This window comes from Salvelinus namaycush, chromosome 21 (genome assembly GCF_016432855.1).
Source record: "Salvelinus namaycush isolate Seneca chromosome 21, SaNama_1.0, whole genome shotgun sequence".
NCBI lineage: Eukaryota > Metazoa > Chordata > Actinopteri > Salmoniformes > Salmonidae > Salvelinus > Salvelinus namaycush.
In genome coordinates, this window is record NC_052327.1 from 32044102 (window position 1) to 32116190 (window position 72089).

The 72089-nt window shown below is 42.8% G+C and overlaps 1 protein-coding gene across 1 annotated transcript; it reads left to right on the forward strand.

The window, feature by feature from the left end:
* The first annotated feature begins 10391 nt into the window (after window positions 1-10391).
* Window positions 10392-47452, forward strand: LOC120066298 (hepatocyte growth factor-like). The gene is made up of 18 exons (XM_039017584.1): window positions 10392-10800; window positions 12077-12233; window positions 25319-25431; window positions 25800-25914; window positions 30922-31064; window positions 32285-32405; window positions 34870-34988; window positions 36013-36178; window positions 36648-36781; window positions 37680-37767; window positions 43732-43868; window positions 43962-43994; window positions 44101-44206; window positions 44457-44531; window positions 44631-44780; window positions 44881-44987; window positions 45113-45255; window positions 45376-47452. The coding sequence occupies exons 1-18, from the start codon at window positions 10752-10754 to the stop codon at window positions 45553-45555; spliced, it is 2136 nt and encodes a 711-aa protein (XP_038873512.1). The 5' UTR covers window positions 10392-10751; the 3' UTR covers window positions 45556-47452.
* Window positions 47453-72089: the final 24637 nt, after the last annotated feature.

The following is a 72089-nucleotide window of genomic DNA, read 5'->3' on the forward strand; positions in this document are numbered from 1 at the left end:
GTTTTTTACGTATTGCTTGCCTTAAACTTACCTCCGTTTGTTTTGTCTTCAGTTACTCACCCGGATCATTTACCCCATTCCCGCCTGGTCGTCGGAGGATTCTGCTACCCCATTGGATCCACCTATTTACTCCCATCAACTCACCACCGCTGCCCGCTACGCCACCTGGATATATCTACCCATTCACATTCACTTGTAAATAAATACTCACCTTCTTCCTACTCTCCTTGTCCTGGTCTGCTTCTGGGTTCGATTTTGAAAGAACGTGACATCTAGTGCATGCAGACAGTATTGTCAGTGGAGGAGGAGCGTGAGTGTAGAGTGACACACAGTGTTGACTTGATTTTAGCTGCCGATGAAGGGAATAAATACCACAAAGTTTTGTTTCTCTGCAATACTAGCGACCTAACAATTTTATTAAGTTGGCTATAGCTTGCCAGCTGGAAAGGTTCCCATTCTCCCGACCTCATAACTAGCTACCAAGCCATTTCAGCCATTCAGTCAAGTTAGAGTAGCTTGTCTAACTACCTTAGCTGGCATGCATACTTTAGAAAAGCAAAGGTTTTCTGAACACAACACCAAATATATTCCCTAGTTAACTCTGTGTGTTCATATTCTCTCAGTTTTAGGTCTCGCAGGCTTGTCCAACACATACTAATGACACAGAAATGAATTATAATACTGTAAAAGGCCCTTAGTTGAAACTAAAAGGTTGTATTCTATACCCATTTGAGAGAAACACGTTTTTACTTTGTTTGATAAGATTATAGTTTTTCTCAGGGGACCCCATTTCAATTCCGAGTTTGGGAACCACTGACATTTGCAGAAAAATATATTTTCGACATAATTTGTCATAATGATAAAACTGTTCCATCCTCAAGTACATCATGCCCCCTCTAAAATAATGGGTTCATGACGCCCCTGTCTGCGTGTGTGTCTGTGCATGCACATATGCATGCGTGCATGTGTGTGTGTGTATCTGGTGGATTGAAAAGGAGCTGCTGTATATCATTAGGGAGTGTGTGTGTGTCTGGCAACAGTTAAAAGTCTAAGGGCCTTGGTTTACAGACTGGAAGGAGGTTTGACAATGTATATAATGTAGTAGTTTAATTTATAGTTAGCTACAGAACAACACACCATGTTTATGTAGCAAAAGAATGCGTGTGTGTGTGTGTGTGTGTGTGTGTGTGTGTGGACTGTGCCTGTCAGCACGTTTTAATTAGCAGTGGTGGTCTGACAGGATGTGTGTGTGTTTGTTTACAACAGGATCGTGTGACACTGTGTCTGTGTTTACAGCCTCTAAACAAACACACACACACACACAGCAGGACACAGGAATATGTTTGTAAAAGGATGTTTTTATTTCCTTTACCCCCAATTAGAGGCACATATCTGAGATCCACTCCCCAAACCCCTCTTCCTTCAGAATCACCCAGTCTAGGCTAGTGGCAAGGCTTCCACATTTTTTAAATGTGTTTTCTTCACATCTCTAATGCCTCCTTTTTATGACATATTTTGCTGCAAAATTGGTTACATTTATAGATATTGTGACGCACCCCAAAACCAGCAGTTGGGGTTGGCTGATATGAAAATGGGGTCACAGGAGAATTTCCAAAACCCTGAAGAAAAATAATATATACAAATACAGAAATATTATAATGTTGTCTTTGTATCTCAAAATCATTGTAATGTGCTTAACCTTAAAAATATAAATTAAAATGATTAAAATCTCAGGGATAAAATTCAACCAGAGAGCGCCCTTAGATCATGGGAAAAGGCTGCACTTGACCTTTGCACTTGAATCATTCCCACTGTGAATGGCTAGACCCGCTACGCTATGAAACCATACACTATTGCAGAGACGCTGATACTACCTTCCACAATTGATATGGTGAAAACAATGTGTGGGGAGGCAGAGGCATAGAAACTTACAACAATACCTTTGTCAGATAACACTGTTAAACGACAAAAACACTGACTCAAATTCCACAGCTTATGCTCTCCAAATGGACGTTAGCTGTGAAGGCCGACATGCCCATGCATTGACTTATGTTCGCTATACATGTCAGAGGATGCTATTCACGAGGACATATCGTTCTGGCTTCCTGAGCATAAAACGGCATATGGGATGTTCAGTGTGCTGCCTGGCTAAAGTGACGAAAAACAGATTCCACATGGGATCGAATGGTGGGCTTTTGCACCGATGGGGCTCCATCTATCACGGGACGGCGGGCAGGCCAAAGGGACTCAAAGGGAATACCCTTCCGTCTCCCTCTGAGCATTAATGCTGCGTTCAAAACAACTGGGAACTCGGGAACCTCTGACTTTAGATTTCAGTGCGTTCAAGACAACTGGGAACTTGGAACTGGGAACTCGGGAACCTCTGACTTTAGATTTCAGTGCGTTCAAGACAACTGGGAACTTGGAACTGGGAACTCGGGAACCTCTGACTTTAGATTTCAGTGCGTTCAAGACAACTGGGAACTTGGAACTGGGAACTCGGGAACCTCTGACTTTAGATTTCAGTGCGTTCAAGATAACTGGGAACTTGGAACTGGGAACTCATAAAGAAACGACCTCCTACTGGGATGTTGTTTTTTGAACAGTCATCCGACTCGGAATTACAGCTCGGGAACTTGGGCCTCTTTCTAGAGCTCTGACTTTCCGACCTGAAGTTCACAGACGTCATGATTTGACCTCGTATTTTTACGAGTTCCCAGTTGTCTTGAAATCACCATAAAATTCATGGTAGGCTACCCTTCACCAGCTCATATCTGGTGAAGGGAAGCCCAGGGGTCCTTGGCCAAAAAAGTTTGGTAACCCCTGCCCGACACTCAAACAGTGCAGAATAATTGCAGGCTGGAGGGGGATGGGCCACTTAAACTAATGTAATCCTATATCGCAAGCTCTAATAGACAACTTCCAAGTCAAATGTGCTCTCATTCAGTGCTGTATGGTCCCGCCTGACAAAAATACATAAAGTTACACATGTATTTTAATGTTGTGGTTATTGTAATCGGCTCTAAGGAAAACAAGTGGGCTCAGACATCGAAATTACATTTTTGGGGTCCAAGACTCCTTGAAGGATTTTGTATCTTCACCCCTTACTCTTGCAATTTAGTCAGCGGGTCTACCACAGATTATCTTTGGGGCCAGCCTGGATTTGGCCTCAAATCCAATATGACATCAAAAATCCAATATGGCTGCCATAATACCATTTGTGGAGCTTAAATCACGTGTAAATATACATTTTGTAAATGAGGCATATATATTTTTTAAATTGTATACAACACTCATGCCCATAAAGACTGTTGTGGTGTAATTTTTTGGGGGATTCTGCTTCAAATATGGCCAACTGAATTTACTCGTTCGCCTACAAATAAACTGCCCTGGTTTCATTTGTGTTTCATTGAATTATTCTGTCTTTAAAAGGGTTTCATAAGGCTCTTGTTATAACTAGGACTATGAGTGTGTTTGAATAGCTGAAGCCAACTAGCTTTTCAATGTGTGTTCAGGTTTTTCACGACACAAGCACATAGCCACTGGGTACAGACGTCAGTTCAACATCTAGTTTTGATTTACATTTGGTTGAGTTGTCAAATAACGTGAATTCAACGTGAAATCAACAACAAAAATGTAATATCATTGGATTTAGGTTAAAATCTGGGTGAGAAATAGGGCTTCACTGCATCGCAGTGCTAGAGGTGTCACGACAGACCCGGGATTGATCCCAGGCTGTATCGCAGCCGGCTGTGACCAGGAGATCCATGAGGCGGTGCACAATTGTCCCAGCGTCATCCGGGTTAGGGGAGGGTTTGACCGGCCGAGATTTCCGCTCTAACTACTACTGTGGCAGTCCGTGGTCATGCATGCCTACTTCGGTCGCCAGTTGTACAGTGTTTCCTCTGACACATTGGTGCGGCTGGCTTCTGAGTTAAGTGAGCAGTGCGGTGTGGCAGGGCCATGTTTCGGGGGAGCAAGGCTCTTGACCTTTGACTCTCCCGTGTCCGTACGAAAGTTGCAGCGATGGGACAAGACTGTAACTACCAATTGGGGAGAAGGGAAAAAAATACTTGCGTTGATGACTTTTGCAGCGGCAAGGACAGATTCCATTTCAGGCACTCGAGACTCATTGACTAACTGGAATGTTAGGGGATAATCCAGTGGTAGAATGATTGGTTGTCTGGTAGTGAAGGAGAGTCCGTGAAAGGACTGTCACAAACAGATCTGCCCTAAGATATTTTCAACACCTAATTGACCTAAGTGTTTTTTTTATATTGAATGTGGCAAAAAGTCATGCAGTCCTACATATTCATTTACAGTGCCTTCAGAAAGTATTCACACCACTTGACTTTTTATAAAACTGGTTATATTTATATTTTGTGTCACTGGCCTACACACAATACCCCATAATGTCAAAGTGGAATTATGTTTTTAGAAATGTTTGCAAATTAATAAAAAATGAATAGCTGAAATGTCTTGATTCAATAAGTATTCAGTTCAGGATAAAAAAATGTGCTTAGCAAGTCACATAAGTTGCATGAACTCCCTTTGTGTTCAATAAGTGTTAAATGTGATTTTTTTATGACTACCTTGTCTCTGTACCCCCACACATAAAATTATCTGTAAGGTCCCTCAGTCAAGCAAGGAATTTCAAACATCGATTCAACCAGGAAGACTAAGGAGGTTTTCCAATGGCTTGCAAAGAAGAGAACCTATTGGTAGATGGAAAATAATTTAAATAAAGCAGACATTTAATATCTCTTTGAGCATGGTTAAGTTAGTAATTACACTTTGGATGGTGTATCAATACACCCAGTCACTACAAAGATACAGGTATTCTGCCTAACTCCGTAGCCGGAGAGGTAGAAAACTGCTCAGGGATTTAACCATGAGGCCGATGGTGTCTTTAAAACAGTTACAGAGTTTAATGGATGTGATAGGAGAAAAGGAGGATAGATCAACAACATTGTAGTTACTCCAAAATACTATCCCAAATGACCGAGTGAAAAGGAAGCCTGTACAGAATAAAAAATATTCTAAAACATGCATCCTGTTTTGAATAAGGCAATAAAGTAAAACTGCACAAAATGTGGCAAAGAAACTGTCACGAACTTCGAAAGTGAGGAGACCAAGTCGCAGCGTGATTATAATACATCTTCCTTTAATAAAAGATGAATACTGAACAAACTATACAAAATAACAAAAACGAACGTGACCACTATAAGAAACGAGTGCAGACATGCAACATCACATAGACAATAACCCACAAAACCAAACTGACGGTCGTCGCTGGAGGCTCCGTACTGGAGGGCATCGCTGGAGGCTCCGGACTGGAGGGCGTCGCTGGAGGCTCCGGACTGGAGGGCGTCTCTGGAGGCTCCGTACTGGCAGCCTTTGTTAGAGGCTTCGTGCCATGACTCCTCACTGGAGGCTTCGTGCCATGGATCATCACTGGAGGCTTCGTACCATGGATCATCACTGGAGGCTTCGTGCCATGGATCATCACTGGAGGCTTCGTGCCATGGATCATCACTGGAGGCTTCGTGCCATGGATCATCACTGGAGGCTTCGTGCCATGGATCATCACTGGAGGCTTCGTGCCATGGATCATCACTGGAGGCTTCTTGCCATGGATCATCACTGGAGGCTTCTTGCCATGGATCATCACTGGAGGCTTCGTGCCATGGATCATCACTGGAGGCTTCGTGCCATGGATCATCACTGGAGGCTTCTTGCCATGGATCATCACTGGAGGTCCCGGCTGGGGACACGCACCTCATGGCGAGTGCGAAGAGCAGGAACAGGGCATACTGGACCCTGGAGGCGCACTGGAGGCCTGGTGCATGGTGCCGGAACTGGTGGTACCGGGCTGGGGACACGCAACTCAGAGCGAGTGCGGGGAGGAGGAACAGGGCGTACTGGACCGTGGAGACGCATTGGAGATCAAGAACATAGAGCTGGCTCAATATGTCCTGGCTGGATGCCCATTCTAGCCCGGCAAACACGAGGAGCTGGAATAGAGCGCACCGGGATAAGAATGCGAACTGGAGACACGGTGCCTGACCAGTTACACGCTCCCCACAGTAAGCACGAGGAGTTGGCTCAGATCTCCTACCTGACTCAGCCAAACTCCTCGTGTTCCCCCCAAAACAAATCTTGGGGCTGCCTCTCGGGCTTCCGTGCTAGCCGTGTACCTACATATCGTTGCCGTTCCTCTATTCTCCGGTATTTTTTCTCGTAGTATCGCCGTTCCTCCTGCGCTGTTTCCACCTGCTTTCATGGCAAGGTTTTGTCCCCTGCCATTACGTCCTCCCAGGTCCAGGATGTCCTCCACTCATTTTTCTCCCGGGTCCATGATGTCCACTCCTCTTTATCACGCTGCTTGGTCCTTTTATGGTGGGTTATTCTGTCACGAACGTCATAGTGAGGAGACCAAGGCGCAGCGTGATTATAATACATCTTCCTTTAATAAAGATGAATACTGAACAAACTATACAAAATAACAAAAACGAACGTGACCACTATAAGAAACGAGTGCAGACATGCAACATCACATAGACAATAACCCACAAAACCAAAATGGAAATGGCAACCTAAATAGGATCCCCAATCAGAGACAACGATAAACAGCTGTCTCTGATTGGGAACCAATTTAGGCCACCATAGACCTATATTACCTAGACAATACCAAAACCCCATAGAAATACAAAAAAAACCTAGAATAGACAAAAATACATATGCCACCCTTGTCACACCCTGACCTAACCAAAATAATAAAGAAAACAAAGATAACTAACACTTAAAAAGATGAGAGAGGCCTGTAATTTTCATCATAGGTACACTTCAACTATGACAGACAAAATGAGAAAAAAAATCCAGAAAATCACATTGTAGGATTTTTAATGAATTTATTTGCAAATTATGGTGGAAAATAAGTATTTGGTCACCTACAAACAAGCAAGATTTCTGGCTCTCACAGACCTGTAACTTCTTCTTTAAGAGGCTCCTCTGTCCTCCACTCGTTACCTGTATTAATGGCACCTGTTTGAACTTGTTATCAGTATAAAAGACACCTTTTATAAGGGGAGGCTTGCAAGCCGAAGAACACCATCCCAACCGTGAAGCATGGGAGTGGCAGCATCATGTTGTGGAGGTGCTTTGCTGCAGGAGGGACTGGTGCACTTCACAAAATAGATGGCATCATGAGGTAAGAAAAGTATGTGGATATATTGAAGCAACCAGTCAGGAAGTTAAAGCTTGGTTGCAAATGGGTCTTCCAAATGGACATTGACCCCAAGCATACTTCCAAAGTTGTGGCAAAATGGCTTAAGGACAACAAAGTAAAGGTATTGGAGTGGCCATCACAAAGCCATGACCTCAATCCCATAGAAAATGTGTGGGCAGAACTGAAAACGCATGTGCGAGCAAGGAGGCCTACAAATCTGACTCAGTTACACCAGCTCTGTCAGGAGGAATGGGCCAAAATTCACCCAACTTATTGTGTGAAGCTTATGGAAGGCTACCCGACCCAAGTTAAACAATTTAAAGGCAATGCTACCAAATACTAATTGAGTGTATGTAAACTTCTGACCCATTGGGAATGTGATGAACAAAATAAAAGCTGAAATAAATCATTTTCTCTACTATTATTCTGACATTTCACATTCTTAAAATAAAGTGGTGATCCTAACTGACCTAAGATAGGGGATTTTTCCTTGGATTAAATGTCAGGAATTGTGAAAAACTGAGTTTAAATGTATTTGGCTAAGGTGTATGTAAACTTCTGACTTCAACTGTATATATTTATTACCTTTTTCACAGTTTTCATGATTTACAATTTCAGACAAGGCAATGGCAAGTCAAAACCAAGGTCCTAACAACTCATGCCTCCATTCAGTCTTAAATGGTTCCAGTGGTATGTAACAGTGAGCTAGCTACTAAACTCAGCAAAAATAGAAACGTCCCATTTTCAAGACCCTGTCTTTCAAAGATAATTTGTAAAAATCCAAATAACGTCACAGATCTTCATTGTAAAGGGTTTAAACACTGTTTCCCATGCTTGTTCAATGAACCATAAACAATTTATGAACATGCACCTGTGGAACGGTCGTTAAGACACTAACAGTTTACAGACGGCAGGCAGTTAAGGTCACAGTTATGAAAACTTAGGACACTAAAGAGGCCTTTCTACTGACTCTGAAAAACACCAAAAGAAAGATGCCCAGGGTCCCTGCTCATCTGCGTGAACGTGCCTTAGGCATGCTGCAAGGAGGCATGAGGACTGCAGATGTGGCCAGGGCAATAAATTGCAATGTCCGTACTGTGAGACACCTAAGACAGTGCTACAGGGAGACAGGACGGACAGCTGATCGCAGTGGCAGACCACGTGTAACAACACCTGCACAGGACCGGTACATCCGAACATCACACCTGAGGGAAAGGATGGCAACAACAACTGCCCAAGTTACACCAGGAACGCACAATCCCTCCATCAGTGCTCGGACTGTCCGCAATAAGCTGAGAGAGGCTGTACTGAGGGCTTGTAGGCCTGTTGTAAGGCAGGTCCTCACCAGACATCACCGGCAACAACGTCGCCTATGGGCACAAACCCACCATTGCTGGACCAGACAGGACTGGCAAAAAGTGCTCTTCACTGACGAGTCTCGGTTTTGTCTAACCGGGGGTGATGGTCGTATTTACGTTTATCGTCGAAGGAATAAGCGTTACACCGAGGCCTGTACTCTGGAGCGGGGTTCGATTTGGAGGTGGAGGGTCCGTCATGGTCTGGGGCGGTGTGTCACAGCATCATCGGACTGAGCTTGTTGTCATTGCAGGCAATCTCAACGCTGTGCGTTACAGGGAAGACATCCTCCTCCCTCATGTGGTACCCTTCCTGCAGGCTCATCCTGACATGACCCTCCAGCATGACAATGCCACCAGCCATACTGCTCGTTCTGTGCGTGATTTCCTGCATGACAGGGATGTGACTGTTCTGACATTGCCAGCGAAGAGCCAGGATCTCAATCCCATTGTGTCCCTTTGTTCAGGGACACATTATTACAGTTCTGTTAGTCACGTCTGTGGAACTTGTTCAGTTTATGTCTCAGTTGTTGAATCTTGTTATGTTCATACAAATATTTACACATGTTAAGTTTGCTGAAAATAAACGCAGTTGACAGTGAGAGGACGTTTCTTTTTTGCTGAGTTTAGAACTCTAATCTTAGTCTAATTTCAAAACACAAACACGTCTATATCAGATCGTTATAGAGGACTAATGGAGATTTTCGCAAACCATAACATCTGAATGATCTCAACACATCTGCTGCTACAGTAGTTACGTGTGTGTGTGTGGTTATGAGAGTTTAAGACCCTGATTCATTGGTATGGATGGTTTACTATCAAAGAGCATGACTGGTTTATAATAATAATACAAAACCTCATATTAGTCATCTGCAGAGAGAGAGAGAATAGAGAGAGAGAGAGACATGGAGATGCATAGAATGTGTGTGTGTGTGTGTGTGCATTTAGGGGCGATGACATGATGAGGGGGTGATGACGTGATGAGATTCCCCATGTCCCAGGAGATATGGAAGAGAGGAGGTTTAGGATGCTGTGTGTCCTCCATGAAGACAGACTTGTTTGTAAAAGCTGAGATAAATCCTGACACTCCGGCTCATGGGTCTGATGCTGTCATCAGGGGAACTTTTCCACTAATTAATACCTAATGATTTTCGTCATAACTTTTTCACTGAGATATAAACTGAGTATACAAAACATTTGGAACACTTTTACCTAATATTGAGTTACATCCCGTTTTGCCCCTTTAGAACAGCCTCAATTCGTCGGGGCATGAACTCTACAGGGACACTGGCCCATGTTGACTCCAATGCTTCCCACAGTTGTGTCGAGTTGGCTGGATGTCCTTGGGTGGAAGGACCATTCTTGATACACATGGGGAATTGTTGAGCGTGAAAAACCTAGCAGCATTGTATTTCTTGACATACTCAACTTCTACCATACCCCGTTCAAATGCACTTAAATATTTTGTCTTGCCAATTCACCTTCTGAATGGCACACGTACATGATCCATCTCTCAAAGTAAAAAAACATATTCTTTAACCTGTGTCCTCCCCTTCATCTACACTGATTGAAGTGGATTTAACAGTTGACAATAATAGGGGTTCATAGCTTTCACCTGGATTTACACGGTCAGTCTATGTCATGGAAAGAGCAGGTGTTCCTAATGTTTTGTACACTCAGTGTACCTTCACTACTCAATGTGTTGTTAAACAGTGAGTGAGTGTAGTAGAGGAATAAAGTGGGAGGAGAGCGCTGAGAGGGAGAGAGAGAGAGATCCATAGTGTGTTTCTACTAAGAGGCATCTGTGCTGTGGCTGAGTGAACAACCCCAGTACCTCCGTCCCGCTGTCTGGACCTTGTCAACGAACGACAACCCCAGTACCTCCGTCCCGCTGTCTGGACCTTGTCAACGAACGACAACCCCAGTACCTCCGTCCCGCTGTCTGGACCTTGTCAACGAACGACAACCCCAGTACCTCCGTCCCGCTGTCTGGACCTTGTCAACGAACAACAACCCCAGTACCAACGTCCCGCTGTCTGGACCTTGTCAACGAACGACAACCCCAGTACCTCCGTCCCGCTGTCTGGACCTTGTCAACGACGACAACACCGTTATTATTATTGGGATATCAATAATCGTTTACATCGGGAACAGCCTTTGCAGCAACTATGTGGATTTACAACATTATTTTTCCTCTCTTAATCGTCCGTTTTTCAGGTAAGTTTGGGAGACAATCGCCAGGGCATTTCAGACTTTATGGTTGTAGGCTAATTGAGATTCAGCAGTTTGTTGTTTAACTTTTATCCTCTCCCTCTCCTCACCTGGCACGTTGCAAAATCTTATTTTACGTAATGTCGAATGGTGGATGTGATTTTCTACAAAACAACACATCATAATAACCTGTTTAAATATGTTACCTTTCAAGTTAGCTTGGCAAGTTTAAACTGTAAAAAAATAAAATTCCGCACAGCTTTCTGTGAGGAATATAGAAACTTTAGAGCCCATCTGTAGACGTTCTGTGATGGTTCTACAAAAACTTGCGTAACATCATTTTTTAAAGCCAATTAAGAGAAGAACCTGTGCGTTTTATGTAAAACTATGTGTATCGAGCTGAAGCGCGAAACGTAACTCTCTCCGCTCTCATGTCTCTATTCCGCTTGATGTGTTGGTGTAAATAGGCTAAATTCATACTCGTTTCACTCAGAGTAAACAGTCATTCTAAAGCTTCTAGACGAGTCTGACGTGAACTCACTGATCCCAACCAGCTTTCACTATTTAGAAAGAAAGTAATGTTTGCTATAGGCTATTGATACTACTTGTATAGGTATTCTTCCATATTGTGGCTCTTATTAGGCCAAACATGTATACACTTTTTTCTCCGTTACTTTTATTGAGGAGGAGAATACTGGAGTATTAAGACTAAACAGAGATATAGCCTGACTGTCTGCTACTGGGCTGTTTATGTGTGAGTCAACACTGCATTGTGTGTGTGTGTGTGTGTGTGTGTGTGTGTGTGTGGGGGGGGGGGGGGGGGGGGGTGTTAACCACAGCATTGTGTGTGTGTAGTGTGTGTGTGTGTGGGGGGGGGGGGGGGGGGGGGGTTAACCACAGCATTGAGTGGATGTGGAACAACATGAGCGTATCAGTCCCTGCTGGAGAGGAAGGGGTGGAAAGAAAATGTGTGCATGCATGTGTGAGAGAAAGAGAGAGAAAGCGGAAGGGTAGGGGGTAGGTAAGTGTGTCCCAGCTGAAACGGAGGAGAGGAGAAGAAAGAGTTATCTGTCCGTCCGTGAGTATGTCAGTAAGGGGACAAGGAGTGATGAGTGTGCATCCCATTAAGACATTCATATTAATGAGGGTAAAACCATGCTAATTTAAACATCATGATGCTGCTGGGTTTGTCTCAGTCCTGATGGGAACTTCAATACAGCCTCACTGGCCAGGGGCTGGACACTGCATTCAACACCTTCATTTCATACTGTGTGTGTGTTAGAGTGCAGGAGGAATGCATTACAGGACTACCAGAGGAGTGATGGCGTGAGATTGGTCCAACTGCCTGACTCTGCCCTCCATACCAAAAGCAGGAAGTTGAGCATTGTGAAGTGTGCCCGTGGTTGCAGCCGCAACAAGATACTGCTCTTCACTTGCAGGTAGGTGTGGTGCATCTGTGACCAACTCCTGGGTATAGCAACAATTTCTGCGCCTGCAGCTTCACATGCTGTGTGTCTATGACCATGTTTACATGCAAACCAATATCCCGGTATTATTCGGGATACTGAAGTATTCTGTTTTTGAGTTGATGCAAATAAACCTATCCCGTTTACAATAATCCAAAACAGTTTGTGTCCCGGTTATGAGAAACCCGGACAAATGCCTGGGATAGGCTGATCTAAGATGGGATAGTGTGGGATGTAAACATCTTATCCTGTTTACTGTTGTTTTAGTTTAACATATCATGTGTGTTGTGTGATGATGTTTTATCTGATTGTCAAACCACATCAAAAAGTATGCTACCCACACAGTTTTATTCCCCATAATAATTCCATAATAATTTAGCCTACTATAATTAATTTCCTATAATTTACTACTAGCAACTTTCAACTTTCAGCAAGTTTCTGCTTATAATTTCCGACATTTGGTAGGTAATTTGTTTGTCAAATATAGTTTGAAACATGGTACTTCTCTTCAGTCTTAACTTGTTGCCCCAGAAGACTAAATAAAGTAGTGCTCACCGGTAACAGTGGCGGTAGGTGCTGTTTAAGATGAGGGAGGACGATTATTTTTTAATGAGCATGGCCTTATTTCTATTACAGCATATTGGATGACTGTCATTCATATTCCATTCACCCAGTTCAATGTAACATCAATAGGTTCAGGCTACTGCACGGTACTAACATACTATACCCATCATGAGGTTGCTACAACCTAGCCTATGAATGAAAGTTTACAATGTAGGTGCACAGGTCAAGAGAAATTGAGTAATCAAGGTGACAGACATTGACACATTAAATACCGCATAGCACCATCTTGCCTGCATCTAGCTGATCTAGTGTGTAATCATTAGTCCAACAGTTGCAAACGAGAGTTTCTATTGGACAGATTCAGGTATGTTTATCCCTGTTTTGTTCAGTTTGCTTCCATTTAAGAAATGTTTTTCAACAGAATTTGCAATATGAATACACCCCTGATCACACGCAATCACAGTTCACTTTCATAGCAGACAGATCGTTTCATAAATCCTTCTCTCATCTACGCACTCTCCTCCTCTCACCTTTTCCCTTCGCTTGTGGACTCCAGTGCACAATACATTACCTTTCCAAGCCAAACCTTAATTTCATAACCGCTAACAACTACACACAGCCTACATACATCATTGTCACCATTTTAGCTAATGTCAAGGCAACAACATAGCTACTAGAACTAACACGTTAGTAAACCCGCTACAATCATGCAGTAGGAAAATTGCAATTGGCTCAGAACATGGCAGCACGGATGGCCCTTGGATGTACACAGAGCTAATATTAATAATTTGCATGTCAATCTTTCCTGGCTCAAAGTGGAGTAGAGATTGACTTAATCAATACTTCTATTTACAGTACCTTGCAAAAGTATTTGTGTTTTTCCTATTTTGTTGCATTACAACCTGTAATTTAAATGGATTTTTATTTGGATTTCATGTAATGGACATACACAAAATAGTCCAAAATTGTGAAGTGAAATACATTTTTTTACTTGTTTAAAGAAATGTAGAAAAATTCTAAACGGAAAAGGGGTGCGTGCGTGTGTATTCACCCCCTTTGCTATGAAGCCCCTAAATAAGATCTGGTGCAACCAATTACCTTCAGAAGTCACATAATTAGTTAAATAAAGTCCACTTGTGCAATCTAAGTGTCACATGATCTGTCACATGATCTCAGTATATATACACCTGTTTTGAAAGGCCCCAGAGTCTGCAACACCACTAAGCAAGTGGCATCACCAAGCAAGCGGCACCATGAAGACCAATGAGCTCTCCAAACAGGTCAGGGACAAAGTTGTGGAGAAGTACAGATCAGGGTTGGGTTATAAAAAAATATCAGAAACTTTGAACATCCCACGGAGCACCATTAAATCCATTATTTAACAATTGAAAGAATATGGCACCACAACACACCTGCCAAGAGAGGGCCGCCCACCAAAACTCACGGACCAGGCAAGGAGGGCATTAATCACAGAGGCAAAAAGAGACCAAAGATAACCCTGAAGGAGCTGCAAAGCTCCACAGCGGAGATTGGAGTATCTGTCCATAGGACCACTTAAAGCCATACACTCCACAGAGCTGGGCTTTATAGAAGAGTGGCCAGAAAAAAGCCATTGCTTAAAGTGTTCGGCAAAAGACATGTGGGAGACTCCCCAAACATATGGAAAAAGGTACTCTGGTCAGATGAGACTAGAATTGAGCTTTTTGGCCATCGAGGAAAACGCTATGTCTGGCGCAAACCCAAGACCTCTCATCACCCAAGAACACCATCCCCACAGTGAAGCATGGTGGTGGCAGCATCATGCTGTGGGGTAAGATAAGACTTCAGTTAGTCTTGGATGCATATTTTATGTGGTTGAAATACTGTTTGCTTGCAAAACAGTTTCAAAGATAACACATGTCGTGTCTTTGACTATGCCAGATTAATTGCTATGACATGCTATTCTATAAAATAATTTCTCCGTAATTAATATTACCTGATTGAACTAATCATGTAAATATGAATTAACTAGAGAGGGACACCACGAAAGAATATTTATAGAGCTGTTATCTTTCGAATAAACTCTTAAAGATTTAGTAATATTTTCCTAAATAGCAGTCACATTAATCGTCATTTTATTCAGTCTCATCTGAAAGTTGTAAGTCCTTGATTATCTGCAAGAATCCTGGCTAACAAGTTGAATCAGCAATACAAAATTGGGTTTAATTATTTATTTACTAAATACCTAACTAATCACACAGAAACACACATACACAATTAAATCATAACTTGATCACAAATTACGTCATACAGAAAAACGTCCCTAGCGGGCAGAATCGATATGACAGCTTGTTACACAAAGGAAAGGGGGGAGTCCTAGTGAAAGAGCGGGAGACTTGAACATAGGCGGGCTGTACTATCGTAAATACAGTATCTTATGCATTCTAAATTACCGCCCATTTGAAGAGGAAAATGCAATCAATATTTACTCTGAGCTGCGCTTCAGTAGGTTGGTGGTAGATGGCCCGTGTCGCCAACCCGAGTCCTCTGTCCTTTGAAGAATGTCTCTGGTAGTCACGGGAACACGTTGTGTGTATTAGACGGGATACTTGGACTGTCCTTCCGAACCTGCGTTTAGCTGTTGCTAACTCCAAGGCTAGGAGATATCACTTCTGTAGTGAATACGAGTTCAAAGTTCATACCATTCACAATCAAAGTCCATGCTGATGTTGGCTTCATCTATAGTGATTATCTGAACCATTCTGACACTGGATCGTCATCCTAGCATACCCGGAACAGAAAGTTATTTTCTTGTTCGTGGCTTTTATAGTGGAGGGAGAGGGGTGTGTCTGAAAAGTCTATTAACCCATGCCTCTTCACAGGGGCGGACCACTGTGAGCAGAGGAAAACTTATGAAAGCACAGATCTCTCATTTGGAAGCTAAAATTACATTTCATCTCTTCACAAATAATGTCATATTCAAACATTTGAATTAAACAACAATTCCATGTGAATCCGATATCTCTGACATTTAGACTTTCCACAGTAGAGTTTGTCATTCAATCCTTGATGAGAATGTGTCAGAGGGCAACCGAACTGACATAATATACCTTAAGTACCACCGCATATGTTCAGTTGGTCGAATTACCAGAATATAGTTCATTTCCCCCAACTTCTGATGTTACCCAGAATCTCTATGTTAACCCATGGGTTTCCTTATGTCACATCAGTTATAGTAGGGAGAGAGAAAAAGGGGGAAAGAGGTATTTATGACTGTCATAAACCTACCCCCAACCCAACGTCATGACAGTCCCCCCATGTTGGGTTCAATCTTGCGATTAACCTGCATGTTGCAAACCAACATACAAATGACCGTGGGTTGTCCTGGTGGTGGACCATCGTTGTGGTCCCCATCTGGTGGTTGACCCGGGTAGGGATTCTGCGAATGAAGAAGTCTACTCCATGGCTGGGCAGCGGGAGTCCGGATTGGGATCGCTGTTGCAGTCCCCCCTCTGGTGTGGTCGACCCGGGTAGGGTGTCTGCAAATGAAGAAGTCTGCTCCATGGCTGGGCAGCGGAGGTCCGGTTTGGGATCGCCGTTCCGGACCCGTCGTCTGGTCGTCCATACTGGAAGATCTGGGCAGTAACTTAGGCAGATGTTAACAACGCACACACACTCATGAAATATATCATTACATTTCCTCCCAAATGAGCGGCGTTGTGGCACTAACTGATGGTTGTATGGGGAAGTTGTTTATGGCTATCACTTTCTACATGCCGAAGAAAATGAAACAAAATGAATGAAAGCATAAACAAAACAAAATATAGTTATTGGCAAAATAACTTGGCAAAATGACCCTATCATGGCATTGTCTAATGTCATGTCTAGGGTTCTTCTAATTTGCGGGGTGTTGGTTAAGGTACTATCCTAAGTTGATAACTATATGATACGTCTACAGCTGTAAGGCACTAGTTTTGGGCAGTCTACAGGGATGACCTATGGACTTCTGAGAAGAAACTGGTGAGTTCTGTAGCTGTAGAGTTAAAGGCCTCAAAATAAATGTTCAACTTTACTAAGGCTGGTATTTTGCTCGGACCCTTAAGTGATCCTAGCATAAATCCTAATTGGATGTTCTGTTGTACATGTGCGTTTATGCTTAAACAAGCACACACATGCCAAGGGAAGGAAACCAAGTATTCTGGCAGATTACAACTTGTTCAGAATGAGTCTGACGTAGTCAGGTAATTTTCAGGTCAATGCCTGGAGGTCAGTCAGAATTGGTGTCGAGGGAGTCTGTAGTGGTTTTACTACCAGTCACTGTCTTCCACTATTGTAGTGGCAGTAGGTATGAAGAAATATACTTCATAGCTATGTTATCCACGGAGGAGCTAACCTCATGACGGAAGTACTGTAAGTATTAGACCAGTCGTACGTGGTGTGATCGTGGTTCCTGACTTCTAATAACTTTTTCTCCTGTACGGAGGATTCTATTTATTAGTGGCGTGTGTAACCATTGGAAGAGTGCAATGGAGATTCCCTTCCCCGCGCTGCACTCTGAGTGACTCCTATGTTGCTATTATCAATAGCAATTTAACTTGTGAGGTTACTAATCCTCCTACTGAGTGTTGCTGGACTGACTGTGGTATTGGTACTGGTACTCAAGGGGTCCAGTTGTCCTACCGATTTATTCTGAAATGTTATCCTACAGGAATACATGATTAGAGCATTTTACTAGTTGTCTTGTAGTGACTACTACACAAGGCAAGGAATGATTATTGTTGCCATTTGTTTTGGAGGTGGACAAGTCCACCGGACTTCCTTTACGACCAGTGTGGTACACCTCAGTACTATCGTAGATGTGTTCTAAGAGGCCCCTAGACAGGGATTATGTCTGCTCCTCACTGTTCTCAAAGGGAAGTTTACAACTAGATTTGATTTATGCTCTGGCGGCCTCGTACGGTGTTGTCCGTAGTCTCGACCCCCCCACCGGCCTCGATAAGGCTCATCATGGGTCTGGGCTACTATTCCCCCCCCTTTGCGTCTCGGGACCCCCCCACCAGCATGTGGTGTTGGTATCCGAGGCGCAAACGAAAGGTTCGGACCCTATGTACGAGTTGTCAGTGGCCGCGTTATTATGAGAATGGCTGCAACCTTTCAACCAAATCTCCTGGTGTTTGTGCTTCAACACCCTCAGTGGCTGTCGAGGTCTGTCAGTCACCACCGCGTCCGCGCGTGGCAACCTCTTCAGTACCTGCGAACTGAGACGAGGATATCGGTCTGTGATATCGCAAAGTGTTTCACCAGTGGGAATCCTCAGGTCAGTTGCTGGACTGACGCCATTAGTGTCATTGTAAGGGTTGACAGTCCCCAACAAAGCGGAAGGTGTATCATCGGAAGAAGAGTATACTCTGCGCATCAATGTTTTTCTTGCTGAGACGGCCGCAGTGCTTGCGGAAATGTCTGAAGGGCAAGAGGAGTTCATCTCAACTACCGTATTGCACGACTGCACGGAGGAGGGAAGTTGCTTATTAACAGAGACAGCTGGCTCGAAATCCTGAAAAGAATGGTCAATCAGGTTGGCTGATGGAATGTGTTGAGATATCGTAATATCTCCTTGGATCTGATTCTGCCCCAACAGGTTTTTAAACGTCTTTTTCCCAAGGGGTGCTTTCGACAGATACCCCTCGTGAATGACTGCGTTGCAGCTAGCGTTAGGGAAAGACAGTGTGGTCGGTGGAGAAGGCACTGTGGCCTGTGACCATACCTGGTTGGTTTTCCAATCCATCAATGGGAGTAACCGATCCATCAAGTCTGCTCCAAGTAGCAGGGGTACAGTTTCGAGGCTAGTAACATACACAGGGTGGACGAGCGATAAGTCCTTGAAGTGTAGTTTCAGCATGACTCTCAATGTGAGAGGCGAGGTAGTCTGAGTGACCCCTCGAAGTGTAGTGTCGCATCGTTCCACTTTTAACCAACGTTTAGTTGGCTTCAAAGCCCTTTTTAGATCATCAAACAATGTTTGAGAGATGAGTGATATTGTCGCACCCGAATCAATTAGCGCATAACAAGTTAAGCAGTCCTCCAGGACTGTTTCCAGGTATGGTCGTTTCGATTCGTGTTTAGTGGACATGTTCCCCACAAAGTGGAGTGGTCTTTCGCAACAACGTGATGTGTCAATTCTGTTCAAGGTGGAAGCAGATTGACTTTTACGATTTTGAGTGGGCTTGGCTTTAACGAAGCGTTTGACCTTTTTCTTCGCAACCTTTGTATCAGAGTTTATAGACGAAGCCCGTGGGCTTGTTTCTTGGTCAATCGGGCCCTGGATAGGGTCTCGAGTGAAAGCAGGAGGGATTTGAATTTTAACGTCCTTGCTATGGGTGTTAATTCCTGCGGACCTGGAGTCCGGTAATTCCCTGTCTAGTCCTTGTGACTTATCTTTTACCCTTTTCTCAAATGTTTCTCGCTTTAGTTCTTCACCTAGTGGAACTTCTGGAGAACATTGGTCTACGTTTTGATCATCCTTCAACCCTTTGTTACCCTTGTGCTCTGACACTTTTTGTGGGTTGGGTGCAGGAACGTAGTGAACAGGTCGATTGTAGCGGTAGTCGTTTTGATGGCGACGTGCTTTACGGTTATTTCGACCGCGGAGGTTATTGGAATCATGGTTTCGTGGTAGAAACTGTTGTTGTGCGTCATCTCTTAACGCTCCAATACCTGATAATGCACCCTCTGACTGGAGTGAGTGCTCCTGGTCAAACTTCAAAACCGAGTGGTCAGGGCTCTTGGCGTTGCGAGCTTTTGATGCCTCAAAAGCTGTGCTTGCAAGCTCTCTGAGTTGTAAGATAGGCAAGCCAATGTGGGCTGCAGGGCCCAAGTAGGTAATGAAGGTGGGATACATGTTCGACAGGAACATTTGTTTAAATGGTAACAGGTCTTCCATGCCTGTTTCAGTGAGTAGGCCAAAGTAAGCTGAACGAAGCCTATGATAGTAAGCTTGTGGGTGTTCATTCCGAGCTTGTTTGACCGTGTTAGCCAGTGAGCTATCGTGTTTGCGAGTTGCAGAACCACTGAATTCTAATTTCAAAGCTGTGGCAAGTTTAGCGTAGTCATTTAGCACGTGTTTCTGTTGTAGGCGAATGAACCTTGTCACGTGTCTATTCGACGTTCGCTACAACAGGTAAACCCTGTCAGAACCCGTAGCGTTCGGGTAGCCATCCAACGCGTCCTCTATGTCAGCTAGGAACGTCTCAGTATCGTTTGGCTGACCTGGAACGGGGTCAAAGGTGGGGAAATACTTGACGAGTTTGTCAAGGTATTCCGCGTCAAGCGGGCGGAGAGGGTGGGCTTTATCCTGCGGGGAAAGTGGGGCCAAAAGGCCAAGAGGAGAAGCCAAGCTTTGGCTTTGTTGGCCAAGAGGCGCCATATTACTCAGTGCGGAATGGCCAAGCGGAGAAGACTGGGGGACACCTGACGGAGGCAATGTCTGAAACCTATCGTCTTCACTCCTTTGAGTACCGGGCTCCGGTTGCTTGGATGGATAGTCACGCTGTAGAGCGTGACCCTTCTGGACTTCCTCCAGATGGTACCTAAGGGTGGTATTCTGCTGCATTGCAGAGTCCACTTGAGCGCTTAGAGTACTGATTTTGGACACGTGAGTGTCGCACTTGCTCCTTTCGGTCTCAAACTTATCTGTCATGGTTTGCAAATAGAGGTCTTGAGTACGGAGCGAGAGATTCAGTGATGAGATTTCTTCCGCTTGCTTAGAAATCAAGATTTCCATCTTCATCACCCGAGTTCTCTCATCATTCATTTGGTCAGCGACTTCAATGAGTTCTGCTGATTTGTCATCCAACTTCGTCATTGTGTTCATCAACTGATCGTCTTTGGTCTGCAGAATTTTGAGTAGAACCGTGTTACTCTGAGTAACGTTCAACAAAACTGCCTGCATGTTATCAAATTGCGCGCTCCTATTTGTAGATAACTCAACAGATTTATCTAGTTTGGAGTGGACTACCTCGTATTTAGTTTTGGCTAAATCGAGTTGTTCCTGGAGACAACGATTTTGTTGAAGAGTTTGTGCTCGTTCATCGTCATAAGTATTTGCAATTACTTTCAATTGTTCAGATTTCAAACGCAGTTCCTCGACTAGCAGAATGTTTTCATTTCCTGCTTTTGTCAATAGTGTCTCAGTTCTCTCTGCCTGTACCCCAATGCTAGCCATGACTGGCACGTGCTTCAGCTGTGCACGGTGGTATTGAACCGATGCCACATTCTTATGGCGATACATTAGTGCAAAAGTGGGGAGAACCGTCACAAAGCCTGTGTTTGATGGTTGATTTTGGAGAGCGTTCGCAATTTCGGCTGTTTTTTCACTAATGGCATAATTAGGGTTGGTATCGCTGCTGAGGTCAGAGATCGATCCTTTTATGGGTGGAGGTTCACTACTTAGCGGAGGAGTGGTGACCCCCTCCTTTGATAGCTTGCACATTAGAAAAGTTTAGAGGGAAAATTTTCCCTAAATTTATTCAAAGTTTGGGTTTGGAATTAATTGGAAGCTGCAAAGACAAGTTTAATCTATTTATAGATGTTGACGAACTACCAGTACTGTACCAGTAATGTGGAAGTTGGACGTGAATGAATTTGCAAAAGCAAATTGAATTAATTAATCAATGCCAATGATTAATCCTACCTGTGTAGGCTATCTGGGTATTAAACTTTAATTAACATGAGATGTGGCTTCATCTAGGTTAATATGATAAGTTTAAAAGTGTCTCATTTGATTGGAAGAACATTAAATTATGTTCAACAATTTAACTTATTAAATTGAATGAGACTATAATCCATAAAATCTCTGTTGATTGGATATCATCAGTGTAAAACAGTAGACCAAATGTTGGGCACATTCAACACTGTGGCACTTCTCCCTAAGGCCGAAACCACATGGGATTCCCGCTGGGGCGGGGCTTCTGTCAATACTGGATTACTGAATGGGTTTTGAAAAACCCAAATTTTACTGATTGATCAATTTAATGATAAATCAAACCTGTATAGGCAATTTGTGAATTAAACTTTAATTAACCTGAGAAGTGCTTAATCTAGGTTAGTTTGGAAAAAGTTTGCAATGTCTTATTTAGAGAACTCAACAATTTGGATATTATTTAAAATATCTATTTCAGAATGTAAATGGCCAGATTTACACTTATTAGTTCAATTGGATAAGACATTGATATTCGTCTGGATATCATAAGTGATGACTTGAGTGTGACCTGAATAATTCTTCATGAACGAATATATGCACACTTCAGCGGTCACTGACTTCACACGCTGTAATAAAGCAGAACTACTGTTCCGCTAGGCGGAGGAATTTCAGCGTGGCACCAGAAGAACAATAAATTGCTTTTTTTTTTTTTCTTGTTAGCTTTAGCACCTCGTGCCAGCTAACCCTCCTTTGTGCCTGAAAATGTAGCACGTAGGATTCCCTTGGCAGGGAAAAGGTTTTACTAATAACGTATTATGTTCAAACCCTTTTCGGCGTTTTTTGACGATGTTTTAACCGGAACACGCGGCAAACATGAAATGCACCTGGTCTCTTCGCGTTGAATCGCGAGAGAGAGAGATAATTATCGCTGGTCGCGCTATATCTCCTGAATTTCAATCGGCTGGCTCTTTGTCCTCGCTCGAGAAATTAATAATGACCTGCCCTACCAGCGTATGAAACGTGCCAGGCAGAAATAGCCCTGCGTTTGGCCAAATGCACTATTTCTCAGATTTCTATAATTAGCTTTCTCAGCCTCATACAAGAAATGTATTCGCTTACGTTATCCACTGACTACGTCAGAGAACAGCGCGGGGCAAGGGAATCCCCAGCACACACAACCAAAAATGCTTGTCTATCACTCCAAAAATGTGTATAATAAACTTGGTATATTATGTAATCTGCTTTTCAATTTTATACAGGCTGAATCAAAATGAAAACCTCATTCTATCTTAGACTCCTCACAGGGGGCACCAATATGTCGTGTCTTTGACTATGCCAGATTAATTGCTATGACATGCTATTCTATAAAATAATTTCTCCGTAATTAATATTACCTGATTGAACTAATCATGTAAATATGAATTAACTAGAGAGGGACACCACGAAAGAATATTTATAGAGCTGTTATCTTTCGAATAAACTCTTAAAGATTTAGTAATATTTTCCTAAATAGCAGTCACATTAATCGTCATTTTAATCAGTCTCATCTGAAAGTTGTAAGTCCTTGATTATCTGCAAGAATCCTGGCTAACAAGTTGAATCAGCAATACAAAATTGGGTTTAATTATTTATTTACTAAATACCTAACTAATCACACAGAAACACACATACACAATTAAATCATAACTTGATCACAAATTACGTCATACAGAAAAACGTCCCTAGCGGGCAGAATCGATATGACAGCTTGTTACACAAAGGAAAGGGGGGAGTCCTAGTGAAAGAGCGGGAGACTTGAACATAGGTGGGCTGTACTATCGTAAATACAGTATCTTATGCATTCTAAATTACCGCCCATTTGAAGAGGAAAATGCAATCAATATTTACTCTGAGCTGCGCTTCAGTAGGTTGGTGGTAGATGGCCCGTGTCGCCAACCCGAGTCCTCTGTCCTTTGAAGAATGTCTCTGGTAGTCACGGGAACACGTTGTGTGTATTAGACGGGATACTTGGACTGTCCTTCCGAACCTGCGTTTAGCTGTTGCTAACTCCAAGGCTAGGAGATATCACTTCTGTAGTGAATACGAGTTCAAAGTTCATACCATTCACAATCAAAGTCCATGCTGATGTTGGCTTCATCTATAGTGATTATCTGAACCATTCTGACACTGGATCGTCATCCTAGCATACCCGGAACAGAAAGTTATTTTCTTGTTCGTGGCTTTTATAGTGGAGGGAGAGGGGTGTGTCTGAAAAGTCTATTAACCCATGCCTCTTCACAGGGGCGGACCACTGTGAGCAGAGGAAAACTTATGAAAGCACAGATCTCTCATTTGGAAGCTAAAATTACATTTCATCTCTTCACAAATAATGTCATATTCAAACATTTGAATTAAACAACAATTCCATGTGAATCCGATATCTCTGACATTTAGACTTTCCACAGTAGAGTTTGTCATTCAATCCTTGATGAGAATGTGTCAGAGGGCAACCGAACTGACATAATATACCTTAAGTACCACCGCATATGTTCAGTTGGTCGAATTACCAGAATATAGTTCATTTCCCCCAACTTCTGATGTTACCCAGAATCTCTATGTTAACCCATGGGTTTCCTTATGTCACATCAGTTATAGTAGGGAGAGAGAAAAAGGGGGAAAGAGGTATTTATGACTGTCATAAACCTACCCCCAACCCAACGTCATGACACACATTACATGCGCATTCACAATTTCTCTATAGAGATGCTGAAAAATATATATATATTTCTCCACTCCTGTTCCTGAGACAAAATTAACGTATGTTGTATAATTTCAGTTAATATTATATTAGGCTACATGTGAGAGGTTATAGGCCTACGGTCAGTGTCAAGATTTCAGTTACTATTCCAATTTACCCATATGAACTGAGGAATATTCTGTTTATTCATGGACAGGAATACTCATGAGTGGGATATCAAAGGTGCAAATGGCTTATCCAAAATAAGACCTTAAGTGGGATATGAGCTACTATCCGGAAACACTGTCCGTATGTAAATATGGTCTATGACAACTGTCAAGAGTTGTTTTCCACCTGTAGTTAGATATTGTCGCTGTCAAGTTTTTCATTAATTAAATGCAGTAACTCCCTTCATTTCATGACTCTAGAACCAAGAAAATGTATTCAAAATAGCTGCTGAATTTTCATAATTGTATTTTCAATAATGGGAAAACATGGTATTTTTTTAAATTTCCTGAAAAGTTTATGTTTTGGAGAAAATATGTTTTCATCAGACAGCGACAATATACTGTATTTGTTGTCCAAGCCAGTATGACACAATCCCCTGGCCTTCTTTGGCAGCAGCCCAAACTCTATATAGTAAACATGTGAGGGTTGGAGCCAATTCCATTTCAATTCCAGTCAATTCAGGAAGTACACTGACATTAAAATTATCTTCAATGCTTTTCAATGAGGAACATTTGGAATTAGAATTTGGTTTTCGTTTGATTGCCTTCTAAATGGAATTGTTCCCAACCCTGCTTACTGTATTACCCTACCACTCTGAAAGGAGAAGTTTGGTTTCCCTTAGTGTCTTTCAGCAGCAAAATGAGTCTGGTATGCATGTCTAGGTTTCCCCTGACAGACTCAGTCTCCTTTCAGCAGTAGCAGGCTTGGGGTCAATCCTATTTCAATTCAGGACACATACTGTATTACCTGCATGTTAATAATAAGTCGCTTTGGATAAACATGCCTGCTAAATGATTATATTACATAAATCAATCAATATTTCCCTCCATCCCTTCCTTCTCTCTCTCTCTCTCTTTCTGTCTATCTATCTAGAGCGTTCTTGTATGATCAGAAAAACAGGAAATGCCAGTGGCTGTCGTTTGACAGGAACTCACCAGGAGTCCAAAGCCAACACGACTTCAACTACCAACTCTACCAGAAGAAAGGTATTGTACACTATCTCCCTCTCTCTCTCTCTCTTTCTGTTCTCCAGCCCTCTCCCCCTTTCTCTCTCTCCGGCAGTAGAAAGGCACTGCTTACAAGTGTCTAAAGTGTCTCTTTCTCCTTGTTCTCATCAGAGTTTGGTACCTGGGTACTGTTATGTATGTGTAGAGTAAAATGGAACAGTATGGGGGATGTGAGACCCGTCCTAACATGCTCTGTCAGATGCTCTATGCTATGTCAGATGAGAAAAACAGAAATGTTTTTACAAACACAGTCCTTTTTTTGTTGGCTGTCCTCTCTCTCTCCCTCTCTGTCCCTCTCTGTCCCTCTCTCTCTGTCTCTCTCTGTCTTGTTCTCTATCTCTTTCTAGCCTATGTGCAGGAGTGCATAGTGGGGACAGGAGTGAACTACAGAGGGAGAAGGTCTGTAACGGCCAGTGGAATCAGGTGCCAAGCCTGGGCCTCTCCTTTCCCTCATGAACACAAGTAAGCTAGAACCTGTGATTGTGCATGTGGTGTGTGTGTGCGCCTGTGTGTAGAGTGATACATTGGCTGGTGATTAGTCTTAAGGGGCCAGTCATTCATCAGTACTAGTCCTCTCTGACCTCACTCTAACACTTTACACAGCCTGGGATCATTTCCTGTTTTAGTCTCACTGTTTATGTAGGGTGTGTGTGTGTGTTCAAGAGAGTTTATACTGTAGTAAAACCTGTTAATTAAGTGATAAAAACCTGAGAGAGAGAGAGAGAGAGAGAGAGAGAGAGAGAGAGAGAGAGAGAGAGAGAGAGAGAGAGAGAGAGAGAGAGAGAGAGAGAGAGAGAGAGAGAGAGAGAGAGAGAGAGAGAGAGAGAGAGAGAGAGAGAGAGAGAGAGAGAGAGAGAGAGAGAGAGAGAGAGAGAGAGAGAGAGAGAGAGAGAGAGAGAGAGAGAGAGAGAGAGAGAGAGAGAGAGAGAGAGAGAGAGAGAGCACAGGGAGAGAGAGAACACAGGGACACAGGGAGAGAGAGGACACAGGGACACAGGGAGAGAGAGGACACAGGGACACAGGCAGCTCGTGACAGAAGTTCATTAGAGTAGCACAACCATCCACTCCCTCCTCGTTCTTCCTCTCGTTCTCCTCTTACCTCGCGCTTCTCTTTTCTCCTGCCTTTCTTCCCTGTGTAATCAAATCAAATGTTATTTGTCACATGCGCCAAATACAACCTTACAGTGAAATGCTTACTTACAAGCCCTTAACAAACAATGCAGTTAAGAAAAAAAAAATTGTTAAGAAAGCATTTACTAAATAAACTGAAGTAAACAATAAATCAATAAAAGTGAAAAAAATAACAAAATACAAAAATAACAAATATTTCAAATGAACTTCTAATGAACTTACTTATGAATGGCACCAGACGGGATGACTGACGTTTTACGGGCTCCTAACCAGCTGTGCTTTTTTGTTTGCTTTTTCACGTTGTCTGTAACGTATTATGTACATAAGAGACGGTAGCAGCAACTTTATGAGAGAAAAGAGCTTCTGGACATCAGAACAGCGATTACTCACCTCCAACTGGACAAAGCTCTCCCTCGCCCTCCATTTGGCAAATCTGACCATAACTCCATCCTCCTGATTCCTACTTACAGGCAAAAATAGATATATATATTTATTAAAAAAAGGTATTTGTCACATGCGCTGAATACAACAGGTGTAGACCTTAGTGAAATGCTTACTTACAAGCCCTTAACCAATAATGCAGTTTTAATAAAATACCTAAAAAAAGTAAGAGATAAGAATAACAAATGATTAAAGAGCAGCAGTAAATAACAATAGCGGGGCTATATACAGGGGGTACCGGTACAGAGTCAATGTGCTGGGGCACCGGTGTCGAGGTAATTGAGGTAATATGTACATGTAGGTATAGTTATTAAAGTGACTATGCATAGATAATAACAGAGAGTAGCAGCAGCGTTCCAGCTATGACTAGGGTGACTGGAATCTTTGACAATTTTTATGGCCTTCCTCTGACACCACATGGTATAGAGGTCCTGGATGGCAGGAAGCTTGGCCCCGGTGATGTACTGGGCCTTACGCACTACCCTCTGTAGTGCCTTGCGGCCTTGAGGCCGAGCAGTTGCCATACCAGGCAGTGATGCAACCAGTCAGGATGCTCTCAATGGTGCAGCTGTAAAACCTTTTGAGGATCTGAGGACCCATGCCAAATCTTTTCAGTCTCCTGAGGGGGAATAGGTTTTGTCGTGCCCTCTTCACGACTGTCTTGGTGTGTTTGGACCATGATAGTTTGTTGTTGATGTGGACACCAAGGAACTTGAAGCTCTCAACCTGCTCCACTACAGCCCTGTCGATGAGAATGGGGGCGTGCTCAGTCCTCCTTTTCCTGTAGTCCACAATCTTCTCCTTTGTCTTGATCACGTTGAGGGAGAGGTTGTTGTCCTGGCACCACACGACCAGGTCTCTGACCTCTTCCCTATTGGCTGTCTCATCGTTCTCAGTGATCAGGCCTACAACTGTTGTGTCATCAGCAAACTTAATGATGGTGTTGGAGTTGTGCCTGGCCATGTAGTTATGAGTGAACAGGGAGTACAGGAGGGGGCTGAGCACACACCCCAGATGGGCCCCCGTGTTGAGGATCAGCGTGGCGGATGTATTGTCACCCACCTTTACCACCTGGGGGCAGCCCGCCAGGATCCAGTTGCAGAGGGAGGTGTTTAGTCCCAGGGTACTTTGCTTAGTGATGAGCTTTGAGGGCACTATGGTGTTGAACGCTGAGCTGTAGTCAATGAATAGAAATCTCACACAGGTGTTCCTTTTGTCCAGGTGTGAAAGAGCAGTGTGCAGTGCAATAGAGGTTGCATCATCTGTGGATCTGTTGGTGCGGTATGCAAATTGGAGTGGGTCTAGGGTTTCTGGGATAATGGTGTTGATGTGAGCCATGACCAGCCTTTCAAAGTATTTCATGGCTACAGATGTGAGTGGTACAGGTCGGTAGTCATTTAGACAGGTTGCCTTAGTGTTCCTGGGCACAGGGACTATGATGGTCTGCTTGAAACATGTTTGTATTACAGACTCAGACAGGGAGAGGTTGAAAATGTCAGTAAAGACACTTTCCAGTTGGTCAGCGTATGCTCTGAGTACACGTCCTGGTAATCCGTCTGGCCCAGCGGACTTGTGAATGTTGACCTGTTTAAAGGTCTTCCTCACATCAGCCGCGGAGAGCGTGATAACACAGTCGTCCAGAACAGCTGATGCTTTCATGCATGTTTCAGTGTTAATTGTCTCGAAACGAGCATAGAAGTTATTTAGCTCGTCTGTTAGGCTAGTGTCACTGGGCAGCTCTCGGCTGTACTTCCCTTTTGTAGTCTGTAATACTTTACAGGCCCTGCCACATCCGACGAGCGTCCGAGCCAGTGTAGTACGATTCGATCTTAGTCCTGTATTGATGCTTTGCCTGTTTCATTGTTTATCGGACGACATAGCGGGATTTCTTATAAGTTTCCGGGTTAGAGTCCTGCTCCTTGAAAGCAGCAGCTCTAGCCTTTAGCTGGGTGCGGATGTTGCTTGGAATCCATGGCTTCTGGTTGGGATATGCCAGTGACTGATGTGGTGTACTCCTTAATGCCATCGGAAGAGTCCCGGAACATATTCCATACTGTGCTAGCAAAACAGTCCTGTAGTTTAGCATCTGCTTCATCTGATCACTTTTTTATAGACTGATTCACTGGTACCTCCTGCTTACATTTTTGCTTGTTAGCTGGAATCAGGAGGTTAGAACTATGGTCAGATTTGCCAAATGGAGGGTACGGGAGAGCTTCGTATGCGTCTCTGTGTGTGGAGTAAAGGTGGTCTAGAATTGTTTTCCTTCTGGTTGTTAATTTAACATGCTGATAGAAATGAGGTAAAACTGATTTAAGTTTCCCGGCATTAAAGTCCCCGGCCACAAGGAGCGCCACCTCTGGATGAGCGTTTTCCTGTTTGCTTATGACGGTATTCAGCTCATTGAGTGTGGTTTTAGTGGCAGCATCAGCCTGTGTTGGTATGTAGACAGCTATGAAAAATACAGATGAAAACTTTCTTGGTAGATAGTGTTGTTTACAGCTTATCATGAGATACTCTACCTCAGGCAAGGAAAACCTCGAGACTTCCGTAGATATCGTGCACCAGCTGTTGTTTACATAAATGCATAGGACCCGCCCTATGTCTTACCAGAGGCTGCTGTTTTGTCCTGTCGATAGTGTATAACCTGCCAGCTGTATGTTCTTAATGTCGTCGTTCAACCACGACTCGGTGAAGCATAAGATATTACAGTTTTTAATGTCCCGTTGGTAGGATAAACGTACTTTGAGTGTGTCCCATTTATTTTCCAGCGATTGAACGTTAGCTAGCAGGATGGAAGGCATGGGTACATTAGCCACTCGTCGCCTGATCCTCACAAGGCACCCTGATTTCCTTCTCCAGCGAATAACGGGGATCTGGGCCTGGTCGTGTGTCTGTATTATATCCCTCCCGTCCGACTCATTGAAGAAGAACTCTTTGTCCAGTTTGTGGTGAGCAATTGCAGTTCTGATGTCCAGAAGCTCTTTTCGGTAATTAGAGACGGTAGCAGCAACATTATGTACACAACAAGTTACGAACAACGTGAAAAAACAAACAAAATAGCTTGGTTGGTTAAGAGCCGATAAGACGGCAACCTTCCCGTCCGGCACCATCACAAGGAAGTACCAATGACTCGCTCAATATGGAAGTGGCCCGATGACGAGGATGCTATGCTACAGGACTGTTTTGCTAGCACAGACTGGAATATGTTCCGTGATTCATCCGATGGCATTGAGGAGTATACCACCACAGTCACCGGCTTCATCAATTAATGTATTGAGGACTTTGTCCCCAAAGTGACCGTACTTACATATTCCAACCAGAAGCCATGGATTACAGGCAACATCCGCACCTAGCTAAAGGCTAGAGCTGCTGCTTTCAAGGAGTGGGACACTAATCCGGACGCTTATAAGAAATCCCTCTAAGCCCTCAGATGAACCATCAAACAGGAAAAGCGTCAATACAGGACTAAGATTAAATCCTACTACACCGGCTCTGACGCTCATCGGATGTGTCAGAGTTCTGTTAAGGCTTGGTATGTCAAGCAATTACAGCTAAATTGTGTGCATGTGTGCTTTATCAGTGAGTTTACACTGGGGCACCCACACATTACCATATGTTGCATTATGTTGCCTAGCTCTGTGCCTTCCAAATTGTTTCAGCTGTGACCCATATAAATCCTTCCAATTGATCATGTGAGTCAACAAACAAAACCACAATTGAATTGTTCCTCAGTCAATACGTAGATGTGTATGACTCAAGGTTATTTAGTAACACATGGCCTGTTCTACGCTCCACCTTGGAGATTTCCCTTCTGCCTTTCAACTCTGCACCAGAATGAGAATATGTTTGTGATTGAGTGAGATATTGATGAACACTGAAGTTCTTCTCTCCCTCAAGTTTCCTACCGAGGAGGAACAGGAAGAAGGAGCTGACAAACAACTACTGTCGTAACCCTGACAACGCTATTTCAGGACCATGGTGCTTCACTACAGACCCCAACATCAGACACCAGGACTGTGGAGTACCTGAGTGCTTACAAGGTAGGACATACACGCACACACACACACACACACACACACACACACACACACACACACACACACACACACACACACACACACACACACACACACACACACACACACACACACATTGACCACTGCCAACAACTAGTGGCTCTAACATGGTGGATTCTCTCCCTCAATGCCCCTCATTGGTCTCCACTTAACTGTGGCAAACTGCAACCAAGTGGAATATCAGGTGCGTTCTCAGTAATGTAGTAATTATCCAACTGTTTGTGATGGTATTGGCCTGAATTGCTGCATGCAGAAGTGTGATTCAGTTTATGTTGTCGATTCTCATTTAATCTTTCCCTGGCTTTGTTAACTATTTCAACCCAAAGGGACTCCGTCTGCTTTTTTGCTTTTCAGTCTATACATAACCCATGTTCCTAGTGGGGATTCTTACTCTAGTAGGTCACTTAAATGGCTTTAACTTTAGGCATGGAGCAGTTTTCCCACCACAGCCCATGTTCTTTTACAGTGCACCATTTAACTGTACTGTGATCCCTTCTCCCTGTGGCACTGGATCATGGCCTGTGGTATCTAGAACTGGATGACACAAACTGTCACAGGAGAAATCACTGTTTCTCAGATAGTGTCTAGAGGACAAATGTCCTCTGTGGATAATACAATGTATCTAGTTAATAAACAGCTGACAGTGATGTGATAAGATGTGTATGAAATACACAGGACTACCAGAGATGTGTGTGGGAGGGAGGAATCCACAAGGTTGTTATAAGAGTCTGAGGAAATGTAATGGGCCTGTGTTGTAATGGGAATGTGTGTTTTGGTCCAAAGAAAAATGACTGGAAAGGTTGATTTGAAAGAAAGTTTCCAGTAATGAGGAACACTGGGACACCACACACACACACACACACACACACACACACACACACACACACACACACACACACACACACACACACACACACACACACACACACACACACACACATATACACACATAATGGGAATAGTAGACTCATAAACATCTGTTTCTAATCTGCTCTGCTGTTTACACTGCTCCACACACACACACACACATACACACTGAATGTTGACTCATTTGACTTAAGGGGAGACATTTTACATGAACTTTTAAAAAGATGGGACAATTATACAGAAACTATTTTGGTATTGCATGTAGTATTTATGTATTATCTGCATAAATAATGTCCATGGCGCGTGTGTGTGTCCAGTGGAGTGTTTGAGCTGTAATGGGGAAAGTTACAGAGGTCCCATGGATCACACCGAGACGGGACGGGAGTGTCAACGCTGGGACCTAGAGGAACCACACAAACACCTCTTCCACCCCAAGAGGTAACACACACACGCATGCATACACGCACACACACACATGCGTACACACACACATGCGTACACACTCAGTATGAGGTTGAATATTAATTACAGAAACACAAGGATGACTAAAGACGTGTTAACGAGTCTAACGCTAATCCACACCACATGCTGCTGGAGCAGGACACACACACACACCCTTCAACGCTGTGATGAAGAGGTTCTCAGTACCTCTGAGGCTCTGTTAGTATGCCTGGAGGAGGAATGAGATGCAAAACACCTGCAGTGGACCAGTGTACTCTGCCCATGGAGGCCCTATGGCCAACACACACATACTTATTGCCATGATCGTTATAAGGAGTGGACCAAGATGCAGCGTGGTATGGTTCCATCCTCTTTATTATGAAGTGAAACTCAAAGAAAACAATAAATGCACAAAACGAAACGTGAAGCTGCTATAGTGCTCACAGGCAACTATACAAAGTCAAGATCCCACAAAGCACAAAGGGGAAATGGCTGCCTAAATATGATCCCCAATCAGAGACAACGATAAACAGCTGCCTCTGATTGGGAACCATAACAGGCCAACATAGACATATAAACACCTAGATGACCCACCCTAGTCACACCCCGACCTAACCAACATAGAGAATAAAAAGCTCTCTATGGTCAGGGCGTGACACTTATAGATACACACACACACACACAAACGTATAAATGCACGCTTTCACTGATGGAGACGCACGCACACACACACACACACACACACCGGCATTCCCACTTTGCTCACTGCTCATACATTTGAAGTCGGAAGTTTACATACACCTTAGCCAAATACATTTAAACTCAGTTTTTCACAATTCCTGACATTTAATCCTAGTAAAAATCCCCTGTCTTAGGTCAGTTAGGATCACCACTTTATTTTAAGAATATGAACTGTCAGAGTAATAGTAGAGAGAATGATTTATTTCAGCTTTTATTTCTTTCATCACATTCCAAGTGGGTCAGAAGTTTACATACACTCAATTAGTATTTGGTAGCATTGCCTTTAAATTGTTTAACTTGGGTCAAATGTTTCGGGTAGCCTTCCACAAGCTTCCCACAATAAGTTGGGTGAACTTCGGCCCATTCCTCCTGACAGAGCTGGTGTAACTAAGTCAGGTTTGTAGGCCTCCTTGCTCGCACACACGCTTTTTCAGTTCTTCCCACACATTTTCTATATGATTGAGGTCAGGGCTTTGTGATGGCCACTCCAATACCTTGACTTTGTTGTCCTTAAGCCATTTCGCCACAACTTTGGAAGTATGCTTTGGGTCATTGTCCATTTGGAAGACCCATTTGCGACCAAGCTTTAACTTCCTGACTGATGTCTTGAGATGTTGCTTCAATATATCCACATACTTTTCCTCCCTCATAATGCCATCTATTTTGTGAAGTGCACCAGTCCCTCCTGCAGAAAAGCACCCCCACAACATGATGCTTCACGGTTGGGATGGTGTTCTTCGGCTTGCAAGCATCCCCCTTTTTCCTCCAAACAGAACGATGGTCATTATGAACAAACAGTTCTATTTTTGTTTCATCAGACCAGAGGACATTTCTCCAAAAAGTACGATCTTTGTCCCATGTGCAGTTGCAAACCGTAGTCTTGCTTTTTTATGGCGGTTTTGGAGCAGTGGCTTCTTCCTTGCTGAGCGGCCTTTCAGGTTTTGTCGATAAAGGAATTGTTTTAATGTGGATATAGATACTTTTGTACCTGTTTCCTCTAGCACCTTCACAAGGTCCTTTGCTGTTGTTCTGGGATTGATTTGCACTTTTCGCACCAAAGTACGTTCATCTCTAGGAGACAGAACGCGTCTCCTTCCTGAGCGGTATGACGGCTGCGTGGTCCCATGGTGTTTATACTTGTGTACTATTGGTTGTACAGATGAACGTGGTATCTTCAGGCATTTGGAAATTGCTCGCAAGGATGAACCAGACTTGTGGAGGTCCACAATTTTTTTTCTGAGGTCTTGGCTGATTTCTTTTGATTTTCCCATGATGTCAAGCAAAGAGGCACTGAGTTTGAAGGTAGGCCTTGAAATACATTCACAGGTACACCTGCAATTGACTCAAATGATGTAAATTAGCCTATCAGAAGCTTCTAAAGCCATGACATCATTTTCTGGAATTTTCTAAGCTCTTTAAAGGCACAGTCAACTTAGTGTATGTAAACTTCTGACCCACTGGAATTGTGATACATTGAATTATAAGTGAAGTAATCTGTCTGCAAACAATTGTTTGAAAAATTACTTGTGTCATGCACAAAGTAGATGTCCTAACTGACTTGCTAATACTATAGTTTGTTAACAAGACATTTGTGGAGTGGTTGAAAAACAAGTTTTAATGACTCCAACCTAAGTGTATGTACATTTTCTGACTTCAACTGTATGTATCTACATCTGTCCCAATGACTTGTTGAAATCCTTCTCTTCTGTTTGGGTTGTAGGTATCCTGATAAAGGCCTAGATGACAACTATTGTAGGAACCCAGATGGACGTCAACGACCGTGGTGTTTCACCCTGGATGCACACACATCCTGGGAGTACTGCAACATCACAGCCTGCCGTGAGTGTGTGTGGGTGTGTGTGCATGCGTATGTATGTGTGTGTGGTGTGACTAACTACTCCAAACGTACAGCTTCCTGTACCTGTCAATCCACCCCCTCCTCTCTCTCTGATTGGATAAGGCAGAGGAATGCGGTTTTGAGCAACACACGCACACACTCATTCCCAGTTATGTCATGGCTAATAGACTGTGTGTTTATTTTAGGCTGTATCACAACCGGCCGTTATTGAGTCCCATAGGGCGGCGCACAATTGGCCCAGCGTTGTCTGTGTTTTTCCTGTGTAGACTGTGATTGTAAATAAGAATTTGTTCTTAATTGACTTTCCTAGTTAAAAGGTTTTTAAAAAAGTGAGTCTATAGAAGGTTGATGGAGAACAACACTTTAAAGCTGTGTGAGTGTGTTTTTTTTTTTTTTTTTGGCACTTCTCTGCTCTGTTAGTCATCAGCAGCACTGGAACTGGGACTTTACCAGATAGCATCTTACCGGTTGGACTCTCTCTCTCTTTGTCTCTGTGATACAGGCCTTGGAAGTCAACCCAGTCCAGTTTTATGGTCTAACCCTTAAACGTTGTGTTAATGAAACCAAGGCAGAAAGAAAGACAGAGAAACAAAGAGTTGTATTGCTTTGGCCTTTTCTATTCCCTGGTCCTGTCTTTATAATCCTCACCAGTAGCACTCTATTTTTAGACAGATCCACAAAATACTGTGTTTAGATTGTGGAGAGACAAAAGCTGCCGCGTGTATTTGTGTACAAAATTAATCAGCGTTGTTTCCTTGTTATTTCAGTTTAATCAACTACATGAGTGCAATATAATCTATAGAAAATAGAGGCATTTTTGTCCAAGTCAGTCTTGTTCTTGCTACTGTGTCTGAGTGGCACAGTGGCCTCAAGGAGAAGCTGGTGTAGTTTAACAGATGGTACAGGTGATATGGCTATATTTAACCATTTCCCCCTCTCTCTCTCTCTCTCTCTCTCTCTCTCTCTCTCTCTCCTTCACTGTCTCTTTCTCTTTGCCTCTCTCAGCCTCAGACAGTGTGGGAGAGGTAGATGTGACTACTAGGTGTTTCTGGGGTCGAGGTGAGGGCTACAGAGGGACAGTAGCAGAAACACCCAGTGGGGTGACCTGTCAACGCTGGGACTCACAGTACCCCCACAACCACACATACATACCCCAGGACTATCGCTGCAAGTGAGTGACCCACACTTGTACGGACACACATCGACAACCCTACACACACTATATTACATGTTGAAGGGCAACTTCACCACTTTTCAACCTCATATTCAAATAACGTTAACAAGTTATTCCCAATGACATCATCATAAGTGAAAACATTTAAAACAGTGATTTTCAAACACTATGAGATTCGTGGTGACGTGGGTAGCCAGAAAATACCCTCCCTCTGGCTAGAAACTCACTGCAGGTTTTGGAAATCACCGTTTGTCTTACTTTTAATCCTACCCTTTGATATCACAGAGAATTTTTTTTTTTAAACCTTTCTTCTCATCTTTTTAACCACAGATCGTAGAAACATGCCGCTTTCACATATGTAGACACTGGTTTGGTGCTGGAGATAATGAATAGGAGGTTGAAAAAGGGTGGAGTTGCACTTTAACTTGTTTAGAGAATATATCTTTATTGTGTGTGTGTGTTGCAGAGACCTGAGGGAGAACTACTGCAGGAACCCTGACGGCCTTGACCTCCCATGGTGCTTCACTTCAGACCCTGACGTTCGCAAGGCATTCTGCACCAACATCCCCCGCTGTGGCACACAGAATACTGAACCCCATGGTGAGAGCCTAGCATAATCAAAACCACAGTAGTCCCCTGAGCTAAAGCCTATAGCTCCAGGAACTAATACAGGTTTTCAGGTCTCAGACAATGGTAGTGCAATGGACATTTACTGCTTTTGGTTAAACTAACATGTGAAGGGGTGGTGGGTAGCTTAGCGGTTATAGCATTGGGCAAGTAATCAAAAGGTCACTGGTTCAAATCCTGAGCGACTACGTGAGAAAAATCTGCCGATGTGCCCTTGAGCAAGGCACTTAACCATAATTGCACCTGTAAGTCGCTCTGGATGAGAGCGTCTGCTAAATGATGTAAATGTAATAGGTTTCTGGCTCCTAAACATTTTTATTTTGACCATGCAAAATAGATGGATTCCTGATGCAGATATATTTTCTCTGAATAATAATATACTTGGCATTAGTTCAGTGTTGTCCCTGAAGAATGATCTCCTGAGAAACTTATAAAGTATGTTTCTATAGAAGTATTACTGAAGGACTCTGGGATTCACAGGCCACTGCACATAAATAAACTAGCTCTGACAGGGTTACAACATCGCTCTGTCCCATTGGACAGTGCGGAGAAGAGGCTCTGTCCCATTCGATAGAGAGGACAAGGAAGCTGTGTCCCATTGGATCGTAAGTGGATCTGGAATACAGATTCTTTAGGGTTGTGTTTTTCTCACACTCAGATGAGAATCTCGGAGATGGGACAGTTTTGTGATTGGTGTTTAGTGGTCATGTTCTGGTATACCAGTCAGGACAGCAGAGATTGTATAGTTTTAATACCATATTTCCCTGGGGTTGGTGTGGTCTGTAGCATTCTGACTTGTTTTACAGTAACATAAATATGTTTTCATATTTTATTATGCTGGTATCATACTGTACGTGTGTGTGCGTTCCAGACTGCTACGAGGGCAATGGAGAGAGCTACAGAGGAGAGGTGTCAAGGACCAGGTCAGGTCTTCCCTGTTCCCTCTGGGGAGACCACAGGTAACAAAACCACATGCTACACATCTGCGAGTGTGTTGTGGGGGGGGGGGGGGGGGGGAATAGATGGGAGTAGGGCTGTGGTGGTCATGACATTTTGTAAGCTGGTGATTGTCGAGGAAATAACTGCCGGTCTCACGGTAATTGACTGTAAATTAACATAAACACGTTTAGCATAACCTGGCTTCCACACATTGCCTACAAGCCACTGATGCAGATCTTTGGAAAATCTATATTTTCAAAAGTCTAATAAATCCGTTTAATATAGCCTACACCATCACAATAAAGCCATGATTTATTTGGGATTTATTGTGAGAAACGTGCAGACAAGATTTGCTTAGAATGCCGTGGCATTATTTTATAGTATGAAGAATACAATTGAACATGCTGTATGCTGTTCTGCCTGCGGCTATAGAACCCTGACCTGTTCACTGGACGTGCTGCCTTGAACTGCTGTTTTCGACTCTCTCTACCGCACCTGCTGTCTCTAACTCTAAATGATCGGCTATGAAAAGCCAACTGACATTTACTCCTGAGGTGCTGACCTGTTGCACCCTCTACAACCACTGTGATTATTATTATTTCACCCTGCTGGTCATCTATGAACATTTGAACATCTTGGCCATGTTCTGTTCTAATCTCCACCCGGCACAGCCAGAAGAGGACTGGCCACCCCTAAGAGCCTGGTTCCTCTCTAGGTTTCTTCCTAGGTTCCAGCCTTTCTAGGGAGTTTTTCCTAGCCACCGTGCTTCTACATCTGCATTGCTTGCTGTTTGGGGTTTTAGGCTGGGTTTCTGTATAGCACTTTGTGACATCGGCTGATATTAAAAAGGGCTTTATAAATACATTTGATTGGCTTTATAAATACATTTGATTCAATTTGATTGAATAAAATAGAAAGGATATTTTCTCCAAATGATTTCCAATGGAGTGCGCTCATGCAGCTATTCAAAAAAACAGGTCCTCCTGTATGCTTAATTTAGAGTTATTTATGCAACTTTAGTTGTGATACAAACGTTGGGCTATGTGTTTTGATTTGTAGTACATGCGACTCTAATGATGAGTTGAAAAAAGTTGCATCAAAGGCATGAGCTCTTTGTTTCTTGTGCAGGCTGTGCACACTTTATCAGTCTCTCATTCACAATTTGTCAAGCACTTGATAATATTCTCACAAGGCCTCGAATTTCCCGACAGCATCCCACATGTGTGGCTGTAATGCCCCCTAAAAAATTCTATGCCTTTTGCGGCCAAAGTGGCCAATGTGCCTATGAGGTAAATATAATCATTAGGATTCCCTTCTACCGGCTGCGTGCTCCGAAGCATCTCTCACATGGCTCTCTCAGATATCTCAATTCTTATTAGCCAATGCCCGTCACCTGATCGGGTCCTTCTCACAGGCATCTGAGCTCCGAAGTAGGCTACAAGTGAAGACAGACACATCGGGCAACTGCCTTCTTATAGAATTCCGAGGCACATATTGAAGATGTTGGAAGAACTGTCCACATTTACTTTTTTATCAGCCAACAAGATGAGTAGGTCTAACAAACAGCAAAAGTTCTAGCTTATGTCAATCTACTATTCCCCATAGTACATAACTTGACCTATTCTATTGGTCAACTTGTCCTTCTGTGCGAGAAATAAATAAATCCCAAATTAATACAACCACTGCATCAAAAAAAATGTAAAAGCAATGAGGCTGATGCAACAGATCAGAATGTTTAGCATAAAATGTTAATAAACTATTAGACTATTTGTTCACATTATAAGCCAGCAGTGCTCCCACTGCTGTAGGCTATAAGTGCGAATGTTCCAAAATGCAATTAGCGGGAAAACACATTCTCAAAAGTGACCGCAAATGTAATTATGCATGTAATGCTTTATTATAAATGTCAATTTTTATGGTAAAATCATCTTCCCCAAACTTGAAACTCACACGCCGCATATGAGCCAGTTTAGGCTCTACACCGGTTATAAAGTGGATTAATGTGCCTAATTTTAAGTAGTTATTTGGGCACTTTAGTTGATACAAACCTTATCATAAAAAATATAGGCCAATGGGATAGGCTACATGAGGTGTGCGACTATACGTTGAAAAAGTCTCAAAAAAAAGATATGTACTGTTTCTTGCCTAACTGCACATGCTGTGCATCATTCACAAGTGATAATATATCTTTCACAAGTGATAGGCTAATATTGTCACCCATCAGACTATTCTTAATTTAATCTTGTCTTTACATACAGTACCAGTCAAACGTTTGGACACACCTACTCATTCCAGGGTTTTTCTTTATTTTTACTGTTTTATACATTGTAGAATAATAGTGAAGACATCAACACTATGAAATAACACATATGGAATCATATAGTAACCAAAAAATAGTTAAACAAATTCTTCAAAGTAGCCACCCTTTGCCTTGATGACAGCTTTGCACACTCTTGGCATTCTCTCAACCAGCTGAGGTATGAGGTAGTCACCTGGAATGCATTTCAATTAACAGGTGTGCCTCATTAAAAGTTAATTTGTGGAATTTATTTCCATCTTATTGCATTTGATCCAATCAGTTGTGTTGTGACAAGAAAGGGGTGGTATACAGAAGATAGCCCTATTTGGTAAAATACCAAGTTCATATTATGGCAGGAACAGCTCAAATAAGCACACAGAAACGACAGTCCATCATTATTTAAGACATGAAGGTCAGTCAATCTGGAACATTTCAAAAATGTTGAAAGTTTCTTCAAGTGCAGTCGCAAAAACCATCAAGCGCTATGATGAAACTGGCTCTCATGAGGACCGCCACAGGAAAGGAAGACACAGAGTTATTTAGAGTTACCAGCCTCAGAAATCAGCAATTAACTGCACCTCAGACTGCAGCCCAAATAAATGCTTCACAAAGTTCAAGTAACAGACACATCTCAACAGCAACTGTTCAGAGGAGACTGCGTGAATCAGGCCTTCATGGTCGAATTGCTGCAAAGAAACCACTACTAAAGGACACCAATAAGAAGAAGAGACTTGTTTGGGCCAAGAAACACGAGCAATGAACATTAGACCGGTGAAAATCTGTCCTTTGGTCTGATGACATACGGATGATCTCCGCATGTGTGGTTCCCACTGTGACGCATGGAGGAGGTGTGATGGTGTGGTGGTGCTTTGCTGGTGACAGTGTCTGTGATTTATTTAGAATTCAAGGCACACTTAACCAGCATGGCTACCACAGCATTCTGCAGCGATAGGCCATCCAATCTGGTTTCCGCTTAGTGGGACTATCATTTGTTTTTCAACAGGACAATGACCCAACACACCTCCAGGCTGTGTAAGGGCTATTTGACTAAGAAGGAGAGGGATGGAGTGCTGCATCAGATGACCTGGCCTCCACAATCACCCGACCTCAACCCAATTGAGATAGTTTGGGATGAGTTGGACCGCAGAGTGAAGGAAAAGCAGTCAACAAGTGCTCAGCATACTACCGTTCAAAAGTTTGGGGTTTTACTTTTGCACACACTGTACATAGATTTTTCTATTGTGTTATTGACTGTACGTTTGCTTATCCCATGTGTAACTCTGTTGTTTTTGTCGCACTGCCTTGCTTTATCTTGGCCAGGTCGCAGTTGTAAATGAGAACTTGTTCTCAATTGGCCTACCTGGTTAAATAAAGATGAAATAAAAAATTATCATAATTTTTTTTTTAGAAGTGTCCTTGTTTTTGAAAGAAAAACACATTTTTTTGTTCGTTAAAATAACATCAAATTGATCAGAAATACAGTGTAGACATTGTTAATGTTGTAAATGACTAATGTAGCTGGAAACGGCAGATTTTTTAATGGAATATCTACATAGGCGTACAGAGGCCCATTATCAGCAACCATCAATCCTGTGTTCCAATGGCACGTTGTGTTAACTAATCCAAGTTTATCATTTAAAAGGCTAATTGATCATTAGAAAACCATTTTGCAATTATGTTAGCACAGCTGAAAACTGTTGTTCTGATTAAAGAAGCAATAAATCTGTCCTTCTTTAGATTAGTTGAGTATCTGGAGCATCAGCATTTGTGGGTTCGATAACAGGCTCAAAATGTCCAGAAACAAATAACTTTCTTCTGAAACTCGTAAGTCTATTCTTGTTCTGAGAAATGAAGGCTATTCCATGCGAGAAACTGAATATCTCGTACAACGCTGTGTACTACTCCCTTCACAGAACAGCGCAAACTGTCTCTAACCAGAATAGAAAGAGGAGTGGGAGGCCCCGGTGCACAACTGAGCAAGAGGACAAGTACATTAGAGTGTCTAGTTTGAGAAACAGACGCCTCAACTGGCAGCTTCATTAAATAGTACCCGCAAAACACCAGTCTCAATGTCAACAGTGAAGAGGTGACTCCGGGATGCTGGCCTTCTAGGCAGAGTTCCTCTGTCCAGTGTCTGTGTTCTTTTGCCCATCTTAATCTTTTGTTTTTATTGGCCAGTCTGAGATATGTCTCTTTCTTTGCAACTCTGCCTAGAAGGCAAGCATCCCAGAATGTTGCCATAATTTTGAATGGTAGTGTTTGTGGGAACTCCTTTAAGACTTTTGGAAAAGCATTCCAGGTGAAGGTGGTTGAGAGGATGCCAAGGGTGTGCAAAGCTGTCATCAAGGCAAAGGGTGGCTACTTTGAAGAATCTCAAATGTAAAATATATTTTTGGGTTACTACATGATTCCATATGTGTTATTTCATTGTTTTGATCGCTTCACTATTATTCTACATTGTAGAAAATAGTAAAAAAATAAAGAAAAACCCTTGAATGAGTTGGTGTGTCCCCACTTTTTACTGGTACTGTATACCAAATAATGTGTGAAATTAGTTTTGATTTAGAATGAACCATTATCATGCACCTGTCTCAGAACAGAGGCAGGGGAAAAAATACATGTAATCTATGCACTTAGTGAATGGAGGACGCTTTTCCCGTGGTTCATTTTCATGCCAGCCATGTAGGCTATACTCCTGTTTTAAAGTGAAGCAATGTACTTAATATTAGGAAAGTTGAGAAATAAATATAGTAGCCCTAGCCTATAGAAAGCTGATGGGATCCTCCTCTTTTTAATAGAGGCCATCAATTGCATAGCCTATAGAAATGTTGCACAACATGAGCTAATGGGTTCTCATGAAGTGTTTGATTTGACTTTCGATCACATTTACATTGGTGTCAGAGTGATTAGAGGGACAATAGAGTGTGGAGTACCAGGCAGTTAGCAAGTTTGGAATTTGACTGCGGTCATGACTCATGACTGCCGGTGTGGTAATACGGCCACCATAACAGCCCTAAAATGGAGTGCCCTATTCAGAAACACATGGTTGAACCTAAGAGGTCATGGGGGAGTTAACCTGTAGCTGACATGTGGTCAAGTCATATTGGTCTAACAAAGAGTCAGAGCCTGGCTTTTCTCAAGGAGAGAAAAACTGGTCCATTACTCCACTCCACTGTAACGTATGGTTGAGTGGGTGTGTAATAAAGCATCTGGAGGACAAGCTGCAGGCTTCCTCTGACCCTGAGCCTCTTCCCTTCTCGGAATACTTCAAAGCCAATCGGTTCCTCTGCTTGGCTCCCGCCCAGAGGTCAGAGGTCAGCAGTTATTGTTTATGTTAGAGAGACTCAGACGGATCACTCTCTCAGCACGCACGCACACGCACCTTGTGCGTTGGTGATTGGTCTTCCTCTGAATTCCCCTATTATCATCCTGGAATGTCTGGAAAGGAATTATGTTGGTGACGTTCCAAACATTACGATTGTTGACCCGTGTCACTGTAGGTGTGTGTGTGTGTGTGTGTGTGTGTGTGTGTGTGTGTGTGAGAGAGAGAGAGAAAGAGATGGAGAGAAAGAGAGATGGGTAAAGAGAGAGAGGCCATACACAGCTGTGTCTCCTCTCATTATGATGGGCTGACAGTCTGTCTTTAACCGTCTCTAATGCTCTCCTTTGCTTTAATTGTGTGTAGTTGGGACAGAGATGCAGCGGTGCTGACTGTGGGACAGGAGGGGAGTTTCTGTAGGAACCCAGACAGAGACACACATGGCCCCTGGTGTTACACTAACAGCACTGCTATACCCTGGGACTACTGCAGCGTCAAACCATGTGAGTCATACACACACACACAACCCTGCTAGTGGCATTTTCACTGTGTTGTCACTGAAACATCTATCTTGTGTTTCATCCTCTGTCATACAGGTGAACCATCAGAGAACACCATTCCACAGAGAGGTCAGTCGCTCTACTCCGCCTCCTGGTTTTCATGTTTTCATCTTGTACTTCTCTCTGGGTATAAAATGGTTGTTTCAACATAGTTCCCTCTTTCTCAACTTGTCAGTGGAGGTGTCCAAGGTGTCATGTTTCATCCATAAAACGACCAGGATAGTAGGAGGAGCTCCAGTCGCCATCACAGACGGAAGTTGGATGGTCAGCATACAGAAACGGTACACACACACACACACACACACACACACACACACACACACACACACACACACACACACACACACACACACACACACACACACACACACACACACACACACACACGCCTGGCTTTGCTTCTCTGTGTTATCTACTGTAGGTATAAACTCTGCTCTAGTGGCAGATGTATAGACCATTTGTCTAAGTGTTGGAGTTAGCAAAGGTCCATTCCCAGTGTGTAATATCATGTGTGTTGTGTTCCCTCCCCAGGTCCAGTCACTGGTGTGGAGGTTCTCTCATACGAGAGGAGTGGGTCCTCACTGACAGACAATGCTTCTCCTCATGGTAACTGCACCTCTCTCTCTCTCTTCCTCTTTTGCTCTTTACCTTTCTTCCTCTGCCTCTTTCTCTTTACTATGCTTACATCCACCTGTCTCCACACAGTGTTCCAGACCTGAGTGAGTATCGTGTGTGGTTGGGTGTATCAGACCTTCGTGGCTTGGCTCCGAACAGCTCCTTCAGACAGGAAGTCTCCATCTCCCATGTGATCTGTGGTCCTGAGGGCTCCAACCTGGCCCTCATACGGCTGGCCCAGTGAGTGCCTGAAAAGAAATATACAAACTCTCCTGGTCGTATATCATACGTTTTCTAGTCTTGTATTCTTCAACAACAAAAAAATATTTCTCTCACTCAGGCCTGCCCTCCCTGCAGACAGTGTCCACACCATTCAGCTGCCGGTGGCTGGGTGCTCCATTGCTGATGGCTCGATGTGTAGCATGCATGGATGGGGCGAGACCAAAGGTACACACACATACCATCACATCCATCAGGATTATGTAATCTAGGAAAGGGACTGGTTACTCATTAGCTGTAATGATGTCTTGTTGTCATGACTATAATCTCCCCTCCTCTCACCTATCACTCAGGTACGGGTCATGAAGGTGTACTGAAGGTGGTCCATCTGCCCATGGTCAGTAATGAGAGGTGTAGTGAACAACACAGAGGGAACCTCCACATCACAGACACCAAGATTTGCGCTGGGGGGAGGAAGGACGAGGGGGTCTGTGAGGTAAGGAAGCTGGTGAACTGTGAATGAAATGTGCCTGAAACACTCCTGAACAGTTCTCTCTCATCAGGAGTTGACTGTATGTTTTTCCTAATGTATGCTTTATGTCTCTCCCCCTGTCAGAGGGACTATGGCGGCCCCTTGGTGTGCCAGGAAGGAGAGAGCAGGGTCATAGTGGGGGTCAGTGTCCATGGCAGAGGCTGTGCCCGTGCCAATCGGCCTGGCATCTTCATCAACGTCCCCTTCTACACCCAGTGGATCCACAAGGTGTTCCGACACTACCCCGAACCTCAGATCAACTAGGCACTACCCTCAGATCAACTAGGCACGACCCTCAGATCAACTAGGCGCGACCCTCAGATCAACTTGGCACTACCCTCAGATCAACTTGGCACTACCCTCAGATCATCTAAATATCAAATAGAGATAAACCTTTATCCCATCATCAATTAGAGACTCACTCGACCCCCCTTGATATAGATACACATTGTTGTCACTACTCTTACCTGTGGCTCAGTCACGTAAGGATCAACTGAGTCCCTGTGCATTTGAAAGGGGGAAAATCCAGCCATACAGAAAAATATCAAACGCTACTCAAAACGTGATTCTGGAGTTCAGACTCATGGGCTTCTATATGTCTTTGGAGTGGACCTGTGAAGTGGAATGTAATTGTGTTGATCAGACTGCTGGATCGATCCTTTAGATAATATAAATATGTAGTGTTACAAACATGCTACTAAGGACAACGGAGATGTGGATATGTGGTTGGCCAACCACCATGTCCTGAAGCTGGTAAGGTTTGGATGTTCAGGACTCGTATTGTACACAATCAGTAAGAATCTGTAGACAATGTGGTAATAGGGGAGAGTGGGGTAAATTGAGACACCCCTTGTTTCTAGGAAACCATATACAAAATTAATAATGTGACCACATTTTTAGGAAGAGGTCATCATTTCATGGAGTCAGAAGGAAGAAACCACCACCACAAAGTAAATTGAATGTATTGTGTTACAGGTTTCATGATGCTTGTATCTAAACCAAAGTAGATGTACATCAGTTGGGGTCTTTATAAGCTACGATATGAGGTCCTAAACCTAGCATGAAAGTGCATCCTTGTAGCTGTGTGGACTAATATAATCAAAATGTTTGGCTTGGGGTAAGTTGAGCCAATGGCCACCATACCCCATACAAATGATGATTACATTTGGTCAGTTTTATGCATAATATGCATAGTATTTTTGCAATGTGTCATGCATATAAACTCATGATAGTGCATTTGTATTATTACAGAGCAGACATCATCATGCCCCTTGTATACAAACGTAAAACAAGCAGGGGTCTACCCGCCTTGAGTTTCTTCAGAGAGCAGCCATGGAAGTGAGAGAAGGGAAGGAGTCAATTTGAGCAGCAGAAAAGGATGGAAAAAATTGTCCTTATGACACTGAAGAGGTACATTGACTATCAGCAAGGCTATGACAGAGTAGCAGAGGCACACAAGGTCTCATCTGATGACATGGAGTCTCAGCCTGCTGATCATATCAAGAATCTGGCCTTAAATGCAGAGAACTGGCACAACTGGCACATACGAATTGGCACATTGAAGTAACATCTCTATCCCAGGCAACTGGTCAAGAAATGAAAGGGTCAGTGATATTGAACAGAGAGATCTATATCTGAATGTAGGCATACATTTAAGATATACACTATACCACACCCCCATTCCATGAATTAAACTTTGACCTACCAGCACCATCACCCACTATCACAGGTCACCATCACCCACCTACCTCAAGGCGGCTCAACTGACCTTGTTCCTATGCTCAACTTACCCCATACCCGGGGTAAGATGTGCCAAAATACCACCTTTTTTGGACAAGCTATGTTTTCAAAACTGTTATGTTTCCATGAATTCTGATTATTTCCAGGGATACACAACATCCTGAAATACACTACAAAAGTGTGCTCATCAAACATCTCATTCGAAAATCATGGGCATTAATATGGAGTTGTTCCCCCCTTTGCTGCTATAAAAGCCTACACTCTTCTGCGAAGGCCTCCCACTAGATGTTGGAACGTTGCTGCTGGGACCTGCTTTCATTCAGCCAATAGAGCATTAGTGAGGTCGGGTAGTGATGTTGGGCGATTAGGCCTGGCTCGCAGTCGGCTTTCCAATTCATCCCGAAGGTGTTCGATGGGGTTGAGGTCAGGGCACTGTGCAGGCGAGTCAAGTTCTTCCATACCGATCTCGTCAAACCATTTCTGTATGGACCTCACTTTGTGCACGGGGGCACTGTCATGCTAAAACAGGAAAGGGCCTTCCCCAAACTGTTGCCACAAAGTTGGAGGCACAGAAGCTGTAGCGTTAAGATTTCCCTTTACTGTAACCAAGGGGCCTAGCGCTAATCATAAAAAACAGCCCAAGACCTTTATTTCTCCTCCACCAATCTTTACAGTTGGCACTATGGATTCAAGCTGGTATTGTTCTTCTGGCATCTGCCAAACACAGATTTGTCCATCGGACTGCCAGATGGTGAAGCGTGATTCATCACTGCAGAGAACACATTTCCACTGCTCTAGAGTCCAATGGCTGTGAGTTTTACACTACTCCAGCTGGTGCTTGGCATTGCGCATGGTGATCTTAGGCTTGTGTGTGCCTGCTCGGCCATGGAAACCCATTTCATGAAGCTCCTGACGAACAGTTATTGTGCTGACGTTGCTTCCAGAGGCAGTTTGGAACTCTGTAGTGAGTGTTGCAACCAAGGACAGATGATTTTTAAGTGTTATGCGCTTCATCACTCGGCGGTCCCGTTCTTTGAGCTTGTGTGGCTTACCACTCTGCGGCTGAGCCATTATTGCTCCTAGAATTTTGTACTTCACAATAACAGCACATACAGTTGACCGGGGCAGCTCTAGCAGAGCAGAAATTGGATGAACTGACTTGTTGGAAAGGTGGCATCCTACTGTATGACGGTGCCACATTGAAGTTACTGAGCTCTTCAGTAAGGCCATTCTACTGCCAATGTTTGTTTATGGAGATTGCATGGTTATGTGATTGATTTTATACACCTGTCAGCAACGGGTGTGGCTGAAATAGCTAAATCCATTCATTTGAAGGGGTGTCCACATACTTTGTGTATAAATAGTGTATATGGTAGAAACAATACTATTTTTCCCTTGACATAGTGATGCTGAATGTAAACCTTTTTGGCTCAACCTACCCCAATCTCCCCTACACTTGATTCCTGAAGTTACTTGAATGTACTGAAAATCAAAAGGCAGTAGCTCTCCACTTCTGTAGTGTTCTTCTGTAGGGCACTGTCAAGGTCACTAAAGCACAGCTCTGTACTTCTTATGGCCTTATGAGGGCATTATATACTGTACTATGCCAATAAGTGTCACAGTGTAAATAGTTTGCTGAGTGTGACTCTAACACTCGGAATGTGATATTGGTCTTATAGACCTGTGAGAGGATGGTGAAGTTGGCCTTTTAGGAATATGGAAAGATCAATATGAAGCCATTGAATGTAAATATGTCTTATTTCTGTATATGTACAGTATTTTAAAGGTAAAAGGGAATGGATTGCAACTCCAAGCCTTGCCAGTATCCTCTTACCCTCTCCCCTCCTTTCTTTCTATTTCCACTTCTCTCTTCATCTCTCCTCCCCGCCTCTCTTACTGCAGTAATGTATTCTGTTTGATAAACACACATAACTCATTACTACAGGCCAGTATGACTGATTCCGTGTGTGTGTGTGTGTGTGTGTGTGTGTGTGTGTGTGTGTGTGTGTGTGTGTGTGTGTGTGTGTGTGTGTGTGTGTGTGTGTGTGTGTGTGTGTGTGTGAATTCTATTGGAGTGAGTTATATTCCCTCCCCTCCCACAGCCTCTGGCAGACATCCAGTAACTCTCTACTCTGGAAATTAACTTTCACAGAATCTGTTACTGCAAACTGTTACCGAAATGGAGGTGTACTGTATTTTTTATGTTATCATTATGGAAGTATTAGCCTCTATATCTATCACACGTTGACTATTTCACCTGGGAATGTGAGGAGTCAAACAAGTAGGCCCACTTTATAGCTTTTCTTATATTTCATGCATTTGTATTTGAACATTTAGTGAAGTTGTATTCTGTGTGTGTGTGTGTGTGTGTGTGTGTGTGTGTGTGTGTGTGTGTGTGTGTGTGTGTGTGTGTGTGTGTGTGTGTGTGTGTGTGTGTGTGTGTGATGCTGCTATACAATGTTACATTATCTGTACCTGTATACTCTAGGCTACTGTACATGTATTGTTTTTAATTTGAATACTCAATTTCAATACAGTACTATCATATACATGTAATAGCCTACACCGTGTTCATTTCTCAATGTAAGTTAATCATTGAATACTATGTATTAGTGTTACAGTATATTACGGCATGGCACAATGGCCACATACAAGGAGTTTGTCTGTTTAATAAGCATTAGGTGGTTGGGAGTGTAATCATTAGACCTAATTTCCATTTCAACCTTTCGGGGAGAAATTGTTGCATGCACAACAAGGTTTTATAACAGTAGGGCCTAGGCTTCTACAGGTGTCATGTATTACATTTGCTTCAGAAAGCGTCCATAAAATTAACAGAAGGAAATTGTCTTTGACACGTGGCTCACATATCAAGCTCATTAAAAGCACCAATGCTAACATACATAGGACAAGACAATTAAAAAGGTAGGCACTAAGTGCAGCATTAGCATTTGTGTATAAATGTACTGTTTAAAATTGTTATTGCAGAGCGAGGATTTGTTGTGGATATTCACTTTGACTTTGTACTGTACAAGCGGCCTGGCAGAAGCAATTTGTTTGCTGAGTAGGCAAGTTTGTAGTTGGTTATGAAGCTGCTCTGAAGTGTATCTCATCAATAGACTACTTCCAGTCTGGAATTGACATATTTCATGTTTTACCTCCATGGCGGACGAGCTGCAGTCGCTGGTCAAACCCTCAGTTGAATCCTAAATTATAGTATTTTTTCCAAGCTAGTTAGACTGAAGCGCTGTGAGATGTATCACCTGTCTAGCTTATTCCAAGACCAGCAATTATCTGTGGAATCATGTTTTATGTTTTGTGTGGACCCCAGGAAGATCCTAATAAAATGCCATTATGGAACTTGGCTGTAGTGTCCACTAGGTGGTGATAGCGTACAGGCAATATGTGGAGGAAGAATAAGATTTAAACCATAAGAGTCTAAGCCCTTGCTAAATTGGACGAGGGGGATCATTTTGCTATTTGATTTAGAATTTTAAGACCCCTTGAAGTATAAAATAAATTACATTTTGATTTGGCCCTACTGCTATTAGTCCATACAAACACATTGAATACATATTCACTACATGGAACAACAGATAGTCCCCCCAAAAAGGAAGTTTGTCATATAGTGTCTGTCCTATATCTGAGAGATGGAACCCCTTATTTTTGGAACTAAACAGTCTCCATATATACTTCCATTCATTTTTTCACCTGATCACGGGGGACCTTCATACGAGTGTTGTGAAGCCTGTGGGTGTCCTAGAGCAAAACAACTGACATGTACACTACCGGTCAAACATTTTAGAACACCTACTCATTCAAGAGTTTTTCTTCATTGTTACTATTTTCTACATTATAGAATAATAGTGAAGACATCAAAACTATGAAGTAACACATATGGAATCATGTAGTAACCAAAACATTTTATATTTGAGATTCTTCAAAAAGCCACCCTTTGCCTTGATGACAGCTTTGCACACTCTTGGCACTCTCTCAACCAGCTTCATGAGGTAGTCACCTAGATTGCATTTCAATTAACAGATGTGCCTTCTTAAAAGTTAATTTGTGGAATTTCTGTCCTCAATGTGTTTGAGCCAATCAGTTGTGTTGTGACACGGTAGGGGGTATACAGAAGGTAGCCCTATTTGGTAAAACACCAAGTCCATATTATGGCAAGAAAAGCTCATATAAGCAAAGAGAAACGACAGTCTATCATCACTTTAAGACATGAAGGTCAGTCAATATGGAAAAGTGCAGTCGCAAAAACCATCAAGCGCTATGATGAAAGTGGCTCTCATGAGGACCTCCACAGGAATAGAAGTCCAGAAATTGCAGCCCAAGTAAATGCTTCACAGAGTTCAAGTAACAGACACATCTCAACATCAACTGTTCAGAGGAAACTGTGTGAATCATGGTCGAATTGCAGCAAAGAAACCACTAGTAAAGGACACCAATAATAAGAAGAGACTTGCTTGGGCCAAGAACCAAAAGCAATGGACATTAGACCGGTGGAAATCTGTCCTTTGGTCTGGAGTCCAAATTGGAGAATTTTGCTTTGAACCACCTTGTCTTGTGAGACGCGGTGAGGGTGAACGGATGATCTCCGCATGTGTATTTCCCACCTTAAAGTATGGAGGAGGAGGTGTTATGGTGTGGGGGTGCTTTGCTGGTGACACTGTGATTTATTTAGAATTCAAGTCACACTTAACCAGCATGGCTACCACAGCATTCTGCAGCGATATGCCTTCCCATCTAGTTTGCGCTTAGCGCTTAATTTGTTTTTCAACAGAACAATGACCCAACACACCTCCAGACTGTGTAAGGGCTATTTGACCAAGAAGGAGAGTGATGGAGTGCTGCATCAGATGACCTGGCCTCCACAAATCAAATGTTATTGGTCACTTACACATGTTTAGCAGATGTTATTGCAGGTGTAGCGAAATGTTCCGACAGTGCAGCAATATTTAACAAGTAATGCCTAACAATTTCACAACAAATACCTAATACACACAAATCTAAGTAAAGGAATTGAATTAAGAATATATAAATATATGGATGAGCAATGTCAGAGCATCATAGACTAAGATACAGTAGATAGTATAGAATACAGTACAGTATATACATACTGCATGAAATGAGTATTGCAAGATATGTAAACATTATTAAAGTGACATTATTAAAGTGACTGGTGTTCCATTTATTAAAGTGGCCAATGATTTAAAGTCTGTGTATGTAGGCAGCAGCCTCTCTGTGCTAGTGATGGCTATTTAACAGTCTAATGGCCTTGAGATAGAAGCTGTTTTTCAGTCTCTTGGTCCCACAATCCCCCTGACCTCAACCAAATTGAGATGGTTTGGGATGAGTCAGACCGCAGAGTGAAGCAAAAGCAGCCAACAAGTGCTCAGCATGTGGCAACTCCTTTAAACAGTTGGAAAAGCATTCCAGGTGAAGCTGGTTGAGAGAATGCCAAGAGTGTGCAAAGCTGTCATCAAGGCAAAGGGTGGCTACTTTTTTGGTTACTACGTGATTCCATATGTGTTATTTCATAGTTTTGATGTCTGCACTACTATTCCACAATGTAGAAAATAGTAAAAATAAAGATAAACCCTTGAATGAGTAGGTGTTCTAAAACTTTTGACCGGTAGTCTACGTGTTCATGAGAGTCCACAGAGGAGTCATTAGTGTGTATCCTAAACTGTTCAGATGCTACAGACAGAAGCTGGCAGTTTGGCTGTACCGACTTCTGTCGATTCCCAAGACGCTTGTGGGGACTGTAGAGCAAAACGGAGAACACCAACGTGTTCGTGAGAGTCTTATCTTCCCTTAGAATCTCTTATTTCCATATTTTGTAGTCCAAACCGTTCGGACGCTACAGACAATTTTGTGAGAAGAGGTCGCATGGTCTAACAAACACCTCTCTAGCTGTCACCTTTTACCGCAGATGCAGGGCTGTGTGTATTTCACAGCAGTGATGCTGTGCTAGAGAAGGGTTCTCCCTGACTGACGGTGTCTTTAATGTTGGCTGCTCTTATAGCCCTGCACCCACATCATTCCCCACATAAGCCATTATGCATCCAAACACACTTAAACAGGGGCATGCCTGAGAGACACTGAAACGCAAGGGATGGAGCTGGAAGGGAGAGAGAGGGAGAGGGGATTAAATGCTGAATCCATTGATGTAGCATTAAAGAAGTTACAGCCAGCAGAAAATACACAGAATAGACATTTTCTGTTGTGTGAGTTCTGCATGCTACTGCTGACATGCACAACACACACACACACGGCCACCAGTGTCCCAGCAGACGTGTGGGGACCATACTCGCAAACTTTTGCTTAGACCTGAGGATTATACTTGTGGTTTAAAATAGCTAGCTGCTATCTTTTCTCACAGGCCAACCTGGCACAATAAGTAACCCAGCACTATGCTGAGGCCAACCAGCTGAGCACATGGTTATATCCGGTAACAGAATAACGACTCAACCTATCAGATACCTTACACGATAGAGCCATCATCTAATTGCATTTATTAGACAGGTCAACTTGGCCACCAGAGGGAGATTCTAAAACCTCCAACTTCACGGTTTATTTTTTTACCCATGTCTCAGTCATAGGTGCGGTGTGCAAATATACAATACATGACGCTTCCTTGACTAGGCTACTGATGTTACACAAAATTCTAAAGGCACGTTTTTGCATATATGAGAAAATGCAAACTTTTTGCTTACTGTTTCACACACATCGATTTGCTTTTAGCGATAAAACAAGTAAGAGGATTATACTTTTATATTTGTAGCTACACTGTAAAAAATTGTAAAAGAAGATGGTGGTCTTGTCAAATAGCTGTATTTCCCTACTAATATTCTAAATTGGTGTTGCAGTATGCTAAGACAGTTCGCCCAAAGTTTGAGAGATACCACAGCTGTAAGTTCAAACCCCACTTGTGGTCATTTGTTGTTTATAGGAAAATTACACTCCACTGCTGGTCCTCAAGTCAAATAACGCATATGTGACAAAGTACATAATTATACCAATGCATAGAAAACAATTTAGGCCTATATGTAAAATGTAATATAATTATTAGGCCCTATCATATCAGTGTGTTTCTCTACAAGGCTGAAAAGTTTACATACACTTAGGTTGGAGTCATTAAAAGTCTTTTTTCAACCACTCCACAAATCTCTTGTTAACAAACTATAGTTTTGGCAAGTCGATTAGAACATCTACTTTGTGCATGACACAAGTCATTTTCCAACAATTGTTTACAGACACATTATTTCACTTATAATTCACTGTATCACAATTCCAGTGGGTCAGAAGTTTACATATACTAATTTGACTGTGCCTTTAAACAACTTGGAAAATTCCAGAAAATGATGTCATGGCTTCAGAATCTTCTGATAGGCTAATTGACATCATTCGAGTCAATGAGAGGTGTACCTGTGGATGTATTTCAAGGCCTACCTTCAAACTCAGTGCCTCTTTGCTTGACATCATGGGAAAATCTAAAAAATTCAGCCAAGACCTCAGAATTTTTTTGTATACCTCCACAAGTCTGGTTCATCTTGGGAAACAAAAATAGAACTTTTGGCCATAATGACCATTGTTATGTTTGGAGGAAAAAGGGGGAAGCTTGCAAGCCGAAGAACACCATCCCAACTGTGAAGCACGGGGGTGGCAGCATCATGTTGTGGGGGTGCTTTGCTGCAGGAAGGACTGGTGCACTTCACAAATGATATGGCATCATGAGTTTGGAAAATTATGTGGATATATTGAAGCAACATCTCAAGACATCAGTCAGGAAGTTAAAGCTTGGTCGCAACTACATACTTCCAAAGTTGTGGCAAAATGGGTTAAGGACAACAAAGTCAAGGCATTGGAGTGGCCATAACAAAGCCCTGACCTCAATCCTATAGACATTTTGTGGGCAGAACTGAAAAAGCGTGCGCAAGCAAGGAGGCCTACAAACCTGACTCAGTTACACCAGCTCTGTCAGGAGGAATGGGCCAAAATTCACCCAACTTATTGTGGGAAGCTTGTGGAAGGCTACCCAAAACGTTTGACCCAAGTTCAACAATTTAAAGACAATGCTACCAAATACTAATTGAGTGTATGTAAACTTCTGACCCATCGCGAATGTGATGAAAGAAATAAAAGCTGAAATAAATCATTCTCTCCTATTATTCTGACATTTCACATTCTTAAAATAAAGTGGTGATCCTAACTGACCTAAGACAGGGAATTTTTACTATAATATAATGTCACTAATTGTGAAAACTGAGTTTAAATGTATTTGGCTAAGGTGTATGTAAACTTTCGACTTCAACTGTAGCTCTTTGTTAAATAATTCCTAAACTTTATTTTCAAGATGTTAACTCCACTTCCCTTCAACACCCGAACATAAATGTAATTCTACATTTCAAAAGGGGGAAAAAATACTCTACACTGTGAGCTTTTGTGCAGTCACGTACAACTCATGATCTATACTGAACAAAAATATAAACGCAACATGTAAAGTGTTGTCCATTGTTTCATGAGCTGAAATAAAAGATCCCAGAAATGTTCCATATGCACAAAAAGCGTATTTCTCTCAAATTTTGTTCACAAATTTGTTTACATCCTTGTTAGTGAGCTTTCCTCCATCCACCTGACAGGTGTGGCATATCAAGAAGCTGATTAAACAGCATGATCAGTACACAGGTGCACCATGTGCTGGGGACAATAAAATGCCACTCTAAAATGTGCAGTTTTGCAACACAACACAATGCCACAGATGTCTCAAGTTTTGAGGGAGCCTGCAATTGGCATGCTGACTGCAGGAATATCCACCAGAACAGTTGCCAGATAATTTAATCTTCATTTCTCTGCCATAAACTACCTCCAATGTCATTTTAGAGAATTTGGCAGTACGTCCAACCGGCTTCACATCCGCAGACCACGTATAAACACGCCAGCCCAGGACCTCCACATCCAGCTTCTTCACCTGCAGGTTGGTCTGAGACGTGCCACCCGGACAGCTGATGAAACTGTGGATTTTAACAACTGAAGAATTTCTGCACAAACTATCCAGAAACCATCTCAGGGAATCTCATCTGAGTGCTCATTGTCCTCACCAGGGTCTTGACCTGACTGCAGTTTGGCGTCATAACCGACTTCAGTGTGCGAATGCTCACCTTCGATGGCCACTGGCATGCTGGAGAAGTATGCTCTTCACGGATGAATCCCGGTTTCAACTGTATCAGGCAGATGGCAGACAGCGTGTATGGCGTCGTGTGGGCGAGCGGTTTGCTGATGTCAACGTTGTGAACAGAGTGCCCCACGGTGGTGGTGGGGTTATGGTATGGGCAGGCATAAGCTATGGACAACGAAGACATTTGCATTTTATCAATGGCTATTTGAATGTATAGAGATACCGTGATGATATCCTGAGGCCCATTGTTGTGTCATTCATCCACCACCATCACCTCATGTTTCAGCACGATAATGTACGGCCTCATGTCGTAAGGATCTGTACACAATTTCTGGAAGCTGAACATTTCCCAGTTCTTTCACGGCCTGCCTACTCACTAGACATGTCACCCATTCATTGAGCATGTTTGGGATGCTCTGGATCGTCTTGTACGACAGCGTGTTCCAGTTCCTGCCAATATCCAGCAACTTCACACAGCCATTGAAGAGGAGTGGGACAATATTCCACAGGCCACAATCAACAGCCTGCATGAGGCAAATGGTGGTGACACCAGATACTGACTATATTTCTGATCCACGCCCCTACTTTTTTTTAAGGTATCTGTGACCAACAAATGCATATCTGTATTCCCAGTCATGTGGAATCCATAGATAAGGTTCCAATTAATTTATTTCAATTGACTGATTTCCTTATATGAACTGTAACTCAGTAAAATCTTTAAAATTGTTGCATGTTGTGTTTATATTTTTGTTCAGTGTAGTTCATTTTGTGAAAAAGTTTTGTATCACATCCAGCTACATCAACGATTTTAATTGGCTGATACGGAATCTGTTATCAAATATAATCATGTGCTCAGTTGGTCGTCCTCAGCATAGTGGCTTATTGTGCCAGGTTGCCCTATGAGAACAGATAGCAGCGAGCCATTTTAGACCACCGGTCTAAACCTGGGATCTAAGCAAAAGCTTGTGAGTATGGCCCCTTGGTGTCTCATCTAGAGGCAGAGAGCAGCGTGACAGCCATGGCTCCTGTCTGCTTAATGACCCGTAGCACACAGCTACTGTCACAGACCATCATGCCTGGCTGACTGCTGACTGCTCATACATGTAGGAGGGAGGGAATGAAGGAGGGACGGAGAGGGAAGAGAGAGATAGAGAGGGCTATATGGCTGATGAAAGTGCTCTCTATCATTACAATATTAACTCTTGGTTTAAAGGCCAAGTGCAATCAAAAACGTGGTTTCCTATGTTTTATTTATATTTCCCCGCATTGAGGTTGGAATAATACTGTGAAATTGTGAAAATTATGATAATGCCCTTTTAGTGTAAGAGCTGTTTGAAAAGACTGCCTACAATTTCAGCCTATTTTGGTGGGTAAACTAGTTAATAGACCAATAAGAAAGAGAGTTCCAAACCTCTCTGCCAATAACAGTCAGTGTTCAGTTTTCCCCTCCCCATTCAGATCATTCCCAGACAGTCCTAGCAAAATTCTTGCCTGAGAAATTGCTCTTTGCTAAGAAGCTATTTTTGTTAACTTTTGACCATTTTAATTGAAAACATCACAGTAAGGTACTTATTTTAATGATCTCCGTCCCGAAACAAATTTGGATGGTCTGGACCGGACCTAATCTGAACCAATCATAGACCTCTATGTTTCACAAGTTTGGAGATCAAAATACAGCACAATAGAGTACAGCAAAGTACCGTATCAGTACAGTACAGTACAGCACAGTAGAGTAAAGTATAGTACAGTACCAAACAACACATTTTCACTGCACCTATCTGGTGTACAGTATGTGACAATATTTAGAACATTTATTTTTACAGTAGAGTTCAGTCTGAACCAATCATGGACGTCTATGTTTGGCCCAAATCAATAACGGTCCTGGCCCAGACCAATCTACATCTGTGGATGACGGACGTTGAAATTAAAGCTGGTCCAGACCGTACCAAAAAACGACGTCTGTAGACAGACTGATCAAATTTAAACTACTTTTCAACGTCTATGGACGTCAAGTGTCGGTTGGTGCTTAGTGGGTGAGGATGCTGGTTACAGTATGGAAAAAGAGAGGGAGCTCATGAGTAGGTGTCAGTAAGAGCAGGGAGAGATGACATTAACTGGAGAGAGAGAGAGAGAGAAGGATGAGAAAGAGGCAGAAAGAGGGAGAGAGAGGGAAGGATTTTCAAACTTGGTTTGACCACCAGACGACAGAAAGAGAAAGAAAACAGTTCTGAGCTGAACATAACAGTTTGCCAGTGGAAGGGAGGACAGTAGCAGGTGACACAACTGTGGTTTGTGACTACTATGACTTCCCATTGTAGTCAGTTCAATTGCAGTAATTCCATTACCAATTCTTTTGTGCAATTTTGCGACCAATTTAATAAACCAAATAAATACCAGTAAAAACACAAACTAATTGGTAGGTCTACCTTTACTTGTTTCTTCTGTGAACTTCATTATTCTCCATCCTGATGAGGGAGAGAAATTATAAACTATATTATAGATATGAGGGTTTTTGGTAATGGAATTTCAAGGCACGGGGCAATGTTTCTTAAACGTACACAAGGCAAATAATTTAGTTTGTGTGGGTGCACAATGAGTTCTGAGACAGACAGGAGGAGAGATATTTAAACCACAGGGCTCCTACTACAGACCTCGAGTTTGTAATGTAATTGTCTTGTCTTTTGAACTGCATTAAGGCATTCACTTTCTGACACTTTCTGGGAAGCCTCTCTTCCTCTCTCCATCTATGTGGTCCTTCTCTTCGATGAAGCCATCTGGGATGGATGGATGGATATGTAGATGGATGGATGGGTGGGTGGATGGGTGGATGGGTGGGTAGATGGATGGATGGATGGATGGATGGATGGATGGATGGATGGATGGATGGATGGATGGGTGGATGGGTGGATGGGTGGGTGGGTGGGTGGGTGGGTGGATGGATGGATGGATGGATGGATGGATGGATGGATGGATGGATGGATGGATGGATGGATGGATGGATGGATGGGTGGGTGGGTGGGTGGATGGATGGGTGGATGGGTGGATGGATTGATAGGTGGATGGATTGATGGTGGATGGATGGGTGGATGGATGGGTGGAAGGATTGATGGATGGAGGGGTTCAAGTTGTGTCTGTACGTGGCGTCTCTTCGTCTCCTGTTCTAGTATCACATGAAAGGTCTCTTACATTTTGAAGTATGTGTGTGTGCGTGTATCTGTGCGTTTGTGTGTGTGTGTAAGTGTCAGTGAGTTTCCTCGCCTGTATGTGTACAGTTCTCCTGCGGTGTGTGAGTGTGCTTAGTGCGTCACCCTGCTCTCTCTGTCCCAGGTGCCCAGTAGGAATGGGCATATGGTAACCCTGTGATACAAGCTGGACTTAATGACATTACTGCCACCACAAAAAAACTTCTGACGTCACTGTTCTCCTCCTCAGCCTGAGGCAGAGATACCAGAGCCCTGTAGGCATCCTTACACAGAGGAGCTTGGGATGGAGGGAGGGGTGGATAGGTGATAGAGGAAGAGACCCTCACAGGCTTATTTTAACCTCTGTAATAAGAGTGAGTGAGTGATCGTGGGAGGTTGAACGAGTGAAAATCTCTAGTACTGTCAGCATAGCACAGCATGAAATTCATAGTCAGGTCACCCATAATACAAGTCAGTATTCGACGTCTATCCATGTCTGAGGACATCAGGAGATGATGTGGAAATAAGCCACTAGGGGCAACACTGTTACCTTCGAGTAGGTTCTGGTTTTGTTAGGGCATTGTGGATGAGGATGGTGGATGGGCGTAAGCATCTGCCTCTGATTCCAAGGGGTGAAATTTCAAAACTAGCAATAGAAAGTTGTTTTTACCTTAACCACTCGGAGTTAACACCTAACCTTAAGATTTCTGTGTTAATGCCTTACTTAACCATAACCTTAATAATTTGGGGTTAACCAGTTAAATGTAATTTAAAATCTCACCTTTCTGGTAGAAATCATTATAAATTGCTGAGGTGTAGTCACTTTTTAAGACGCAAGCTCTAGTACACAGTAGAAATATGATACAAATATGAAAACATGAAATATTTTATATAATGTATTTTCTATTCAACAAAACTGTATGAATAAGACTGGAAATGACTTGTATGCTTTCTAAATATAGTATAATCAAATTATAAAATACTAACTATAAGATTTTACCTTATAACTGTAAAATATATATTTGTATGTTTGGTGTTTGGTGTTTGGGGAAAATGTGCATATTTTCTAAAGGTCTCTCTTGATCAAAATGTCTGCCCCCATCGTTGTGAATGCCTCACAGAGCTCTAGCTTGGCTTCCTGAACTCGTTAAGAACTTTATTTTCATCTCATGTAAATATTGTCTGTGTCTGAAAAACAGAAAGTGCCTTTTGTTTAAAATCTATGAATTATTTTAGACTAATGGCTATAAAACGATCTCTGAATGTGCTACAGTGATGAAACCACTCTCTCCTGCTGCGCTACGATTGCAGGCATGTGCTTTGTCAGTGGCTGTGAGGTAGGGTTCAGCCAGGAGTTGATGGAGAGCCAATTAAATGGTAGGAGGGACATCCCAGCTTCAAGTGGTTTAAGATTCCACATCCTGTGTCACACAGGCTCAATGCGAGCCATTTCGATCCACGGTGTCCACAGATCGATTTATAAGCAAAAATGTCAGTCGGAACCGGTACCAGAACCATGCAGGCCCCTTAAACAGGGGACTTTACATATATTAAATATGAATGCCTTATTAAACACTTCGAAATTTGACGTTTGAGAAACATGGATGAACGTCTAATTCTGATGTGAGACTGTGAGAGCTAGTAGGAAATTCAAAGCTTAAAACGTATGTGTGTATGTGTCTGCTCGAGAGTGGTACGCACTTGAACGCTTCTCATTGTCATCAATCATTGCTCGTCTGTTGCCCCGGTGACGACCTTTAAAAGAACCGGAGGCGGGGCAATTACTGTAATTTGTGCTTCCACGTTTTTATTGGCTATTGCTACTGAAAGCACTTTCTCTTCCGCTCTCTCCATCTTCCCCCTTTCCTCCCTCCTCTCTCTCCTTTTTCTCGCTTCCCTATCTGTAGGCTGTTTCGCTTACACACACAAACACACACACACACACATTGTGACAAACACTGTGATACACACACCAGTAGTCGAACCTACAGGTTATGAGCATCCAGAATGAATCACTTTATGTGTTGACTTCTCACAAAGCCCTCTGCCGTGCTCTGTTTTCTCTCTCTCTCTTACCTTCCTGCATTCATCACTCCATTCTCTCCTTCATTACTACCCTCCCTCTGTTAAACTAGCTTTTAATGTCTGTGTATAGGCTCTGCTGTGTGTTCCACTTACAGGGTGTAGAGGTAGAGTGATCAGAACATGAAGAGAACATTGGGCAATCAACAGTTAAACTGAGAAACATCTGTTATGAGAGCGCTATATTGCTGTGTCTGTCTGTGTATCTGTATCAGTTCAGTTTGTTTGTGTGTGTGTGTGTGTGTGTGTGTGTGTGTGTGTGTGTGTGTGTGTGTGTGTGTGTGTGTGTGTGTGTGTGTGTGTGTGTGTGTGTGTGTGTGTGTGTGTGTGTGTGTGTGTGTGTGTGTGTGTGTGTGTGTGTGTGTGTTCCCCCAGGGTAGATTCTCTGTAATCTCTCTCCCACTGATCTGATGCAGGCTGACTGCTGGTGACCTTGTGAGAGGACTAGTGTTCACTGCAAACCCTTCGACATGCGTTACTAAGTCTCTCTCTCTCCCTCACTCTCGTGTGTGTGTGTGTGTGTTTACACAGCTTTAACACTGTTTCCCATTAACTCCACACTAATCAGTTAACTGTAGTCTAACTCTGGAATACTACTAACTCTGAAGACAAAACACATGTCTAACTGTGGTTGATTCCTGAATTCCATATTGCAGTTAGCTCGACTAGACTAGACTAGACTAGACTTGAGAACGCTACTCACAGGGATAGGCTCCAGTTCAAGTTTAGGACAGAGGAACACTTAATCTCAGACCCCCACACACACAAACACACACAAACACACACACACACACACACACACACACACACACACACACACACACACACACACACACACACACACACACACACACACACACACACACACACACACACACACACACACACACACACAGCTATGTGTCCCCTGTCCTCTGGCTGCTGCCTTGTGGGTTCAGCTGGAGTTCGAGGCTCTCTCTGTTTTATCTCTCTCTCTATCTTTGTGTGTGTGTGTTCGTCCTTGTCCTTGTGTAAGTGTGAGTGTGTGTGCATGCATGCACTTGCGTAATGCCTCGATCACACCGATAGCATCATTGCATTTTCGTACACCAGAAGTCCTTTCATTTCCAATGGAATGCTGCGTTTGCCTTGCAGCATTGCGTTGCAGAGGCAGTTGCATTGTGTTGTGTGGTGCATACTTTGGATTTATCAAACCTATGCATCAAACTGTATGTGTAGACGGCTTGACAGAAATGGTAGCAGTAGGAGAATGTTTAACTTTTGTTGCAAACTTATCCAGATGACGCTGCGTGCCCTTTTGCACAATGAAGCTGCCGGTGTGATCGATGCGCAAGTGTTTGTGTGTTTGTGTGTTTGTGTGTTTGTGTGTATGTGTGTTTGTGTGTGCATGTGTGTGTGGGTGCGTGCGCTTGCGTAAGTGTTTGTGTGTGTGTGTTTACGTGTGTTGTGTGTGTTTGTGTGTGTGTGTGTGTGTTTGTGTGTGTATTTTTTTGGTGTGTGTGTGTGTGTGTGCGTGCGTGTGTGCGTGCGTGCGTGTGTGCGTGCGTGAGTCCGTGTGTCACAACTTCCGCCGAAGTTGGTGCCTCTCCTTGTTCGGGCGGCGTTCGGCGGTCGACGTCACCGGCTTTCTAGCCTCCACCGATCTACGTTTCTTTTTCCATTTGTTTTGTCTTGATTGTACACACCTGGTTTCCATTACGTTATAATTTGTTCCCTATTTAACTCTCTGGTTCCCACATGGTTTTGTGCGTGTTTGTTCTTTGTTAAGTAGTCGCTCTGTTGTGTCGAGCTGGAATATTTTCCCTGTATGGAATTTGTTTGTGATTTATCTGAGTAAAGTACGTTGTTACTCAGTTCTGTGTCCTGCGCCTAACTCCGTCCTACCTGCTGCACACTGACTATTGACAGTGTGTGTGCGTGCGTGCTTGCGTGCGTGCGTGCGTGTGTGTGTGTGTGTGGGTCAGGCTGCCTTTTTCTTCCTGTCTTTTACATTCCAAAGTATTATCTTTTGTGTTATGTTATTTATATGACTGTTGATTCTGGATCATTGATGTTGATGAGGCAGTGATCATTCCCTCTGGGCTCTGACAGGACAGATTATCCCATTTCACAGCTAGCCTGCTCCTAAAGGAAATGGAAAGATTGAAAGTCACACAAACATTACTCTTGCAATGATGCAGTGAGATAAAGCAACAAGGGTTTTTCCTCCGTCATCTACTCTAACCTGAAAACAGGGGCCAAGTAACAGCACTATGGAGGAGTTCCCCTTCTTGTGAGAAAAGGATAAGGAGAGGAAGCCACTTTAGACTATTGACATGTACTTTATTATCACTATCCTACCACAGTAGTCAGACATTTATGTTGTACACAGAGAAGTAGATGTATAGTGTATATCATAGGAAACACAGCTTATACACACAATTGGCAATACTATCTCTCTTGTCTTCTTGCCCGTGGTAACTAAGCTATCCCATAACACGCAACATCTTGTTTAACAGCTATCACCCACTATAACAGCTGACCTTCCAGTGAGAGACAGATAGAGAAAGGGAGAGAGATTATTTAGCATTTCAGACTGATTTAATGAACAGATAAAGGCTGTGTTAGTCCCCTAGCAGTAGACCAGAGAGTATTAAGGCTAAATATCTGTCAGTCTGTAATAAAACAAACATGAATACCAGACTTGATTTAATTATAATACACATCATAATTCATGTTTATTTTTGCTGAAGGACTATTTTACAGCTATAGCAAACTGGCTCAAATGAAGATCCTACATCTGAGCTAGGTGTATTGCTGTTCCACTGGCTGTCCCCTAGGTTGTCCCCTAGGTTGTGTCATGGTGATAAGTGTTGAGTGGTGGTGTGTGTGTTGATATGAGTGTGTCTGAGCTCCTTCCCATCAAGCAGGGAAAATCCATATGTCCTTCATTACAGGTTTTTGTGTGTGTGTGTGTGCGTGTGCGTGTGCGTGTGCGTGTGCGTGTGCGTGTGCGTGTGCGTGTGCGTGTGTGTGTGTGTGTAAGAGAGAGAAAGAGAGAGAGAGACAGAGTGTGTACTATGTCCTTGAAGGATGTCACGTCAGAACATGGCAATCCTTATCTCGCTGTCTCTTTCTCTGCCTCTGTCTCTATTCCTTCATCTAGAGAGAGAGAGAGAGAGAGAGAGAGAGAGAGACCCCTAAACAGAGAGTACACAGTGGCAGAATACCTGACCGCTGTGACTGACCCAAACTTAAGGAAAGCTTTGACTATGTACAGACTCAGTGAGCATAGCCTTGCTATTGAGAAAGGCCGCCGTAGGCAGACATGGCTCTCAAGAGAAGACAGGCTATGTGCACACTGCCCACAAAATGAGGTGGACACTGAGCTGCACTTCCTAACCTCCTGCCCAATGTATGACCATATTAGAGACACATATTTCCCTCAGATTACACAGATCCACAAAGAATTCGAAAACAAATCCAATTTTGATAAACTCCCATATCTACTGGGTGAAATTCCACAGTGTGACATCACAGCAGCAAGATTTGTGACCTGTTGTCACAAGAAAAGGGCAACCAGTGAAGAACAAACACCATTGTAAATACAACCCATATTTATGCTTATTTATTTTAACTTGTGTGCTTTAACCATTTGTACATTGTTACAACACTGTATATATATATAATATGACATTTGTAATGTCTTTATTGTTTTGAAACTTCTGTATGTGTAATGTTTACTGTTAATTTGTATTGTTTATTTCACTTTTGTATATTATCTACCTCACTTGCTTTGGCAATGTTAACACATGTTTCCCATGCCAATAAAGCCCCTTGAATTGAATTGAATTGAATTGAGAGAGAGAGAGAGAGAGAGAGAGAGAGAGAGTGGGGGATTGAGAGTGGGGGATTGGGTCTGATATCTCTTAAATAACAGAGAGATTAGATACAGAGAATGAGAGAGAGACTGAAAGAGAGAGGAGGAGATATAAAGAGAGGGAGGGAGATAGAGAGAGTGGGAGACAGAAAGAGATAGAGATCTTAACATTATTATGAAGATGTCAGAAAGGTGTGTGTTTATGGTACTCTGTTCATGTCAGGGTCATGACCCTGGTCCCTATGTTAAAGGCATCTAATCAGAGATAACAGGTCACTCATTGGGGATCATCTAGTGATACCCACCAGATATGTGCTGGTCAAATATGAAGTGGCTAAATGCATGTCCAGATGACAGATGATGAAATGCCCAATGCAATCAGTGCTAAATTTAGCTTTTATGTTACACTGTTTGTATGCTCTTGAGACATGACATGGTGATTGGTGCTTGCCATTTGGCAACTAAAAAAGATTACACTTTTTCCTTATCCATCTCATCATGATGGGATAGCTCTTTTCACGTCTGGTTCATTGTATTACTTTTTGAAGGGAGCACAATTCATAAAAAAATTAGATTTAAATTCACCAAATGAAACTTTTTTTTGTCAGTAAAAGAAAGATTATGTGACGGAGTGGTTTTTCAGAGTAACAGAGTGTATGTGTGGGTGTGTGTCTTTTTGATTTTACTATCCATGTGGGGACCAGAAACCTCACAAGATTTGGACAAGTGGGGGCATTTTGCCGGTCCCCACAAGAAATAAGTATATTTTAGGCTTAAGGTTATTTTACTATCCATGTGGGGACCAGAAACCTCACAAGATTTGGACAAGTGGGGGCATTTTGCCGGTCCCCACAAGAAATAAGTATATTTTAGGCTTAAGGGTTGGGGTTACGTTAAGGGTTAGGGTTAATGTTAGGGTTACGTTAAGGGTTAGGTTAGAATTAGGGTTAGGGTTACGTTAAAAACTTCTTGTCATTAGGGGGTGCTGTTAGCACTTTGTAATAATTACGTTCCCAAATTAAACTGCCTCGTACTCAATTCTTGCTCGTACAATATGCATATTATTATTACTATTGGATAGAAAACACTCTCTAGTTTCTAAAACCGTTTGAATTATATCTGTGAGTGAAACAGAACTGGACTTAGAGCAATTTTCCTATGTGGATGTGAGAATGCAACATTTTGCAAGCTGTTCTCAGATCTGTTTATAAATCCGCCTGTCTTCTATTGGTTGAGATGCACTGCATACGCCTTCCCCTGGTTGTTAGCGAATAGTGAGTCTTGAAATGGAGTCTCTAGGCAGATCTGAAAGGTTATAAATGGCTTGGCAAGGAGGTGTGTGTTCTTTTCCCTCTTCGCTCTGACGCAGAAAGGAGCTTGGCATATCGTACCAGAACCTTCGGTTATAACTCTTAGAAATATCCGGCTGTGTTTTTATTCGATATAGGTGTTAAAGACATCATAATATTGTTATTTTAAACCGAATTATATCAGTTTATGTCAGTATATTGCGATTTTTCGGATATGTATTAGTGTTGCGTTCTAGGGAGTTGGTGATGTCTGGACCACATGCCTAATGTTTACTGCTAATTGCAACGTTGAAGAGGACATTCTACAACCGAGCAACGATTCTTTTGGACAAAGGACACCTTTCCCAAGATTCTGATGGGAGTTCATCAAAAAGTAAGAACTATTTATGCTGATAATTCGTTGTTCTGTTGAAAAATGTTACATGCATAAGCCGCCATTAATTTCAGTGTAGCCTCGCTTTAACGCACGCTGTATGTTGTAGTAACGTTAATTTTAAAAATGTAACACAGCGATTGCATTAAGAACTAATTTGTCTTTCATTTGCTGTCCAACCTGTATTTTTTTGTCAAGTTTTGGATTAGTTAATGATTAGATTAGGTGCCTCTCCAAAGATTTCTCCTGACATTTTCTTTGCAGCTTTGCTACTTTTCTCATTGTATAACCACGATTTGTGCCGCTAAATATGCACATTTTCGAACAAACTCTATATGCATTGTGTAATATGATGTTATAGGACTGTCATCTGAAGAATTCTGAGAAGGTTAGTGAAAAAATTAATATATTTTGGTGGTTTATACGTTATCGCTATTTTTGCCTTGAATCAATGCTGGTGTGATGTTTGCTATTGTGGTAAGCTAATATAACGCTATATTGTGTTTTCGCTGTAAAACACTTAGAAAATCTGAAATATTGGCTGGATTCACAAGATCTGTGTCTTTCATTTGCTGTACGCTGTGTATTTTTAAGAAATGTTTTATGATGAGTAATTAGGTAATACACGATGGTCTCTGTAGTTATTCTAGTCGCTTTGGTGAGAGTTGTGATGGTGGCTGCAATGGTAAACTATGATTTATACCTGAAATATGCACATTTTTCTAACAAAACATATGCTATACAATAAATATGTTATCAGACTGTCATCTGATGAAGTTGTTTCTTGGTTAGTGGCTATTTATATCTTTATTTGGATGAATTTGTGATAGCTACTGATGGAGTAAAAAAATGGTGGAGTAAAAAAGTGGTGTCTTTTGCTAACGTGGTTAGCTAATAGATTTACATATTGTGTCTTACCTGTAAAACATTTTAAAAATCAGAAATGATGGCTGGATTCACAAGATGTGTATCTTTCATTTGGTGTCTTGGACTTGTGATTTCATGAACATTTTATTATATGATATCCCTGTGGCTTTAGGCTAGGCTATGCTAGTCAGCTTTTTTGATGGGGGGGATCCCGGATCCGGGTTTGTGAGGCGTTAGAGGTTAAGGGTTAATGTTAGGGTAAGTTTTAGGTTCAGGGTTTTTTTGGTTCCCACAAGGATAGTAAAACAAACATGTGTGTGTGTGTGTCCGCATTGTTGTGTGTGTGTGTGTGTGTGTGTGTGTGTGTGTGTGTGTGTGTGTGTGTGTGTGTGTGTGTGTGTGTGTGTGTGTGTGTGTGTGTGTGTGTGTGTGTGTGTGTGTGTGTGTGTGTGTGTGTGTGAAGTGTTTTTTTGCTGCAGTGCAGAGGCCTGCATTGCCTCTCTCACAACTTTCTACTGGTTTCCCAGGCAACCAGGGTGTCTGCACATGGAGAGCAACTTCCCCAGACGGGTCTTTGTCAGTGCAGTCACGATCTGAGAGAGAGAGAGGAGAGAGAGAGAGAGAGAGAGAGAGAGAGAGAGAGAGAGAGAGAGAGAGAGAGGGGAGAGAGAGAGAGAGAGAGAGAGAGAGAGAGAGAGAGAGAGAGAGAGAGAGAGAGAGAGAGAGAGAGAGAGAGAGAGAGAGAGAGAGAGTGAGAGAGAGAGACTGGATGTGACTGCAGGTGAATGTGTCATGAGTCAGAGTAACCATCATTTGATAAGTGGATTTGAAAGGTGTTCTTTTTTTATTTGAGTCTCAGTACAAATACAGTCAAATAGACTGCTTTGGGGTGCATGGGTGTCTGCATGTGTGAGTCACCCTGCTCTAAGGTTCATTGCTACTGTTAGCCTCTGTTCTCTGTTGTTCCTAACTCACCCCAACAGGCCTGAGATCTTCACAGCAGGTTAGGGTCATGCCAGCACCAACAAAATTTAACTTTGTTAGGGGACAAAGTGCTTGGTACTTACCTTATGCACTGTGCTTTTCTGCGCGCAAACTTTTACTATACCCCAGGTCAATATACATTGAATGTACTAAACATTAGGAACACCTTCCTAATATTGAGTTACACCCTCTTTTGCCCTCAGAACAGCCTAAATTATTGGACTCTACAAGGACTCTACAAGGTGTCAAAAGCATTCCTCAGGGATGCTGGCCCATGTTGACTCCAATGCTTCCCACAGTTGTGTCAAGTTGGCTGGATGTCCTTCGGGTGGTGGACCATTCTTGATACACACAGGAAACTGTTGGGCATGTGAAACGATGTGCGCTGAGAGTCGGGAAGCAAGTTCAGGGAGTGTTTTAATAAAATAAAACGGAACGTAATACAAAATAATACACACTAACAGCACACAGACATGAAACTGAAACATAAATAATAACACCTGGGGAAGGAACCAAAGGGAGTGACATATATAGGGAAGATAATCAGGGAAGTGATGGAGTTCAGGTTAGTTTTATGACGTGCAGGTGCTCGCAACGATGATGACAGGTGTGCGCCATGACGAGCAGCCTGGTGACCTAGAGGCCTGGAGAAGGAGCACACGTGACAGTACCCCCTCCCCGACGCGCGGCTCTAGCCGCAGGATGCCAACCAAAATGACGATCCCGGGGATCAGGAGCAGACCGGTCACCTCTGCTGAGGAGCGGGAAATCTGTCAGTCCGGCTGAGACATGGGAGCATGGTGACCTAGAGCACCGGAGAGAGCATAAGTGACGGTACCCCCATCCCCGGCATGTTCGGCTCCAGTCGCAGGACGGCAACCAAAGGGATGATCCCGGGGATCAGGAGCGGACCGGTCACCCCTGCTGATGCGCGGGAACCTGTCTCTGGCTGGGGCGCGAGAACCTGACAGACAGGCTGAGGCAGACATCATTACCACCGAAACAAAACAAAAGAAACACTCCCTGATGCTTCCCTAGGTGAGGTGTCATTCTGTAAAGATGTGCACTGAGAGTCGGGAAGCAAGTTCAGGGAGTGAGTGTTTTAATTAAATGAATGGAACATAATACAAAACAAACACTAACAGCACACAGACATGAAACAGAAACATTGACTCCTGGGGAAGGAACCAAGGGGAGTGACATATATAGGGAAGATTATCAGGGACGTGATGGAGTCCAGGGGAGGTCCAACGATGGTGACAGGTGGGCACCATAACGAGCAGCCTGGTGACCTAGAGGCCGGAGAGGGAGCACACGTGACAGCATGAAAAACCCAGCAATGTTGCAGTTCTTGACATACTCAAACCGGTACGCCTGGCACCTACTACCATTCAAAGGCCTGGCACCTACTACCATTCAAATCGTTTGTCTTGCCCATTTACCCTCTGAATGGCACACATACACAATCCATGTCTCAATTGTCTCAAGGCTTCAAAAAATATATTTCACCCATCTCCTCCCCTTCATCTACACTGATTGAAGTGGATTTAACAAGGGATCATAGCTTTTATCTGGAGTTACCTGGTCAGTTAACTTCTCTGGGATCGTTCGGGACGCTTGCGTCCCACCTCGCCAACAGCCAGTGAAATTGCAGGGCGCCAAATTCAAACAACAGAAATCTCATAATTAAAATTCCTCAAAAATACAAGTATTTTGCACCATTTTAAAGATACACTTCTCGTTAATCCAACCACAGTGTCCCATTTCAAAAAGGCTTTATGGCTAAAGCACAACATATCATTATGTTAGGACAGCGCCTAGACACAAAAAGCATTCAGCTATTTTCCAACCAAAGAGAGGTGTCACAAAAAGTAGAAATAGAGATCAAATTAATCACTAACCTTTGACGATCTTCATCAGATGACACTCCCAGGATTAAATTTTACACAATACATGTGTGTTTTATTTGATAAAGTTCATATTTATATCCAAAAACCTCAGTTTACATTGGCGCCATGTTCAGAAATGCCTCCAAAACATCCGGAGAAATTGCAGAGAGCCACGTCAAATAACAGAAATACTCATCATAAACTTTGATGAAAGACACATGTTTTACATAGAATTAAAGATAAACTTGTTCTTAATGCAACCGCTGTGTCAGATTTCAAAAAAGCTTTACGGCAAAAGCACAATATTCAATAATCTGAGTACAGCGTTCAGCCACCGAAGCAAGCCATACAGTTACCCAGTTACCCGCCAAGTTGTGGAGTCAACAAAAGTCAGAAATAGCATTATAAATCTTCACTTACCTATGCTGATCTTCGTCGGAATGCACTCCCAGGACTCCCACTTCCACAAGAAATGTTTGTTTCGTTCGATTACCTCCATATTTATGTCCAAATACCTCAGTTTTGTTCGCGTGTTTAGTTCACTATTCCAAAGGCACAACGTGTGAGCGCAAAATCCAGACGAAAAGTCAAAAGTTCCATTACAGTTTGTAGAAACATGTCAAACGATGTTTACAATCAATCTTTAGGGTCTTTTTATCATAAATCTTCAATAATATTCCAACCGGACAATAGCGTATTCATTACAGAGGAAAAAGAAGGAACGGGGCGCACACGTAACCGCGCAGTAAACAACTCATTGGCCTCAGCATAGTCCACTTGTTGAAACAGCTCTTATTCGACCCCCTTCCATAATAGAAGCCTCAAACAACTTTCTAAAGACTGTTGACATCTGCTGGAAGCCTAGGGAAGTGCAATCTGGCCCCATAGACACAGCATATTGGATAGGCAATCACTTAAATGAAACTACAAACCTCAGATTTCCCACTTCCTGGTTGGATTTGTCTCAGGTTTTCACCTGCCATATGAGGTCTGTTATACTCACAGACATTATTTTAACCGTTTTGGAAACTTTAGAGTGTTTTCTATCCAAATCTACTACTTATATGCATATCATAGCTTCTGGACCTTGGTAACAAGCAGTTTACTCTGGGCACCTTATTCATCCAAGCTACTCAATACTGCCCCCCTTTCCCAAAGAAGTTAACCACCACGTTTCCATCCACAGTTTTTATGCTAGTAAAGTCATACCTTGTTTAAAAAATCATGACAGCTTGTTTGTTCTACATGGTGGGATCTTTTTGTGTCTTTAAAATTAATTATGCGAGCAATGGTGGTGGAAATTCCTTTATTCCCGAATATTGATATAA

What these genes read in the sequence shown, in the direction of transcription:
- LOC120066298 (XM_039017584.1), top strand. Translation starts at nt 10,752, where the DNA reads ATGTGGATTTACAACATTATTTTTCCTCTCTTAATCGTCCGTTTTTCA. An exon ending in AGTACCTGAGTGCTTACAAG is followed by an intron (nt 31,065 to 32,284) that starts GTAGGACATACA and finishes GTGTGTGTCCAG; the next exon opens with TGGAGTGTTTGAGCTGTAAT. An exon ending in ACAGAATACTGAACCCCATG is followed by an intron (nt 36,782 to 37,679) that starts GTGAGAGCCTAG and finishes TGTGCGTTCCAG; the next exon opens with ACTGCTACGAGGGCAATGGA.